Source organism: Triticum dicoccoides, chromosome 5A, assembly GCF_002162155.2.
Source record: "Triticum dicoccoides isolate Atlit2015 ecotype Zavitan chromosome 5A, WEW_v2.0, whole genome shotgun sequence".
Classification (NCBI taxonomy): Eukaryota; Viridiplantae; Streptophyta; class Magnoliopsida; order Poales; family Poaceae; genus Triticum; species Triticum dicoccoides.
Window position 1 is genome coordinate 531,012,595 of NC_041388.1, and position 71,562 is coordinate 531,084,156.

General features: G+C 49.1%; 3 protein-coding genes and 2 non-coding genes across 5 annotated transcripts; 2 read left to right on the forward strand and 3 right to left on the reverse strand.

Annotated features, from left to right (window-relative positions):
• Positions 1-459: 459 nt before the first annotated feature.
• Positions 460-533, forward strand: TRNAN-GUU. The gene has a single exon. It is a non-coding gene; the product is annotated as a tRNA-Asn (tRNA).
• A 4,622-nt stretch (positions 534-5,155) lies between these two features.
• LOC119304465 lies at positions 5,156-5,258 on the reverse strand. Its single transcript, XR_005148289.1, has one exon. It is a non-coding gene; the product is annotated as a U6 spliceosomal RNA (small nuclear RNA).
• Positions 5,259-27,159: 21,901 nt separating this feature from the next.
• LOC119302557 (ras-related protein Rab11A-like) lies at positions 27,160-30,595 on the forward strand. The gene is made up of 2 exons (XM_037579591.1): positions 27,160-27,851; positions 29,984-30,595. Exons 1-2 carry the CDS (start codon positions 27,586-27,588, stop codon positions 30,462-30,464), a joined length of 747 nt encoding a protein of 248 aa, XP_037435488.1. The 5' UTR covers positions 27,160-27,585; the 3' UTR covers positions 30,465-30,595.
• Positions 30,596-30,685: 90 nt separating this feature from the next.
• On the reverse strand, positions 30,686-34,343 carry LOC119302558 (rhodanese-like domain-containing protein 14, chloroplastic). The gene is made up of 6 exons (XM_037579592.1): positions 34,040-34,343; positions 33,891-33,937; positions 33,505-33,597; positions 32,967-33,105; positions 32,775-32,877; positions 30,686-31,049 (listed from the first exon to the last, which is right to left on the reverse strand). The coding sequence occupies exons 1-6, from the start codon at positions 34,227-34,229 to the stop codon at positions 30,932-30,934; spliced, it is 690 nt and encodes a 229-aa protein (XP_037435489.1). The 5' UTR covers positions 34,230-34,343; the 3' UTR covers positions 30,686-30,931.
• A 247-nt stretch (positions 34,344-34,590) lies between these two features.
• Positions 34,591-35,924, reverse strand: LOC119302556 (5-keto-4-deoxy-D-glucarate aldolase-like). The gene has a single exon (XM_037579590.1). The coding sequence runs from the start codon at positions 35,810-35,812 to the stop codon at positions 34,790-34,792; it is 1,023 nt and encodes a 340-aa protein (XP_037435487.1). The 5' UTR covers positions 35,813-35,924; the 3' UTR covers positions 34,591-34,789.
• Between the last annotated feature and the right edge of the window lie 35,638 nt (positions 35,925-71,562).

The window sequence follows — 71,562 nt, forward strand, 5'->3', positions numbered from 1 at the left end:
CCTTTGCTTTTGTTTCCTCATGAACGAGAATGGACAACTTGATTGTTTCTCGGGCCTAACTGATATGCTATGATTAGCCAATATTAAAATTGGAATTGGAATTGGTATTATAAGTTACATCTTGAGATGCTCTAGTTTGTTATTTTGCATTGTAACTTATCATGTATATGCGTGACCCATACAAAACAGTATGCGACAGTGGATCAAACATTCAAACTTTTGTGAGCATCCAAAGGTTTTTTATTACAAATGTTTAACATAAGTAAAAGGTTTATGTGTCTGGTGGGTGTATTATGTCGATCTCCAATCTCATGGATTGACATCAATATTTAGAAAATTGATACATTTTGCAATCACTTGAGATGGAATTCGCCATCGAAGAGATCACATAGCTTTTGTATGTTATATATCTTGCCTTAGTGATATTATGTAGAGTTAAATACTTTTTATATCAAAATAGCTGGAATAGCTCAGTTGGCTAGAGCGTGTGGCTGTTAACCACAAGGTCGGAGGTTCAAGCCCTCCTTCTAGCGAGTTTTTTCCCACTAGGTGTTGGATTCGTCATAGCTATTTATCCCATCATGCCTTGTATGGTTCTCCCTACTATATTCTCTGCTCCGGTCATGTCATGTGCTTATTTCAACATATAAACTCAAGATTGTTGGGTAATCTATTTATTTTGTATGAACAAGACAGTATGCAGGACTGCTTGTATAATGATCAATGCCTATAATTAAACATGCCTTTACAGATACCTTTTATTGGTTCTTATGGGCCTTCTCTTCCTTCAGATGCATCAAACACTCTGCATGTTGAAAGTCTCCCATCAAATTGTACTAGACAGGAAATTGCACGTGTCCTTTTATGTATATGATCTTTTGCTATTTTATTTTGAGTTTATTTGTCATTTTGTTCATAAGTGAACTATATTTTATGTTTATGTTCATTCCAATTTATGTCTCAATCTTTTCTTTTGTGTTTTTGTTTTCGCCATTTAGTGCTTCAGCTCCTTGAGTCTTGCTTCTCTAGATATATTTCGCCCTTTTACCGGGTTCTCTGAAGGCTGGTCAAAGAGGATGTAGATGTGTAATAGCTTATGTTGTCTAAGAAACTCCTGCCTCAGTGTTTTCTGTCATGAAGTCTCTGCGAGGTGAATATAACATTTTTGTTAGCCTAAGTTGTGTCTTACATTCTAGAAGTAATAGAATGGAAAGGTCCATTATTGCTAGATCACTCATGGCGTATGGTTATCTGGTTGGCCAAAGTGTGGGGGACACAGCTGTGGCAATTTTAGCTAAAGAGCATGACAAGTGGGCTAGGTGAAGTGTGTATGAACTGAACACAATCGATCTTGCATTCTTTGCCTGAGTAACCAACAACAGACAACATCTTTGGACAAAGCAGAATTTAGCCTATCTTCAAGATAACCACCTAAAAAGAGCACATGCACATGCCATGTCATGGTCCTTGCATAATTAACAATAAAACTATATTGAGTGAGTATTGGTCATGTATGTCGAACAAATAACCTGCAAAAAGAGGCATCATATTTTGCTTGAAGCCCACAACCGAATAAGTATCAACTTCATGCTATACACTGACATATTTGAAAATATGTACTATACATAGTTGGTACAGCCACTGAAGTGTTGTTCGTCTCTGTTTTTCGCAGATGCGGAGATGTCCATGAACTCGTGTCTCTGTTTTGCAGACGTGGAGATGGAACAAACTAAATCACACTTGTCGAAAATTAACTGAGACCTGTAGGTGTTGATTCAAACTTCAGTCAGCTATGAGTATTGCCCTGCTGGTGCTAGAAACAATTGGTGTCTTGCTGCTCTGTGGCAGTGTTGTCTGCAACACAGTTGCTTGGACAGTTGGAAGCTCATTTTAGTGTAACTGAAAAGTGCTACTGAAGTATGGAGAAATTGCTCACTAGAGATAGCCTGGTTAAAATGCATTCACTTGTTGATTTATCTTGTCTGTTCTGTGAAGAACCAGAGCCTTGCATGCATTTGTTTTTTGGCTGTGCTATCGCTACTGAAGTATGGACAAATGTGAGTGCTTTTGACTGGGATTAACCCAGATGTTACATGCGAATCCATTGCTAGATGGTGGGTTAGTAACAAAAAGCACCGAGCTATAAATCTTTTACATGCAGCAAACTCTCTGGTTTCTTTGGAAAAATAGGAATGGGCTCTGCTTTAACAGAAGTTCCGGGACTAATTTGCAGGTGATTCTGATGAGAAGCATTGCGGTAGCATGCTCTCAATGAGCGATCTAGTGATCAGGGCTTGCAAAAAAAAAAAAAAACGCATGGTGGAAATCATTTGCATCTTTTTGGTTGCTGGCCAGGAGCACACCTCCGATGATGTGGCCGGATCTCGGTTGAGGAAGACAGACTCATGGCTTGAAAATCTCCTCAGCGACAAATTTGCTATAGAAGATGCTGAATCTTCAGACTGGGAGGCCATCATAGCTGGTCTGGTGAAATATGCAACGGAATCATCTCTGAAGTAAGATGGCCCAGAGTTGAGAGATTGTTTCAAAGTTGTAGTGTGTGTGCTATTATATCCCATAACCCTGTCGGACGGTTTTTGTTTTCCTTTTATTGAATTTGCATTGGCTCGGATGGGCATGGGCGCTTCGGCCTGCTGCCGCGAACGCCCATGCATGTAGTACTCCCTCCGTTCCACAATGTAGCGCATATAGATTTTTCTAGAAGTCAAACATTATAAACTTTGACCAAGTTTGTAGAGAAAATCATATACATCTAGAATACCAAATACGTGTGCTTAGATACATCACAACACATACTTTCATATTATATACATTTGGTATTGTAGATATAAATAGTTTTCTCTATAAACTTGGTCAAAGTTTATAAAGTTTGACTTTGTAGAAAATCTATATGCGCTATATTATGGAACGGAGGGAGTATAACTGAACGATGGTTGGCTTCGTTTCTGTGAAATGGACCCGGGCTGGAGGCCTTCTTCTCTTGAAAAATGAGGCATAACTTGTGTGAGATTCACGTGTCATGTCCGTCGATTTCATGCTTTTTTAGGGGCACGTACGTTCTATGTATTAGAAATTCAGAATAACTGGACTCCCGACTCCTCCCGTGTCGCCCCTGCGCGGGGGAACCCTAGCACCGCCGCGTCCTCGTCCCTCCCCCGACCTCTCCTCCTCGCCGCCGCCGGGGCGCGCCGCCAGGCAAAGCCCGGTCGGTGTCGGCGGCGGCGGGATCTCTTCTCCCACGACTCGCTGAATCTGATGCGAGCGGATCGCGGCGGTTGTTGGCGGGGCGCGTCGGCGCGGGCTTGGGGGCGACGGCAGGACTCACGCTCGCGGTTTCCCTGGTGTGTGTGGGACTCCGCTCAGGGCGCGCCGGCCCTCGGCAAGCGGTGGCGGGCGCTGGGCTCTCGGCGGCGTTCCGGCGTGTGCAGGCGGCGGTGGTCCCTGTGCGCGGTCGGCGGCTCCGTCTCTGACCCGGACGGCGCGGGGGATGGCGGCGGCCCGGCGTGGCCGGCGATCTGGATGCGGTGGTGCCGGCGGCTCGCTGATGTACCGGTGCTCCAGGGTTCTGCCTGGTGGTGCTGGTGGTGACGGCGGCCCGTGCACGAGAGTTGGATCCCTTCAAACAGATCTGGGTGAAAACTTGCCTTCGGCGTCTGCTAAGGCCGGCGGTGGCGGCGCTATCTGCGTCGTTCCCTTCTTGAAGGCATCGCCGTGGAGAAGTTCAAAGCCACTCTCTGCTACCTCCGGGGGAAACCCTAGATCGGATGACGGCGGCACTCTAGTGTTGTTCCTCCCTTGGGGGCGTCATTTTTGGAGGTACACACGTGATTGAGGGACCAGAGGACGGATTCTTTGGTGAAGCGGTGATTCATCCTACACACTGATGGCGACGGATCTTGACGGCGTGGCGCAGTGTAGACTCAGAGTTCACTGTGAGAGGATGGACTCGCGCAGGAGGACGACGCTGTCAGGCGTCGTGGCGGCGTCGATGGCAGAGAGACCTGACACGGTACATGCAACTGTACAGCTCTGAAGATGGATTGGTGGCAGGTGGCTGCGGCGGCCTCCTACCCGGCAGGCGTCCTGGTTAAGGAGTGCGACGGACTGGTAGGTGCCTCATACCAGGCAGGCGTCCTGGTTGGGACCTCAGGTCTTAGATGTTTATGTTTGGTTGCGGTGTCTGTTTGGTATTAGGTTCAGACTATATGTGCCCCTTCATCAATTGGATAGGTGTAGCAACAGTTATTGTTTAGACGGTGGATTTAGTCTTGCAAGGTCTTATGAAAATAATTAATAAAGTAACCGTATGCATCGTCCAGATGCAGAGGCCGGGGTCATTCTCCTTTTCAAAAAAAATCAGAATAACTGTAGGGTCCTTGTATATGCGTGATAAGTAGCTTTGCTAGGCTAGGTAGGACGCTGAGCTTTAGTGGGGGTGAAAAAATTGATCCACGTACAATATGAGAGGCACATTGCTCGAACACGGCCGCACAAGGTTTTTCTGGGACCGCAAGAGGGTGAGAATGTGGCCATCTATACACATGGTGATAAAATAAAACATACAACTACTCCTGGGTCAAGTTGGTCTTGCTGTAGCACCATACACAAGAAAACAAAATCAAAGACAAAATGATATACAGGTAATAAGATGTGATTTAAAAAGAGATTACACAATGTAAAAGCAGATATAAGTCGTTGCAAGAGAAATGGACTGATTTACAAATGTATTTTACAAGATTAGACTGATTTCTGCCCAAAACGATGCGGATGTTCGAGGGCGTGTACTTTTTACGGGTGCATATGAAGGCGGCCTAACGAACAAGTAAACACACCAACATACAAGTCCAAAGACTTGGTTAGCAGAAAAGGGACTAGTGAAAGGACCTGCTTGTAAAGATATTGAAGAATGGAAGGACATAAATAAAGGCCTGACCGCCTGGGTGTATATCTGCAAGATAGCAGGGACCTTCGCCCAAAAACAAATATGTACGCCAAGGACTTGATAAGAAGAAAGGGGGGTGGTGGAAGGACCTGCTTGTACAGAGAAAGACCAGCTCGTAAGGTAATAACTACAGAAGAGGAAAGGCCAGGGGCCTATCTGTAATATACCGGGGACCGGCGCGCAAAATCTCGAAAAAATTTGGACCATTTCTCGATTTGTGCGTGTCATCCTTGCGCAGGGGCCATGCTAATCTTCTCTGTATCGTTCCAATTTTATCGGATGTCCCCGAAGGGACGAGGGAGATGCAAGCGTCGGGCTTATAAACTGGTCGACCCGTCTTTCGCTAGGCGAGGTGGTACTAAACAGGGTTGTTCGCTGCGCTCAGCAAGCACCAGGACCGCGGGACGCCACCAAACGGCCAGTGGGCTGTATCCTCGTGTAGACTTGATCCTCCCTCAGCCGGCCCACTTGAGGAATCGAGCCGGAGCATTTCCCATATGGCCTGCTGCGGGCCCAACTTGAGGAGCCGAGCCGGAAATCAAAAATGAGGATTTGCTCGAAAAAACAAATCGAAATGAGGTGTGCTCACGTGAGGTTCATGTGTCATGTCGATTGATTCCATGCTTTGGGGGCACGTAGGCGCGATGTATCGTCTCGACCGTACATATATGGTAGAGTAGAGTACATGGGTGTCGTCTACGGCAGGCATGTATATGTGGTTGTTTTTCACGTGAAGAAAGCTACTACTGCTGGTGGTGGTTGTTGATGGAGTGAATTCTGTCCGTGGACGGTTCTGTGCTTCCGATGCAAGGACTGGGCAGTCTATCTAAGTCTAAGGCATCATCGGGGAGAATGTCTGGTACTCCCACTTCTAGGGTGCTCCTGGTGCTTCAAACTCACCAGCATATTTTTAAATGGTTGAAAAAATATAAAAATAAAAATCTAGCACATAGACACGACATCAATGTATGTTGTCAAAAAAATTCAAAACATTGCTCGAGATACAAGAATGACAAAATCGACATCAATGCGATAATGGGCCAAATCTAAAGCCCAACTTATGTTGTGTAGTACTCTCTCCGTTCCTAAATATTTGTCTTTCTAGACATTTCCGATGACTACTACATACGGATGTATGTAGACATATTTTAAAGTGTAGATTCACTCATTTTGCTTCGTATGTAGTCATTTGTTGAAATGCCTAGAAAGATAAGTATTTAGGAATGGAGGGAGTATTTACTATCGAATTTGTCATTTATGTTTCTAAAGCTATGCTTTGAATTTTGATTTCGAATTTTGTGACAACATATATTGGAGTTGTGTCTATATGATGGATTTTTTCAAAAAAATAGAATATTTAAAAATGTGCTACCGAGTTTGGAGCACCGGGAGCACCCTAGGAATGGGATTAGCAGATATTCTTCCGACATCATCGGTCGTACTCGTAAAGAGAGGCTTTTTTTTTGCGGGAACTCGTACAGAGAGGCTGCGCTGGCTCCATGCGCATCGAAACGGTTAGCTAACCAACGACGATGTGTCAAAAATTCAGAATGACTGCAGTGTCCTTGTACGTGCGCGATTGACACTACTACTATAGTCGCTTTGCTAGGCTAGGCTAGGCAGGGCGCGGAGCCTGACGGGCATTGATTTGCCGGCACGGTGCACGTACCATACCATGCACGTACATGTATGGATGAATTGCATATGTCTCCCTCACCATGACGCCACTGCAGCCTGTTTTTTCTTTTTTGTTAAGAATTTTTTATTTATATCACGAATCAGTACAAAGCAGTTGACCCGCAGCGATGTCTTTTCTGAAAGCGGCAGTCAGCGGTTAGCAACTTAGCATTTGCTTGCTTGCTTGTGCAGTGTGCTCGTAACTAACAAGGGTCCAAGTGTGTCGACACGATCGACAGACTTAATACGTCCTGAAAACACGTCGCTCTTCTCGAATCGTTCGTTGACGAGAAGAAACGAAGGAGGAGAAACCCCGGCACGGTCTTGGCTGCTCGTCGGCTTCAGAACCGTCGTCGCCGGCTTCAAACCCCTGAAAAAGCTGTTGCACCGTTGATTCCGCCGTCCTGGCGATCATGCACCTCGCCTACACGCGCTACGCTACGCGGGCTGATTTTTCCACCGCGACTGGCTGCTGCCGCGCGTACGTGACGCATAGGCGCACGCACGGGGACCCAAAGCGAGAGACAGGGACGGGACGGCAAAAGCGAAGAGCCCCCTTTGCGGTCCAAAGTGCGACCCAAAGCCGGCCTGCTGTGGCCACGAGAGGGAGCAAAAGAAACTCCGGCAGAAGCCTTTTTCTTTCTGTTTTGTTTACCTGAACTCCGGCAGAAACCTTAGCCTGGAAGCGAACGACCCCGCGGCCGGGCGACGTTTCTTCATCGGTCGGTACACGGCAACGAACGGATTTGTCTGTCTGTCTGTCAGTCACCACTACCGGACCGTCTTGCATGCCAAACCACATCGTAGCTACTGAGTACGTTAGGGCATCTCCAGCCGCGCCCCCAACAGGCCCTTCCCAGGCGATTTTGCCACGCCGGCGTCAAAAAAAGACCTCAGTCGCGTTCCCAGAAGTCCGTTTTTCGCCGGCTCGGGCCAAAACTAGTGCCGGCGGACCCAGGCCGAACCCGGCGCCCTGGGGGGCGCTTGGGGAGCCGGCACAAGCGAAAAAGGCGCGTGAGCCCGCCCTGGAGGCGACCCGAGGGCCTTTTCCCGCCGTTTCTTGACGCTTTTCCCTCGCATCTCTCCCGCTCGCTCGCCTTACTCCCGCCATTCTCTTCCTTTCTCCCGCCAAACCCCCTCCCGCTCGGCTTCCAGTCGCCGCCATGCCGCCGAAGAAGTACGCCATGCCGCGCGCGGCGGCAACCGCGACTGGCGCCGTGGCCCAGCCGAAGCAGAGGAAGCCGAGGGCGCCGCCATCGAAGCCACCGGGCCTGTCGAACGCCGAATGGAGGGTGGAAGTTCATGTTGGAAATATGCCCTAGAAGCAATAATAAATTAGTTATTATTATATTTCCTTGTTCATGATAATCGTTTATTATCCATGCTAGAATTGTATTGATAGGAAACTCAGATACATGTGTGGATACATAGACAACATCATGTCCCTAGTAAGCCTCTAGTTGACTAGCTCGTTGATCAATAGATGGTTACGGTTTCCTGACCATGGACATTGGATGTCATTGATAACGGGATCACATCATTAGGAGAATGATGTGATGGACAAAGACCCAATCCTAAGCCTAGCACAAGATCATGTAGTTCGTATGCTAAAGCTTTTCTAATGTCAAGTATCATTTCCTTAGACCATGAGATTGTGCAACTCCCGGATACCGTAGGAGTGCTTTGGGTGTGCCAAACGTCACAACGTAACTGGGTGGCTGTAAAGGTACACTACAGGTATCTCCGAAAGTGTCTGTTGGGTTGGCACGAATCGAGACTGGGATTTGTCAATCCGTGTAAACGGAGAGGTATCTCTGGGCCCACTCGGTAGGACATCATCATAATGTGCACAATGTGATCAAGGAGTTGATCACGGGATGATGTGTTACGAAACGAGTAAAGAGACTTGCCGGTAACGAGATTGAACAAGGTATCGGGATACCGACGATCGAATCTCGGGCAAGTATCGTACCGCTAGACAAAGGGAATTGTATACGGGATTGATTAAGTCCTTAACATCGTGGTTCATCCGATGAGATCATCGTGGAACATGTGGGAGCCAACATGGGTATCCAGATCCCGCTATTGGTTATTGACCGGAGAGTCATCTCGGTCATGTCTGCATGTCTCCCGAACCCGTAGGGTCTACACACTTAAGGTTCGATGACGCTAGGGTTATAGAGATATTAGTATGCGGTAACCCGAAAGTTGTTCGGAGTCCCGGATGAGATCTCGGACATCACGAGGAGTTCCGGAATGGTCCGGAGGTAAAGATTTATATATGGGAAGTCTTGTTTTGGTCGCCGGAAAAGTTTCGCGCATTATCGATATTGTACCGGGAGTGCCGAAAGGGGTCCGGGGGTCCACCAAGGGGGTCCACCTGCCCCGGGGGGCCACATGGGCTGTAGGGGTGTGCGCCTTGGCCTATATGGGCCAAGGGCACCAGCCCCAAGAGGCCCATGCGCCAAGAGATAAGGGAAAGAAAGAGTCCTAAAGGGGGAAGGCACCTCCTAGGTGCCTTGGGGAGGATGGACTCCTCCCTGGCTGCACCCTTCCTTGGAGGAAGGGCCGAGGCTACGCCCCCCTCTCCCTTGGCCCTATATATAGTAGGGGGAAGGGAGGGCAGCCGCACCTAAGCCCTGGCGCCTCCCTCTCCCTCCCATGACACATCTCCCTTCTCCCGCATCGCTTGGCGAAGCCCTGTTGGAATCCCGCTACTTCCACCACCACGCCATTGTACTGCTGGATCTCCATCAACCTCTCCTCCCCCCTTGCTGGATCAAGAAGGAGGATACGTCGCTGCTCCGTATGTGTGTTGAACGCGGAGGTGTCGTCCGTTCGGCGCTAGGATCATCGGTGATTTGGATCACGACGAGTACGACTCCATCAACCCCGTTCTCTTGAACGCTTCCGCGCGCGATCTACAAGGGTATGTAGATCCACTCCTCCCTCGTTGCTAGATGACTTCATAGATAGATCTTGGTGACACGTAGGAAAATTTTGAATTTATGCTACGTTCCCTAACAGTTCAGCGGCGCGAAGCAGTCACCGCCGACAGGCGGAACAGGGCCATAGCCAAGAAGGTCCGCGACAACGCGGCGCGCGCGGCGGCGTATTCCTCATCGGTCGACCAGGCGGGGATGAATCCACCCGTCGTCAGCCACGCCCAGTACGCGCCCTGGGGACAGCAAGGCGCCGGATCTCCATGGGGTTCATCGTCGCCCGGCTACGCCGACGGCGACGCGCACGATGGGTTCAACCCAAACGTGACCTTCCCTCATGGTCACCCCGCTACGCGCACGCCCTCGCCCGCCTTCGTCGGCATGCAGTACCCTCCATACAACTACTCGCCGCCCGCCGCCTACGCGTCCACACCGATGCCCCATCTCTACCGTGGACCGCTGCCCTTCTCGCACCTCGGCGACGCCGACGACATGGGAGCCGACATGGACGACATCATCGCGACAGGATCGACCGCGGCCGCCGTGTCTCCCGGGTTCGCCACCCAGGATGAGGTAGTGGATCTCAGTGGCGACATGGAGGCCGAGCTCGGCTACGTCTACGGCGAGGACGCGCAGGAACCCGAGGAGGAAGAGGAGGACGAGGAGGAGGAGGAGGAGGAGCCGACTCCTGTTCCGACGAAGGGGCGCCAGAAGAAGAAGAAGCGGGCGGCTAGGTCAGGCGAACCGCGCATCAAGTGGACGTCCAAGGAGGAGGAATGCCTCGCTGAAGCATGGAAAGTCGTCTGCCTCGACCCGTCCACCGGCGCGAACCAGAGCTTGGAGACGTACTGGGACCGCATCAAGGCCGAGTTCGACGAGCGGAAGCTCGTCGACCCCTACTTCAAAGGCGTCTACATGCAGCGCGGCTTCAAGGCGATGGCGAACCATTGGGGGTGTATCCAGTTGGCATGCAACAAATGGCATGGAATCGTCGAGGAGGTCGCGGCTCGCCGGGAGAGCGGCGCCAGCGTTGAGGATCAGGTACGCACGCCGTTCGCCCGCATATCTTCGTTGTCTACGCCCGCCGCCCGCCAACTGTTCGTCCCTCCGCGCAGCTGCTGCGTATGTTCGCCATGTATCGGGGCGACAACCAAGACGCCGACTTCAAGCACCTCCACGTCTACAAGCGCATTGACAAGTGCGAGAAGTGGGCGGAAGTCCGACGTGCCCTCGACAAGGCCAAGGAGACATACAAGCCGGACGCGACGACTCCGGGCGCGTCAGAGGGATGGCCGGACGGCCACAAATTGGCAAAGAAGGGGAAAAACACCGACGCGGCAACCGCGCGAGTGCAGGAGTCCATCGAGCATTGCCTCGCCGACGCCCAGGCCCGGGCCGTCCTACGCGAAGAGAAGACCGAGGCGCAGTGGTCGTCGCTGATGAAGAACAACGCCATCAAGCTCGACCTGCTCTGGACGAACGTCGCCGCGAAGAAGAGGAACACCGACATGGCTTTTCTGATGGGCGCGGTGGACATGCTCCAGAGCAACGACGAGAAGCTCAAGGCGTGGTACCTGGTGCAGCGCGGCCTCATCCTGAACGAGCTGCCGACGGCAACGCCAACGACGCCCACGACCACACGGACGCCAAGCCCGAACGACGCCTCTACATCGCCACCCAACAGTGTCGAAGCCGCACCAACACAGCCCAGCACCGAAGCAGCTCCGACACCGCCGAGCCCGCGCATGCCGACTCCGCCAACGCCCGGAGCCGACCCCGCCGAGTGAATCATTGCGCACGCGAACTTGCGGCGGCGGCGCTCTGTTTTTTGTAACGCCAGACTACGTCCGATCGCCGGATTTGCGGCGTCTTTTGAGAGCGGGTGTGACGCCCTCGATTCAATCGTACACTAATCATACATGCAAATGTGTACGATCAAGATCAAGGACTCACGGGAAGATATCACAACACAACTCTAGACACAAATTAAAATAATACAAGCTTTATATTACAAGCCAGGGGCCTCGAGGGCTCGAATACATAAGCTCGAAAACACAAGAGTCAGCGGAAGCAACAAAATCTAAGAACAGACCTAAGTTAGACAAGTTTGCCTTAAGAAGGCTAGCACAAAAGCATCTACGATCGAAAAGGCAAGGCCTCCTGCCTGGGAGCCTCCTAACTACTCCTGGTCATCGACGGCCTCCACATAGTAGTAAGCATCGGCGGTGGCATCTGGCTCCTGGGCTCCGTCATCTGGTTGCATCAGCCGGAAAGAAGAAGAAAGGGGGAAAAGGGGGAGCAAAGCAACCGTGAGTACTCATCCAAAGTACTCGCAAGCAAGGATCTACACTACATATGCAGCATTATCAAAGGAAGGCTATATATGTGGACTGGGCTGCAGAAATGCCAGAATAGAGAGAAGGCCTAGTCCTATCGAAGACTAGCATCTTCTCGAACCCACCATCTTGCAGCAACAGGAGGGAGTAGAGTAGCATAAAGTAAAGTAGTAGTAGTGTTATCAACCTCGACCAGAGATCCTTTCTCGACTCCCTGAGAAAGAAATCCCAGAGCCATACTATCCAGTTACCATCACAATCCATTACTCATCACCATCCAATTATCATCACAAGTATCCAGTTCTAGTTGTATCGATCGGGATACAACTCCAAGTGTCCGTTACCGTAGGACAGGCTATCGATAGATGTTTTCTTCCCTGCAGGGGTGCACCAACTTACCCACCACGCTCGCTTAACTCCGGCCGGACACACTTTCCAGGGTCATGCCCGGCCTCGGCCAAACAATACGCCGCAACCCGACCTAGACTTAACAGAGAGGTCAGCACGCCGGACTAAACCTATGCCCCCAGGGGTCATGGGCCATCTCCCCGGAAACTCCTGCACGTTGCGTACGCGGCCGGTGAGCAGACCTAGCTACCTCCTTCAACAAGGCAGGCGCTTGCGCAGTCCAACCCGATGCGCGCCACTCAGTCGCTGACGTCTATTAAGCTTTGGCTAATGTATACGACGCAGAACGCCCATACTATGCCCACGTGATGGTTAGTGCTATCAGGCCAGAGGCCCCTCGGATCAAATATCCAAATCGTAGTGGATTAGGAACGCGCGGTAACAAGCAGAGACTCACGAAAGATGCGACCCCGTTGCCCCGTCTCGAGGACTTGCGGCAAGGGCTAGGAATGCCCGGCCACGCCTCGTAATTATCTCGCGGGCACCCTCCAGGTCAACCCGACTCCACATCACTCGCAATTAAGCTCGCGCGGGTACCCCTCAGGGTCGACCCGTCTTTCCAAGTAACAGTGGTAAAGTCCAAGTATCCGTGTGTCCAAACATTAAGGGGAAAACCCGAGGAATCACCCCCGGTGAATTCCACTCAATGTAATCATCAAGGTGAACGTAAGAGGAATCACCCCCGAGGTTCACACTTGAGGGGTTGCACGACAGAGTCGTATCGGAAGTGGTTAAAGAGGAAATCACCCTCGATGACCACGACCGAATAGCTACACTACAGGGTTAACATCAGAAGTGTTGTAGAGGTCTCACCCTCGGCACTCGATAGTATCCCAGTAGTGTCGAGCAACTAAGGGGAAAGTGATGTGCGGTGCCGGGGCCTGGTCTTCGATCCCGTTGATCGGGTCTTCAATGATGAAGCAGGGGCAACAAGGACAAGGTGGGGGTCACTGATGGATCACTAACCAACCTATACTAAGCAGTTTAGGATAAGCAGGTAAGGTACAACAGCAGATACAAAAGCAGGCTATGCATCAGAATAGGAGCAAACAATAACAGTAGCAAAATCTAATGCAAGCATGAGAAAATGGAATGGGCGATATCGGGATGATCAAAGGGGGGGCTTGCCTGGTTGATCTGGCAAGGAGGGGTCGTTGTCGATGACGTAGTCGATCACCGGGGCATCAGCGACCTCGGGGTCTATCGGAGAGAAGAGGGGGAAGAAACAGTAAATACATAGCAAACAGAGGTAACAATAAGCATGACATGACGATACGTAGCGCTAAGCGTGCTCTAACGCGGTCCTAGACGTTATAGGTGAAGGGGGAATTCAACCGGGAAGGTGTTCCCGGTTCCGGACCTGTGTCAGACAGATGACCGGAGGGGGAAAGTTCCATGTTCAGCATGCTAGGGGCATGTGACAGATGAACGGACCGCATATTCGGATTCGTTGGATTTTTCTAAGCAACTTTCATATAGAAAACATTTTCATCCGAGTTACGGTTTATTTTCTATGATTATTCAAAGATTAAAGCATTTTCTGGAATTATTTAAAATAATAGAAAGATAAAATGACGTCAGCATGACGTGCTGATGACATCAGCAGTCAACAGACTCGCTGACCAGGTCAAACTGACCAACGGGTCCCACATGTCATAGACAAAGGGCTAACAGTGGGTTATATTAAATTAACAGGGTGTTAATTAGCAGTTAGGCCCCACATGTCAGTGACTAATTAGCTAAACTAATTACTTCTAATTATAAAAACATTTTAATTAGCTTAATTATGTGGTGGGGCCTACACGTCAGTGGTACTGGGCTGCGCAGTCAGCAGTTGACTGGGTCAACCCGGTCAACTGGGGGCCATAGGGCCCGCTGGCAGCGACCCTGGGGGTGGCCCCAGGTGTGCCACGTCGGCGGTGGCCGGCGGCTCAACGCCGGCGATGCTAAACGCGGCGGCGCGGCTCGGATCTCGCCGGAAAACGGCCTTAGGCGACCATTTGGCGCGCGGCCTAGCGCGTTCGAACGAGGGAAACGATCCGCGTCGATCTACGGCACTCACGCGGTCTGAAGCGGACGGAGTCGACGGCGGCGTCGACCGTGGCGGCGCCGGAATTCGGCCGAGGTGCGGTACGCGGCCAGAGGGCACGAGGTGGCGAGCTAGAGGCTCGGGCGGTACTAGGGAGGCGCCCTCAGCACGTTGTCGTGCTTGCCCGGCCTTGGCAACGACTACAGCGACGACGACTAGCTGCACGGCGGAACCGAGCTCGGCCATGGCGGGCGCTGTGGCGACGGGATCACCAGAGGCCATGGGAGTGAGGGGAGAGGATGAGGGGCTCACCGCGCGGTGCAAGAAAGGCCCTCGACAGGTTAGGAGCACAAGGGAAGGCCGAATCGACGACAGCGGCGTCCGACGACCCGGGGAGGAAGAAGACGGGGATCCGGTGTTGCGGGGCTTGCCAGCTCGCGTTCGTGGCCGTAGTCGACGTAGCGGAGCGCAGAGGAGCGGCTGGTTACGGCGGAGGAGCACGAGGGGAGCGGTCGCCGCGGTGATGCGAGGTGGGACGACGGCGATGGTGCTCGGGTGAGGCGGGCGAGCGAGACAGAGAGGGAGAGGAGGAGCAGGCGGAGTGGGTGGTGCAAGTGGAGGCGGGGATCGAGGAGGCGAGGAGGCGCAAGCCTTATCCCCTCGCTCGGGCGACGCCGGCGAGGCGGGTCCGACGGGGACGGGCGCGCTCTGCCTCGCCCGGTCGGAGGAACAGGAGGAGGGGGGAGAGCGACAGGAAAGGGGGAGTGGGCCGGCTGGGGTGGGCCGACGGCCAGCTGGGCCTGTCTCTGCGGCCTTAGGCCCAGGGGCAGGGGGTTTCCCTTTCCTTTTTTGTAAACAGCTCTTGCATTTTCTTTTCTTTTTCTTTTAGCCAATAAAAACTTTGCAAAAATTATGCCATTGGACAAAATAATTTCAAAGAAGTATATTGCACTGCCACGAAAATATTGTGAGACTTTAGAAAAAGAATGCCAATTTTATAAATTAAAAAGGCATTTAATTTATTGCTTAGGCCATTGTTTTAAGTAGCTTAGGCCACTTAAACCTTTTGCAAAAAATGTTGGTTCACCACCAATATTAGTTGTGGATTATTTGGCACATGATGAACATTTTTTGTGTTCATGTCTGAGCATTTTGAATTTCACACAGAATTTGAATTTGAATTCAATTGGAATGTGAAAGAACATGAGACAATAATGATCAGGCACATGTTTAGCAAAAAGATTAACTTAACCCCAGGGGTTACTGTAGCATCATTACACCGGGGTGTTACAACTCTCCTCCTCTAAAAGAAATTCTCGTCCCGAGAATTAAGAGGTAGAAGGGAACAGGTCGGGGTATTCAGCCCGGAGGTTATCTTCGCATTCCCAAGTGGCTTTCTCTTTAGTATGATTCGACCATTGCACCTTGAGGAACTTGGTAACCTTCTGGCGGGTTCGACGTTCAGCTTTTTCAAGAATGCAGATCGGATGCTCTTTGTAAGTGAGATCATCTTGAACTTCAATCAATTTCGGGTCCACTTCACGTTCCGGATCCTTGAAGAATCGACGAAGTTGCGACACATGGAAGACGTCATGAATGTGAGAGAACTGAGGTGGCAACTCCAGTTGATAAGCCACCAGCCCACGACGGGCGAGAATACGGAAGGGACCAATGTAGCGAGGAGCTAACTTTCCCTTGACTCCGAACCGATGAGTGCCTCTCAAAGAAGTGACACGCAGATAAGCTTGTTCACCAGGTTGATAAGTTGAACCCCAGTGTTTCCGGTCATAGTTGCTCTTCTGGCGGGATTGGGCCGCCTTGAGATTATCCCGGACAATGCGAACCTGCTCTTCAGCTTGTTGAATAATGTCCGGACCAATGAGTGCTCGTTCCCCAGTTTCTGACCAATTCAGAGGTGTTCGGCACTTACGTCCATAAAGCACTTCAAAGGGTGCCGTCTTCAAGCTGGCTTGATAGCTGTTGTTATAAGAGAACTCCGCATAAGGGAGAGACTCTTCCCACTTCTTGCCGAAAGAAATAACACAAGCTCGAAGCATGTCTTCAAGAATTTGATTGACTCGCTCGACTTGGCCTTGGGATTGGGGATGATAAGCAGTGCTCCAGGTAATATGAGTTCCCATTGCCTCTTGGAAACTATCCCAGAACTTAGAAGTGAAAATACTGTCGCGGTCTGAACTGATCTCCTTCGGAATGCCGTGGAGTGACACAATTCGGGAGATATACAAGGTTGCCAATTGACTAGCAGTGATAGTCTCCTTGACTGGCAGAAAGTGAGCAACCTTCGAGAATTGGTCGATGACGACAAATATAGCATCGTTACCTTTCTGAGACTTGGGAAGGCCAGTGACGAAGTCCATTTGGATCTTATCCCACTTCCATTCAGGAATCGGAAGCGGTTGTAGAAGTCCAGCCGGTTTCTGATGTTCTGCTTTGACGCGACGACAAACGTCACATTCTTCAATATATCGAGCAATGTCTTGCTTCATGTTAGACCACCAGTACTTCTGACGGATGTCAAGATACATCTTGGTACTTCCTGGATGAATAGAGAGAGGGGTGTCATGCGCTTCTTTCATCACCTTCTCTGTTATAAGCTCGAACCGGGGTACGACAATGCGATCTCTGAAGTATAAGGTTCCATCTTCACCAAGTGAGAAATCTCTGGATTTCTCTAAGGCAAGATCCTTTTTCATCAGATCAACATGAGCATCTTTGGCTTGAGCAGACTTGATTGCTTTCAGAAGAGTTGGTTCCAAAACAAGGTTATTCAGAGAACCCTGTGGAACTAGTTGAAGGTTCAGCTTGCATAGCTCTTCATAAAGGCGGGGTTGAGCTTTGTAGACCTGGTGATTATTGCAATAAGACTTTCGGCTTAGGGCATCGGCCATTACATTAGCCTTGCCAGGTGTATAAGATATACCGCAGTTGTAGTCAGCAATAGCTTCCATCCATCGCTGCTGACGGAGGTTCAGATCTGGCTGAGTAAACAGGTATTTCAGACTCTGATGATCGGTGAAGATCTCACAACGATTACCGAGAAGGTATTGTCGCCATAGTTTCAGTGCAAAGATAACCGCAGCAAGCTCGAGATCATGAACTGGGTAGTTCTCTTCGTGAGGACGCACTTGACGGGAGGCATAGGCAATCACTTTGCGCTCTTGCATTAGGACGCAGCCTAATCCTTGACGTGAAGCGTCGCAATAGATGACAAAGTCCTTGCGAGAATCAGGGGGAGCAAGCACTGGGGCAGAAGTCAGTTTGTCCTTGAATGCCTGGAAACTTTCCTGACATTTGTCTGTCCAATCGAACTTAACGCCTTTGTGAAGCAGATTAGTCAGTGGCTTGGCGATCTTGGAGAAGTTCTCGACAAAGCGGCGACAATAGCTGGCCAGTCCGAGAAAGCTTCTGACTTGCTTGACAGTCTTCGGAGGGGTCCAGTCAAGAATAGCCTGAACGCGCTCTGGGTTGACGGCAATACCATCCTTGGAGATAACATGACCAAGGTAGGTGACTTCGGGTAACCAGAATTCACACTTGGAATACTTGGCATAAAGTTGATGCTCTCGAAGCTTCTCCAGAACAAAACGAAGATGTTCAGCATGTTCTTCTTTATTCTTCGAATATACCAGGATATCATCCAGATAGACTACGACGAACTTGTCGAGGTAATCCATGAATATATAGTTCATCAGACGAGAGAATGTAGCTGGAGCATTGGTTAAACCGAATGACATGATGGTGTACTCGTAAGAACCATAACGAGTCACAAATGCGGTCTTTGGAATATCCTCTTCACGAACACGGATCTGGTGGTAACCCAACCTCAAGTCGAGTTTAGAGAATATCGATGAACCCGCAAGTTGATCATACAGATCATTGATCCGAGGAAGGGGATATTTGTTTTGAATTGTAGCTTGGTTGATAGGACGATAGTCTTGGACCAAACGGTTTGTACCGTCCTTCTTCTTGACGAAGAGAGAAGGTGCTCCCCAAGCAGAGGAACTTGGACGAATGAAACCCTTGTGAAGAGATTTGTCGATTTCCTCCTTAAGCTCAAGGAGTTCATGAGGTGGCATCTTGTAGGGTCGTTTTGCAATAGGAACGGTGCCTGGTTTCAAGTCGATGACGAACTCGACAGCCCGGGCAGGGGGTATTCCTGGAAGTTCTTCTGGAAATACGTCTTGGAAGTCGCGAACGACTGGAATCTTTTCAATTCCCTCAAGAGGTGCCGCGTTCAACGCATTCAAAGCATAAAGTCGTGCTTCAGCGTTTTGAACAAGCTGAGCATGGTAGGTTACAATCTCATCTGAAGGATGTAGGAGGTGAACGACCTTGGTAGCGCAAACGATAGAGGCAGTATGCGCTTTCAACCATTCCATTCCCAGAATGAGGTCAATATTGGAAGACACCAGAATAATGGGAGAAACAAGGAATTCCAACCCTTCAATTTCAACAGGAACATCGCGACCAATCATGGTAGTTTGACATCGGCCCGCAGGGGTGCGTACCACTATCGGAGTGTTCATGGGCTCGCATTGAATGTCATGTGCGTAAGCAAAATTTTCTGACATGAATGAATGTGATGCTCCTGAATCAAACAAAACAGAAGCTGGTACTGAATTAATAAGGAGAGTACCCATCACAGTGGCAGGCTGGTCTTGAGCTTCATTCAGATCAACATGATTAGCCTGACCACGACCATAAGGTCTGGCATTGTTGTTATGGGGTTGATTGTTACGGTCAGTTGAAGACAGAGCCAGCTGATTCTGATTCTGAGGGCATTTCCTGGAGCGGTGACCTGGAAGGCCACACTTGAAGCACAGACCATCATTGGGATTGGGAGCAGAAGCTTGGGGTGGTACAGCCCGAAGGGGCTGCCTCTGCGGTTGAGGAGGCAGACGAGGTGCAACATATGACTGTCTTGGTGCAGGTGCAGTTGGACGATACATGCTGTGGGGAATCCATATCCGACGCTTCTGCGCTGACGGGCCCGAAGATGGGCCAGCGTCACGGCTATGCCTGAGGGATCCCTGGTGTTCCTGAAGACCAGTCTCAACCTGAATAGCCTTGTTCACCAAGGTGGCGAAGTCGGCAAAGTCATGAACGAGCAATGCTAGCTTGATATCAGGGTGAAGTCCATCATGAAACTTCTCTTGCTTATGAGCATCAGTTGCAATGTCTTCTTCAGCATAACGTGACAAGTCCAGAAATTCCCGTTGATAAGCATCTACAGTCTTGTTGCCTTGGGTGAGGTTGCGGAACTCTCGCTTCTTCCTGTCCATGGTTCCCTGAGGAATGAAACGGGCACGGAAGGCAGCTTGGAAATCCGGCCAAGTAATGACCGTTCCAGCAGGTAGGGTACGCCTGTGGCTGTCCCACCATTGAGCAGCAGGACCCTTCAGAAAGAAAGATGCAAAGGTGACATAGCTGGCAGGGGCAACACTAGCAGACTCCATTTCATATGTGATGTCGCGGAGCCAGTCATCAGCATCAAGGGGTTGAGTTGAGCTGTGGTAGATAGTTCGGTTGAGGCGCATGAAGTCCTGCAGAGTTACTCGGGTTGGATGTTGATTCATGTTCGGACGAGGAAACTGAGCCATCATTCCTTCCATGAACTGGCGAGTTAACTCAAACTGTTGCATCATTCCAGTAAAGAATTCAGGCGGTGGTGGGTCGTTGGCACCACAGCCACGACCAGCGGGTCTAACCATCCTGCTAACATGTAACAGGGGTAGTTCAGCATTGAGCATTTGCAAAGATAAGGATCATTCATGATGAAAACATGCATAATGAAGGAGGTACGATGGATTCCACTCCGTAGTCAACACGACAGGGTGTGCACTACTCAAAATGCTATTCTAAGGAATAACTATGGCTTCATCCAACTTCGGGGTGAATGTGGTCACGGGATCCTAATGTTAGTAAATTCGTTTAACCCGAGTAGAAGAGAGTTCAGAGTCCCAGAGTATAGACGAGGAGTAAAAGATGCTAATACCACCCAATGGCGACGTGGGCCCGTAAGCCACACAGCCAATGTTAGTAAAAGTTTTCAGTGACTAGACTCAACTTCGGCCAAGGAGTTGGAAAGGGGGCTACCTACAGGCAGTCGGCTCTGATACCAACTTGTGACGCCCTCGATTCAATCGTACACTAATCATACACGCAAATGTGTACGATCAAGATCAAGGACTCACGGGAAGATATCACAACACAACTCTAAACACAAATTAAAATAATACAAGCTTTATATTACAAGCCAGGGGCCTCGAGGGCTCGAATACATAAGCTCGAAAACACAAGAGTCAGCGGAAGCAACAAAATCTGAGAACAGACCTAAGTTAGACAAGTTTGCCTTAAGAAGGCTAGCACAAAAGCATCTACGATCGAAAAGGCAAGGCCTCCTGCCTGGGAGCCTCCTAACTACTCCTGGTCATCGACGGCCTCCACGTAGTAGTAAGCATCGGCGGTGGCATCTGGCTCCTGGGCTCCGTCATCTGGTTGCATCAGCCGGAAAGAAGAAGAAAGGGGGAAAAGGGGGAGCAAAGCAACCGTGAGTACTCATCCAAAGTACTCGCAAGCAAGGATCTACACTACATATGCAGCATTATCAAAGGAAGGCTATATATGTGGACTGGGCTGCAGAAATGCCAGAATAGAGAGAAGGCCTAGTCCTATCGAAGACTAGCATCTTCTCGAACCCACCATCTTGCAGCAACAGGAGGGAGTAGAGTAGCATAAAGTAAAGTAGTAGTAGTATTATCAACCTCGACCAGAGATCCTTTCTCGACTCCCTGAGAAAGAAATCCCAGAGCCATACTATCCAGTTACCATCACAATCCATTACTCATCACCATCCAATTATCATCACAAGTATCCAGTTCTAGTTGTATCGATCGGGATACAACTCCAAGTGTCCGTTACCGTAGGACAGGCTATCGATAGATGTTTTCTTCCCTGCAGGGGTGCACCAACTTACCCACCACGCTCGCTTAACTCCGGCCGGACACACTTTCCAGGGTCATGCCCGGCCTCGGCCAAACAATACACCGCAACCCGACCTAGACTTAACAGAGAGGTCAGCACGCCGGACTAAACCTATGCCCCCAGGGGTCATGGGCCATCTCCCCGGAAACTCCTGCACGTTGCGTACGCGGCCGGTGAGCAGACCTAGCTACCTCCTTCAACAAGGCAGGCGCTTGCGCAGTCCAACCCGATGCGCGCCACTCAGTCGCTGACGTCTATTAAGCTTTGGCTGATGTATACGACGCAGAACGCCCATACTATGCCCACGTGATGGTTAGTGCTATCAGGCCAGAGGCCCCTCGGATCAAATATCCAAATCATAGTGGATTAGGAACGCGCGGTAACAAGCAGAGACTCACGAAAGATGCGACCCCGTTGCCCCGTCTCGAGGACTTGCGGCAAGGGCTAGGAATGCCCGGCCACGCCTCGTAATTATCTCGCGGGCACCCTCCAGGTCAACCCGACTCCACATCACTCGCAATTAAGCTCGCGCGGGTACCCCTCAGGGTCGACCCGTCTTTCCAAGTAACAGTGGTAAAGTCCAAGTATCCGTGTGTCCAAACATTAAGGGGAAAACCCGAGGAATCACCCCCGGTGAATTCCACTCAATGTAATCATCAAGGTGAACGTAAGAGGAATCACCCCCGAGGTTCACACTTGAGGGGTTGCACGACAGAGTCGTATCGGAAGTGGTTAAAGAGGAAATCACCCTCGATGACCATGACCGAATAGCTACACTACAGGGTTAACATCAGAAGTGTTGTAGAGGTCTCACCCTCGGCACTCGATAGTATCCCAGTAGTCGAGCAACTAAGGGGAAAGTGATGTGCGGTGCCGGGGCCTGGTCTTCGATCCCGTTGATCGGGTCTTCAATGATGAAGCAGGGGCAACAAGGACAAGGTGGGGGTCACTGATGGATCACTAACCAACCTATACTAAGCAGTTTAGGATAAGCAGGTAAGGTACAACAGCAGATACAAAAGCAGGCTATGCATCAGAATAGGAGCAAACAATAACAGTAGCAAAATCTAATGCAAGCATGAGAAAATGGAATGGGCGATATCGGGATGATCAAAGGGGGGGCTTGCCTGGTTGATCTGGCAAGGAGGGGTCGTTGTCGATGACGTAGTCGATCACCGGGGCATCAGCGGCCTCGGGGTCTACCGGAGAGAAGAGGGGGAAGAAACAGTAAATACATAGCAAACAGAGGTAACAATAAGCATGACATGACGATACGTAGCGCTAAGCGTGCTCTAACGCGGTCCTAGACGTTATAGGTGAAGGGGGAATTCAACCGGGAAGGTGTTCCCGGTTCCGGACCTGTGTCAGACAGATGACCGGAGGGGGAAAGTTCCATGTTCAGCATGCTAGGGGCATGTGACAGATGAACGGACCGCATATTCGGATTCGTTGGATTTTTCTAAGCAACTTTCATATAGAAAACATTTTCATCCGAGTTACGGTTTATTTTCTATGATTATTCAAAGATTAAAGCATTTTCTGGAATTATTTAAAATAATAGAAAGATAAAATGATGTCAGCATGACGTGCTGATGACGTCAGCAGTCAACAGACTCGCTGACCAGGTCAAACTGACCAACGGGTCCCACATGTCATAGACAAAGGGCTAACAGTGGGTTATATTAAATTAACAGGGTGTTAATTAGCAGTTAGGCCCCACATGTCAGTGACTAATTAGCTAAACTAATTACTTTTAATTATAAAACCATTTTAATTAGCTTAATCATGTGGTGGGGCCTACACGTCAGTGGTACTGGGCTGCCCAGTCAGCAGTTGACTGGGTCAACCCGGTCAACTGGGGGCCATAGGGCCCGCTGGCAGCGACCCTGGGGGTGGCCCCAGGTGTGCCACGTCGGCGGTGGCCGGCGGCTCAACACCGGCGATGCTAAACGCGGCGGCGCGGCTCGGATCTCGCCGGAAAGCGGCCTCAGGCGACCATTTGGCGCGCGGCCTTGTGCGTTCAAACGAGGGAAACGATCCGCGTCGATCTACGGCACTCACGCGGTCTGAAGCGGATGGAGTCGACGGCGGCGTCGACCGTGGCGGTGCCGGAATTCGGCCGAGGTGCGGTACGCGGCCAGAGGGCACGAGGTGGCGAGCTAGAGGCTCGGGCGGCACTAGGGAGGCGCCCTGAGCACGTTGCCGTGCTTGCCCGGCCTTGGCAACGACTACAGCGACGGCGACTAGCTGCACGGCGGAACCGAGCTCGGCCATGGCGGGCGCTGTGGCGACGGGATCACCAGAGGCCAGGGGAGTGAGGGGAGAGGATGAGGGGCTCACCGCGCGGCGCAAGAAAGGCCCTCGACAGGTTAGGAGCGCAGGGGAAGGCCGAATCGACGACAGCGGCGTCCGACGACCCGGGAAGGAAGAAGACGGGGATCCGGTGTTGCGGGGCTTGCCAGCTCGCGTTCGTGGCCGTAGTCGACGTAGCGGAGCGCAGAGGAGCGGCTGGTTACGGCGGAGGAGCACGAGGGGAGCGGTCGCCGCGGTGATGCGAGGTGGGACGACGGCGATGGTGCTCGGGTGAGGCGGGCGAGCGAGACAGAGAGGGAGAGGAGGAGCAGGCGGAGTGGGTGGTGCAAGTGGAGGCGGGGATCGAGGAGGCGAGGAGGCGCAAGCCTTATCCCCTCGCTCGGGCGACGCCGGCGAGGCGGGTCCGGCGGGGACGGGCGCGCTCTGCCTCGCCCGGTCGGAGGAACAGGAGGAGGGGGGAGAGCGACAGGAAAGGGGGAGTGGGCCGGCTGGGGTGGGCTGACGGCCAGCTGGGCCTGTCTCTGCGGCCTTAGGCCCAGGGGCAGGGGGGTTTCCCTTTCCTTTTTTGTAAACAACTTTTGCATTTTCTTTTCTTTTTCTTTTAGCCAATAAAGACTTTGCAAAAATTATGCCATTGGACAAAATAATTTCAAAGAAGTATATTGCACTGCCACGAAAATATTGTGAGACTTTAGAAAAAGAATGCCAATTTTATAAATTAAAAAGGCATTTAATTTATTGCTTAGGCCATTGTTTTAAGTAGCTTAGGCCACTTAAACCTTTTGCAAAAAATGTTGGTTCACCACCAATATTAGTTGTGGATTATTTGGCACATGATGAACATTTTTTGTGTTCATGTCTGAGCATTTTGAATTTCACATAGAATTTGAATTTGAATTCAATTGGAATGTGAAAGAACATGAGACAATAATGATCAGACACATGTTTAGCAAAAAGATTAACTTAACCCCAGGCGTTACTGTAGCATCATTACACCGGGGTGTTACAGCGGGAACGACCAAGTTTAAATTTCCCGCATCCTGGGGCCGGCGCGTGGGGGCGTGACTGGGAGCTAGGTCGCTCCCAGGGGCCGAAATAGTGCCGGCACGCCCCCAGGCCGCTCTATTAAGGCGCCCTGGGGGGCCGAACGGCTGGAGATGCCCTTAGAGCAACTCCGATGAGGCGATCCATTTCGTCCGTCTGCGTCCCTTTGAATCGGCGCGGATAAAAGTGACGGTTCAACGTGCTGATCCAAGTTCAAATCATGTCCGTTTTGTGTCCGCGCAGACGCATTTGCGGCTCAAATTTGCGCCCCAAACACGTCGGCGCGGACGCGGAACGGACGCCACGCGCGCCTTCTCGACGTCCGCCGCGTCTCCACCTGGCGGCTGTCCAACTACCCGCTGCCCACACGGTCAATTTAATGTATGACCATGGGCCCATGCGTCATCGACGGCGGTTGTCCTTTTTTAAGCCGATCGTGTGGCGGGGTCATCCTCATCCAAACTCGGTGTCCACATCTAGCCAGCTCTACTCCCCCGTCGCCAGCAAACCCTAACCACCACCACCACAAAGAGATGGGGCTCTTCTTCGGTGCCGACAGCAGCAAGGCCAAGGGCAAGGCCCCCACCATCCCTTTTCCCTCGGAGTTCCTCCCGCCGCCGGCTCGCCTGCAGAGGCAGCGCGTGAACATGCCAGTGCACCAGGCGAAGTGGCGTTGGCAGCACCGCGTGCCTCTGCCGTACCCCGACGTCACCCTGCCGCACGACTGGCATCTGGATCTAGAGAGGATCCCAGTGCCGGCGGCGCCGCGGTCGGCTAGGGCGCACGCGGAGGAGGTGCGACGCTGGCGGGCGCTGCTGACGCCGGAGCAGTGCCGCGACGCCACCTACGCCTCCGACTGGCCGAACTGGAAGAGATGGTTCGCCTTCGAGCACGAGGAGGCGAGGCGCCGCGACGTGCGCGAGGTCGACCGCAGCCTGCCGCCGCCCCCACTCGTCGTCCACGAGGAGGACCAAGCGACGGAGGACGCCTACCAGGTGGCCCTTGCAGCCGTCTACCGCGAGAGCGAGGAGGACGAGCGGCGCAGGATGGAGGCGGCGGAGGAAGAGGAGACTCGGTACGAGGCGGCCATGGCGCATGCCATTGCCCTCTCCGTGGCCGGCAACTGCGTGCTGCCGCCGGTGGCCCCGTCGTCCCCTCCCCGACGCCGCGTCAAAGGCCGCAGCCGGAGCCCGAGCCGGAACCGTCCCCCATCGAGCGTTACTCCTGGATGGGAGTACCGCGTGAGTGGTTGTCCGCGCCACCGGTTTGGGGGCGGCGCAGGCGCAGGAGGCGGCATACCTCGAGATGTGGCGCCAACGACGGCTGGCCAAGGAGCGTCGTCGCGGCGAGTACGAGGAGATGCTCGAGCGCGACCTCGAGGAGGAGCGGCGTGAGGCTGAGGAGGAGGCGCGCCAGGGCGTGGCTGCATAGGTGGCTGCACAGTTCCCCACGTCGGCATTGCCCGTGCCGGAATAGCCCCCCGCGCCGGAACAGCTGCGCGCGGCCTGAAACACGACGTTCCCCTGGGCCGGCCCTGCGCCGACGCTCATCGACCTCACCGACCCCGAGGAGGAGGAGGAGGAGGAGGACGACGCCGCCTAGGGCAGCGCCGCCTTGTAGTTTAGATTGTTTTTATTTTTCTTAAATGCTAATGTAGACGCGTGGACTCTCGCCGACCTTCGTGACCGTCTGTAATGTTTAATTAATGTTGTTTTTGTCAATATGCATGTGTTCTTTTTTTTCTTAGCACTGTCAAAATGGGTCGGGCCAGCATTGGGCGCACACGTCGACCCAAACGCGAAAGCGGACGTCCGTGTCCGTCTGGCTGACCCAAGTGTGAGTGGTTGTCCGCGCCACCGGTTTAGGTCGGCCCGTTGGAGTTACTCTTAGGTGCCGTAAAAAAAACCAGGTGCTTGAAGACATTAAGATCTAGACATGGTAGTGCTTTGCGTATTTTCTGATCGTAGCATGAAGGCGTTCATGGCGCACTATCGTCTCTTTCTTTTTATGCAGGGAAGTACCTCGCCGGCCGGCACCGTTTCGGTTTATTATCCGTATGTGTGCTCCGGCTGCTCTGCATACTACGAAAGGGAAAGGAGCCAGCAGTACCATTTTTTATTTTTATATATAGAAAAAAAGGAGTAGTACTCCCCCCGTCATTTCCGGACGGACGGAGTAGCACCGTAGCAGTTATCGTTCTGCAGAGCGGATTGATTAGAAGACAGTACTAGCACTTACTGAATTAAGAGACTGATTAGAAGAGGGTGGTACTCTACGTAGCGTGCGTGCAAGCTTCGCGTACACCGTGGCGCCGTGCGGCCGTGGACACTACAGAGAGGTGCAGTAGCGTACGTACCCTCCCTCAAAAAGAAAGCAAGGAGATAAACAGAGGAAATTGATTAAAACATAAAGAGAAAAGGAAGGAGTAGTACGCGGCAGGGTGCCCCAACCTCGCGCAGAGATCCTCCCTTCCCTCCGAAAGCGGGACACGCACGGAACACAACGGGCAAAGGTTGCTGGTGCACTAGAGTAGGAAGCAGTAACCCTCCCTCATCAAAAGCAGTACTGCATGCCACGCCATGCCCCTGTCCTCCTCCTCCTCCTGCTGCATGCCATGCCACACCAGCACCACATCCTAGATATCCCTCTGCCGGCCAAGCCAAGCATACTGGATAGATACTGATTGGGATTTATAGACACCTTTTCCCTCACACAGTGCGCACATCATATCAAGAATCGATCCAGAAGAGGCCATCATCAGAGGATAAAGGGGTGACCAAGACAGGCGAGGGAGCTGGGATCAAGAAGGCTTCTTCATTTGCTCGATCATCGAGAAGAAGAGCTGCAGTCAGCGGGAGGGAGCTAGCCATGGTGTCTCGGGGGAAGGAGGAGGAGGAGGAGGAGGCGGCCGCCGGGTGGGAGGGGGAGAAGGAGGGGGAGATCGACTACGTGTTCAAGGTGGTGGTGGTGGGCGACTCGGCGGTGGGCAAGACGCAGCTGCTGGGGCGCTTCGCCAAGGACCAGTTCTTCCTCGACTCCAAGTCCACCATCGGCGTCGAGTTCCAGACCCGCACCCTCATCCTCCACCGCAAGCAAGTCAAGGCGCAGATCTGGGACACCGCCGGGCAGGAGAGGTACGTACGCCCCTAACCCCGTCTTCCTCCTCCAGCCCGGTCGCCTAACTCTGTTCTTCTACTACTGTTTTGAATTTCTCGATCGCAAACATGCAATCCTCGTTCCCGGGACATGAAATTCTGGGCGGCACGCCTAGTTTCAACTTTCAAACTACGTGACGTGCTGGTCATCTCGTCTTAGCGTTAGCTGCCCGACACCCTCCGCAACAATCTCTTGTTGGTGCCAGAGCAAGCACGCAAACTTTGCTGCATACATACATACACTTGCTTAATCTTTAGCACTAGCTAGCACCTTCCTTCCAAAGCTTTAGTTTTACAAACATTGGGTGGCTCTGTAGTTCCGCCAAGGACAAACAAAAGTTTGCGTACGTGTTTTCTGTATTTGGCCGCGTCCACACATGATTAGTGGAGCACATGCAGCCAAGAGCGATTAGTATTTTACCACTTAGAATAAGCGGTTAGCTATCTCAAAAACAATCAACAACTAAAAAAAGCGATCAATATTTTGGACCAGTGACTTGTTTCCGGATCAGGGGATCGGTCGATCGAGGCACGATGCCGGTCGGCCTCATCCCCCATCACATGCATTTAATCCGGCGATCACCAAATGGATCAGCGCAGCACGCAAGCTAGATAAGATGGAAATGCCGAGTGGTAGGCAGCTTTCTTCCTTTGGGGAAGGGAGAAGGCGAAAGCTACGGCTGCATTCAAATGCGGCGGCCACATGTCGATCCTGCTGCTGCTGATGCTGCTAGTAGTAAGGACGATTCTTCAGGCCACTAGAGCACGCCGACCTCTGAAAGCGATCTCTTCTCAGAGGAGAAGGAAAAGAAAAGAAAATGCTACTGCGCCTTTTCCTCCTTTCTAGGAATAGACCATCGGCGTAGTGGGGCGATCATACGTGCCCCAATTTGCGCCCGGATTATGACCTCTTTTGTACACGTAACGCCCGCAGGAGCTTTAGTGGCATGATTTTTATTTACATGGTTTCTTTAGATGTCACTGGAGTTGCTTTTGAGACATGGGTGCATTTTGTTCTATTTTCCTAGATTTAGCTTTAAAAGTCCTAGTTCTTGAAATCTTGAAAATTATGAAAATACTTACGGAGGAAGGTCTATCAGATAGAAACACGCCCCTATAAACTAAAATAATTTATGACAATTTTTGTAACCCGCGCGTAAATCAGAAACGACTACCATACTAAATCAGAAATGTGCTGCAAAAAAAAGCATTTTATGACTTTCACACTAGTAGTGATTTTTCATCGGGTTTATAAGACTTTATTTAAAAACTTATTTGTGCCTATGACTAGAGTACCATTTCTCTACATATTATTCTATCTAGTCTGAAACATATGATGTTTTTATATGGTTATTTATCACACTTTGTATTACTTTTTCTACTACTATATTTAAGTAAAGTTTTAGAAATATCAGACTACAAAACTGTTTATTATCTCACAAATACAATATTATTGATATCAAACTAATCAAAGTATGCTTTGATTAATTAGTCATCAAAGATAGAATTTGTTTGTCAATGTGGCAACCACATTAAGCTTCCATTTTCTCAAAGGGAAAAACATCGCATTCGTGAAAGAAAAAGACATCAAGATGACCAGGTTCGCATAGACCGAACATCGGCGAAGACCGTTGTTTTAGAACCACTAGTGCATGCCGACCTCTGGAAGTGATCTCTTCTGGAAAAAAAATTCTACTCCCTCCGTCCCATAATATAAGAGCATTTTTTACACTAATAATGCTTTTATATTATGGAACGGGGGGTCCAAATTTGCATAGACTAAGCATTGGCGAAGACCGCTTTGAAGTTAGTTGAGGTTTCAAAAGTGAACAGTCTCGTGCTTAATTCTAAAATTCTGTTAGGACCGCTTGTGTGTTCTAGGGTGAAAACTGAACCGGAAGCGAAGTCCAGGGTTGAGGGTTCAATAGTCAATGCTGGACTTTTCTTCCAAACCCAAAAAAAAAAAAAACGTAGACTTTTCCAAACAAGGAATTTTCTTCACAAATTCGAGCACTTTGACATGTTGAAATGCGAAATGTTTGACTGATTTTTTCTTACTGAAAAACAGAGTGCGTGTGACTGACAATTGTGCATGCGCGTGTTGGGAGCAGGTACCGGGCGGTGACGAGCGCCTACTACCGGGGCGCGCTGGGCGCCATGGTGGTGTACGACGTGACCCGGCGCGCCACCTTCGACCACGTGCCCCGCTGGGTGGAGGAGCTCCGCGCCCACGCCGACGGCTCCACCGTCGTCGCGCTCGTCGGTAACAAGGCCGACGCGCCGCCGCACCGCCGCGAGGTGCCCGCCGACGAGGCCGCGCGGTTCGCCGAGGAGCAGGGGCTCTTCTTCTCCGAGGCGTCGGCGCTCACGGGCGACAACGTGGAGCGCGCCTTCCTCGCGCTCCTCGAGGAGGTCTTCGCCGTCGTCTCCCGCCGGGCGCTGGAGCTCGACGAGGCGCGGCGGACGCGCAACGGCGGTGGTCACGACGGCGAGACGCTGTCGCTGAGGGGCACCACGGTGGACCTGCACGACCCCATCATGGAGACCAGCGCCATGAAGAAGACCGCCTCCTCGCAGTGCTCCTGCTCGTGACCGGCGGCGACATGATCGACGACGTGCAATGATTCATACCGTATTACACCATGCGTTCCCGAAGACAGAACAAGTTTAGACATGTAAAGCATTTGTTGTACATACATTGTGATAAGAAATGGTTGGATTCATTTGCCTCTTCATCTGTGAGACTGTGAGATTGATCAGAACTTCTTTTCCTCCCAAAGATCATTCACAGGGCTTGTTAGGGATGCATGGGATTCACATGAATTTCGCCAAAAACAGCAGCTCAATTCAAACAACACTGAGCGTAAGTTCGACATCCCAGAGAAATCTAGCGCACCTTCATACCAGCAAAAAGTAAAGATGGGAAGGATATGAGATTTTCTCAAAACTAGTGCGGACAATTTTATCCGTAACGCGCAACATTACAACTCATCGCAAACTGCTGCCGTATGAACAACAACAATATCGGAGCAACTAATAACTGACAGGTCAGTTCCTGCTCAATCTTCTTCTCCTTCAGATGGCAGGTCTTCCTTGAACCATGTGTAGAGGCCTCCGTCCAGATGGAACACGTTCTTGTAGCCGTTTAGCACCAGCAGGTACGCCGCTATCAGAGACCTGCCAGGGTCGAAGCATAATCAACTAAATTAAACATCGGTGCTCACAAGTTTATCTATGAGTGTCCACGCAGAGCAATGCATACTTCTAAAGAAAATGCCGTTTTCTTCTTAAAGTTGCAATTCAAGAACTAGAAAATGATCTCAGCGTGGCTTTTCAAACTACAGGAATGAAAAAGCTGAATGACAATTCTCCAGCTGCCATCATGAATTTGCATCAATTATTATAAATTTGAAGTTTATAGCATTGCAGTTGCAAGAAATTAATACTGCTGGTTCTCAAATGTGATTTACCAACCTGGAAAAAGAAAAAGCTACTCCCTCCGTTCCAAAATAAGTGTCATGGTTTTAGTTCAATTGGAACGGAGGGAGTAATATCTAAATCTCAATGGTCAAACACATCAAGAAATGAGAGCAATCCAGAAATGGGGGAACAAGCGAAAACTATCTACTGGGATTAACAACCACTTAACAAGTACTAGCCCCCTCAACTTTGCTGCATATGGATGTGCAGTACGGCATGGATTGAAAACTGTGTCTGGTCTTAGCCTGACTGACTACGCTTGACGTAAGCAAATTCACGATACTGAATTTGGTGCATTTTACACAAAATACTTTGCAGATTTTTTTAGAAAGAATGCTGTTAGCATCCGTTCCTGGATAGATTTTTTTCCAAAACACTTTCTCAAAAAAGACCGGTAGGGGCAGAGCTATTTTTTCGAAAAGGAGGTTCAACCCCTGGCCTCTGCATCATATGATGTACACAACCATCTTCATAAAAAATAGTTCTCGTTAACAATCGCAACAGTACACAAAAGATAAACAAGGCCAAAACACAACTGGCTGATAACAGGATTACATGACTCACACACATAACCTATCATTGGATCGCCATCCTAACCGATTGAACGTATCTTGTGCGACGGTCTCCCAAGGGAGACGGAGACCGTAGCAGAGAGCAGGGGAAGAGCCTGGTGGCATTTAATTAAGTAGAGGCTGCGAGACGCTGAATTCTACCACTGAGATTTGAACACGTGTCAGCTTGAAGATGACACTGCCCTCCCAGGCTCCCACTACTTGGCCAAGAGCACATCCACAAATAGCATGGTTTTTAATACTTGGTTAATTTTATTGGTCGAGTAACTGGACCAATTAACAAATATCTGCTTAATATATCACAGAATCATCTATGCTTGCTCACAGGATAATATATTAGTAATAGTATTGAAAATTCAGTCATGACCAATCAACCACCAGTGTTGACAGTAAGAAAATAACTAAACAAAACCCATGGTAGAAACAAAGAGAATGTTCAAATTGCAAAACAAATTTTCACTAACAGAGAACCCCGACAACAGAGAATATCTTTTAATGCGAAGATTGGTTAAACCTAGTAACAAAATATGCACAGATCTCATTTCACGGAAGATGCAAGAAATTTTGCTTAAGCCAAATCACATTAATAAACAGTATCAGCAGTTCAGCACGTTCATGACAATTGGAAAAGGACCGACAATCCATGGAAATAAAAAAAGTTTAACAATAAATAATACTCCCTCTGTTCTATATTACATGTCGTGGTTTTAGCTCAACCATGACAAGTACTCCCTCCGTTCCAAATTACTCGTCGTGGTTTTAGTTCAAATTTGAACTAAAACCACGACGAGTAATTTGGAACGGAGGGAGTAACATGGAACGGAGGGAGTATATGGGCAACATAATATACCTAGATTGCTTCCCATCAGGTAGATTCTGTGTTGGCTTCATTGTTCCTCCTGCTGAACATGCTACAATTATCTTTGAATCTTTATTAAGTTTTTCTTCAACGCCTGCACAAAGATGGCATATGCGTCTGATTGCCAGTACATGTATAAATGGTGAGGACACAGCAAACAGAAGTACAAAAGATGTTACGTACTTTTTATGAACTCAGGATTCTCTTCTGTTCCTGCAAATATGCCAAAGAAAGCAAATGCAGCCCTCCTTGCAATATCCCATGCTGTCCACTCCTTTATTAATCTGTATATTTGTACATTAACAGCACCAGGTGGGTGAGCCTGCACAAAAATAAATCCATAACTGTGGTGCAACTTTCCCAGATTGAAATATAAAATTTCATTGTATGAAGCAGCACAATATGAAAACAAACTTTTGACATTTTTTTAGGCATCATTGGAGAGGATTTGATCACTGTTAGCCGTTTAGGTCCTACTAAGCAGACTTCTAAATTTATGTTGGCTATTTGCATCAGCAACATATATTATATCTCCAGTTATTATATAATTGTGCATTGTACTCATCATAGTGCTGTCGATTCAATACATCATCATTGATACACAATTTGCTTCAGCTATCATTTCGGGTTGATAAAAGACACAAAAAAGATAAGTAGGCAACAATGTAAAAGTAAGTTTCTGCCCTAAACCCAAGAGCTTGAGACAGCAACTTTAAGATACCTGTTTGAACTCTGCTTCTGGTCTGACATCGAGAATTACAAAGTTGTTTTCGTTTTGAAGGCGCAGTGCTTCCTTCACATCAACACTACGTACCTGCAAAAACAAACAGGAGAAACACCTCTGATGTAAATGGCGGCTGCTAAGCATAGAATGCTCATCTTCAGTCAACAGTAAATTAAGCTAATAAACATATGAATCAACAGGAATAGGTAGGTAAGTCCTCATAAATGTCACAACAGTGCCTATTCACATATAATCTATAATTGTTCTACACATACATATGTTACTCTAACCCTCTTCATAAGACTTAAGGTTAAGAAGTTTGCAGCAACCTTTCATATATGTTTAATGCAAAAATAGTTAACAGTCAGAATGGAGGTTATTACCCGCTTCTCTACTAGGAGTTGCCGTTTGATCTTCCATTCTTCTTCAGCTGCAAAAAAAAGGGGGTTAACATGCCAAGATAGCATCATGCATAAACAGAGTAACGAACAGTTCCATATCAAGTAAAAGGAGCCAAGCGTATTCACAGTACCTGGAGATTTCGCAGTCTTAGTGGCAGCACATGTTATCCGCAGCGAGCGCACACCATGCGCCCGGTAATGTTTTGCCGCCTCTAATGGGCGCCAAGAATGACCAGATGAGAAGTCTGAGCTGGAGGATATCCTTGACGAGCAAGGAAGGTTGGCTTTCACTATGGAGCTAGCTGCGATCATCGTGGTCATGAGATAAAGAACAGCAAAACTTGGGGGAGAATCAGAAGAGAGCCTAGCTAATCCTAAGGCTGCATCCTGTTGCTGGAAGGAGATATTTTTTGGATGTGCAAGTGTCCAAAGGACCTAAATGGTTCTGGATGGGATGTCCCAGCATATCTGAACTAGTGGTTGAGGTTGAGCAAGTGTTGAGATGGACAATCTGGAGTCTGGCTATGGGCTTGCCCTGGCCCCACAAAACAAATTCACCATCAATCTTTTATTGGAAAAACTTACCACTGCTTTTCACTTGCCATGAAGTAATTTCTGGTGTTTGGCTCATACAAATTTCTAGCTTTCCACAAATAAAATGGAACAGACGGACACAGCAGCATTTCACTAAAATCCAACTCTTTATTAGGTACTCGCCAATTACCACCTACAAATGGGAACAGTAAGGTGCCCAAACAGATTTGCTCCCTAAAACCGGAATCATCGACTAAACAAGAGTACACCAAAGTCCAGAAAATGGAGACCCTAAAAGTTTCAATTCAGAACACAAACAAATGAAGCCATCACCAGTTCCCCAGTGCTCATTCACTCCAGTATCCATCTTCCTTCTCATCCTCCTCCTCGCCCTCTGCTTCACCAATCTCCATTGACGCCTCCTTGAACCGCTTGACATTCTCCAATGCCGCCTTCCGGAACAACCCAATGTCCACTGCACCTGCAACCATATGGTATCCCCTGTGCTTGAGCTGCTCAGCTGGGTCATTGGGCATCGCAAACCCACCCAAGTAAGCCGCATTGGTTTCCGGAGCAGCGTCCTTCTTCTTCCTGGCCTCCAGCACCTTCCTCTCAGCCTCCCTCAGCGCCGCTCGCACCTTCCTGTTCCCGGGATCCCACAGGTACCCCATGCTCGCCGACAGGTCGAGCGGGCCCATCTGGACGACGTCGACCCCTTCGACGGCGGCGATGGCGTCGATCTCCGCAACGCCGGCGGCAGTCTCGACCTGGCAGATGATGAGGGTGTCGTCCTCGCAGCGGGAGAGGTAGGAGTCGTCGAGGCCGTAGGCGGATGCGCGGACGATTGGGTAGGCAGCGCCACGGACGCCGCGGGGCGGGTAGCGGCAGTGGGATACAGCCTCCGCGGCAGCGGCCGGAGACTCGACGGCGGGAAGCATGAGGCCCGCGGGGCCGAGGTCGAGCGCCTTCTTCGCCCAGACGGGGCAGACCTCCGGGAGGCGGAGGACGGCGGGGGTGCGGGCGGCGTCGAGGGCGCGGAGGCAGGCGAGGGCCTCCGTGATGCCGCCCGGCCCGTGCTCCATGTCGACGACCACGTAGTCGTAGCCGGCGAGCGCGGCGATCTCGGCGAGCGTGGGGGAGAAGGAGAGGAGGAAGAGGCCGTAGAGGGTGTCGCCGGCGGCGAGGCGGGACTTGAGGGACGGGACCGGGGCGAGGAAGTCGGAGGCCGCGGACGCGGAGGCGGAGATGGCCCCGGCGGCTCCGGAGCGCCTGCGGGGGAGGAGGGAGAGGCGGGGCGGGGTTGTGGGCTTGGGTTTCGGCCCGAGGAGGAGGTGGGAGACGGACGCGGCGGCGGCGATAGAGGCGGCCATGTGGGCCAGTCGGCGGTGAGCGGCGGCTTCGCTGGTGGTTGGGGGATCTGCGACTGACGAGGCCGGCGGCGGCGGCCGGGGAGTGTGGGGGGAGTGAGCGAGCGTCGTGTCACTTGTCACGTGCCGCGTGGATCTGGCTCGGCTGGATCCGCGGAGCACGCGCCGGTGGGCGCTAGCCGTCGGATTTTGGCGGTCCTTGGTGCGATCTACGGACAGCAAATGTCCAACAACTCCCCTGAAGAAAATGGTTGGTAAATTGATGCTTGTTTCTCCTTGATCTATTCAATACTCCCTTCGCTCCATAATATAAGACGTATTTTGATACTACTATAGTAGTTATATAATGTAATTCTTTGATGAGTTTGTTCGAGCCATTCGCTCACATGGACATAGTCAAAGCGGTATTTGACCTGCAAATGGGTCCTGCGCTGCTACTCGGGCTCATCTCTAGCCGTTGCCGCCTCCTCCTCCTCCACAAAAAAGCTAGGGTTTTGGCCTCCCGTCGGCGCCGTCGCAAGTCCGCCTCCTCTTCGGTGGCTAATGTGGATACTACGCCAGGTTGATCTTTGTTTTCTGCATGCAATACTCTTATTTACGATGGATGGCAGCGCACATGATTTCTCTACTGTATTGTCGGTGAAACTGATCATCTGTTGCATTTGACTGGCTGACAGGCCCTGCACTTGGCCTTTTCCGGACGAGGTGGATGCCACGTACAACGTAATGTGACGTGAAGCCATCAGACTTTGGGGAGGACGTTTGTCTCCCTGGAATATGACTTTGTGATTCAGACGTCTGCATGGTAAAGTAGCACCCAAAGTTTTAAACAAGAGAGTAAAGTGGCTGAAATGTGTTGGCCATGGCATTTTGGCCCGCCATAAAGGCGGGATAGCGCAAATGTGCATGTTGGCGCGGCAAACAGGCACCAACGCCAGACCAATGAACGAGAAAACAGAAATGGACGTACCGTGAAGCTTCTAGAAGGTTTCAAAGGATCCCGGAGGGGTCCGGAAGTCCACAAGTAGGTCCACCATGACCCAAGGGCTGGCATGGTGAAAGGATCGATATGGTTGACTAGAGGGGGGTGAATAGGCAACTAACAATTTTTAGCTTTTCTTTACCAAATTAAACTTTCCATCAAAGTAGGTAGTCTAGATGTGCAACTAGGTGAGCAACCTATATGATGCAACAACAACAAGCACACAAACAAGCAACAGAAGTAACACTAATAAGCTTGCACAGTAAAGGTACGAGATAACCAAGAATGGAGCCGGTGAAGACGAGGATGTGTTACCGAAGTTCCTTCCTTTTGAGGGGAAGTACGTCTCCGTTGGAGCGGTGTGGAGGCACAATGCTCCCCAAGAAGCCACTAGGGTCACCGTATTCTCCTCACGCCCTCACATAATGCGAGATGCCGTGATTCCACTATTGGTGCCCTTAGAGGCGGCGACCGGACCTTCAGAAACAAGGTCGGGGCTCTCTCCACAACTTAATTGGAGGATCCCAACTAAACCGCGGAGCTTCACCATAATGGAATGTGGCTCCGAGGTGACCTCAACCGTCTATGATGCTCAAACACCCAAGAGTAACAAAATCCACATAAGAAAGTATGGGGGAAGCAAAAATCCTTTGGTGGAAGTGTAGATCTAGGTCTCCTCCTTTAATCCCTAGCAAATCAACAAGTTTGAGTGGCTAGCAAGAGAGATCGGGCAAGAGAGCTTGAGTAGCATTAATGGTGGAGTGAGAGAGGTTAAAGGTAGTTGTGTTAGGTGGAAGAAGCACCCTTATATAGCAACCCTAAAAATCCAATCATTATTGTGTTTTCAGTACTGCAGCGGTATAGCCGTTCCTTGTCTCGGTACAACCGAGACTCATAGTTTACGTGCAGAACCCTACCAGGCGGTACAACCGGGCGACCAGGCGGTAGTACCGGTTGAGGAGAAAAAATGGACCAACCGCCCAGCCACCGCTCAACCACCGCATAAGAACAGAAGGGAGTCACCCCTGAGTGCGGTAGTCGAGCGGTACAGGGCCGGTGCAACCGCATGGCCTTGAGCGCTCGGGCGGCTAAGTCCTGAGCAGTAGAACCGCTCCGGACACCGGTGGTACCGGTACGACCGGACCAACCGGGCCACCACCGCCCGAGTACCGCATCAAAACAGAAGCCTGACCGGTACTTGGGCGGTGCCTGGCCGAAACAACCGCCCTAGTCTTTGCTGAGCATGTTGGCGGTACCACCGCCCGGAAGCAGCGGTACAACCGCTCGATCAAAACTGGTCAGCACCAAGACCCAGCGGTACAACCACTCCAGAGAGCGGTACACCCGCTGGGAACCCACAATAAGCAGTAGGAAAGAAAGGGGAAGAGCTCTCTCTCACAGTTTAGGAAGGCAAGAGAGGGTGAGGTAAGTGTACGTGAAATGATGCCCCCAACACTTTCCAATGTGGATTCCCTCTTGATAGTACGGGTTCCCTACGACCAAAAGAGATAAAAACAAGTAGAAAACACCGTCTTCGATCTTTTTCTTTCAGAGAGAATAGCTAACCGAAGAAGGCCTAAATACCGAAACCTGAAACACTTAGCACAAGATTAGACCAACAAAGGGTTGTCATCATCATCCAAAACACAAAGTAGGGAAATGTCCTTACAATCTCCCCATTTTTGGTGGATGATGACAACACCATGATTTGCAAGTGGAAAGTCTAGAAAATGTAGACGGGACTCCCCCTAGATGTGTGCCCCAAATTGAGAAGGCTATTTGAGAGCACACATTAGGGATGAGACTCCCCTTAGATTTTATAGACTCGACACTCCTACTAAACATGGTGAGCAATAAGACCATAATATGAAGGTAAAGATAATAATGGAATACACAACAATATCACCGATAATAAAGATAGATAGCTAGATAAGCACATGTCTTACACCATGCAAGAAGAGATAAGCAACAAGATTAGCAAATCCTGAGACCTATAAAACGGTCTCCCCCTTTGGCATCAAGACACCAAAAAGGAAAAAGAGCGAAGCTAGCGTCCCAAAGCTCAATCATCCTCCTCTGACTCCTCGGTAGCATCTAGATCCGCATCATCATCAGACTCGTCATCATCGTCGTGATCGGATTCCTCCAAGATATCATCCATTGCAGCAAAGGAGGTGGAAGGCTAGCGAGGGACCTCATCATCAGACCACGTGCTGTGAGCAGAGATCCAGCACTCCTCCGGTGTGATGCTCTTCTCAAAACCACTATGGACAGGCATGTTGAGGTGCTTCATCATCGCAATCTGACGACGCCGAGCAAGCTTCTCATTGACATGGGCCTCATACAACTTCTTCCGAATATCCGTCTGGAGGCAGAAAGTCTTCTTCACCTTGGCTGTGAGCTTGGCCACCCACAAGGGCTTGGCCCCTAGCTCCATCTCAAAATCCTCATCGTACAAGGTGGCATAGACATCCTCGGGAGCATCACCAGGGAAGCGAGGCTCGACGTGTTTCTTCTTCTTGAGGAGCTTGACTTCATGAACAGTGATATTATCAGGAGAAGTGAGAGTCTCTCCAGGACGGCGAACCTCCCATACTGAGTTCAGAAAGCACATGACAAACGGAGCATAAATGGCAACCTTCATGTAGATGACCATGTTGTACATATCGTGCCACAGCCAGTTGGACACATCAAACATTTCCCAGAGCCCACCTTGGTCTTCATTGCAACCATCAAGTCAACAAGATAGCCATGGATTTCATCTTGATTTCCCTTGGGCAGAAGCACATTGTGAAACACACGATGCACGATGTCATAGACCTTCACCAAATCCTTAGATTCTCCAATAATACCACAACCCCGAATGTACAGAGGGGCAAGCTTCTCCTTAGGCATGGAGTCGGGATGGTCATGAGGGCGAATGCCACCCCTTCCCGCCAGACCGGTATCGTCATACCCAATAGCATTGCAAAAGGCCCTCCAGGGCACTTGGAAGAGCTCATCACGACACATGAACGTGAGAGTCCGAGCATCATATTCTCCAAAGTGAACATTGGCATAGAACTGATGGACAAGCTGAACATCGAAGTCATAATTAACTAATATGAGCTTGACCAGATCGAACTCCTCACAGAGAGCCAAGGCTTCACCAAAGTACTCCAAGCTGTTCCTCCAATGGTCAAGATCGATGGTCCACTGCTTGGCATACCTGTTCTTGTTGTGCTCAAAGAGTTCATGAACGATCCGCACTTGCATCTCATTTCGGAACTGAACGGTGGTCCAACGGGGAGCAATGGGAACCTCATAAGGATTCTTCAAGCGAAAGGCTTCCCAATCCTTGGCTTTCCAACGGTGCAAGGGCAAAACCACACGTTGCTTGGCAGCGGCAGACTTCTCACGGCGAGTAGGTTGGTGGGAATCACAACCTCTTCTTCGTCATCAGACACAACCGGGCGCAAGGTCCTTCGTGTCCTCTTATTGGTCTTGGAGGAGCAGAGCGAGAACTAGAGCCACCGTCATCCATGGGAAGAGATCGGGAAGGAGGAGGCCTCCTTGGAGAGGATCCACGGAGACCCCATGGATCCGAAGCGCGAGAAGCACTTCGGGGCAGAGGCAATGGCGACCGGTGGCTAGGGCACAAGATGGGAAGGGCTGGGAAGAAAGGAAAAAAGAAATCCCCTCCAGCCCCGATAGGTATAAATAGGCCCAAAGTCGTGTGGCGGTTGTACCGCTCAAGGAAGCGGTTGTACCGCTGCCTGGTACGAGCCAGTGGTTGCGGGCGGTACTTCCGTCGCCAAGAGGCAGTGGTAGTACCGTCGTAACAAACCGGTAGAACCGGCCAGACGAGCACCCTAGTGGTTGAGCGGTGGAACTGCTCAAGCACCGCTGGGAGACCGCCTGGAGTGCACCAGCGGTAGAACCGCCTATGACCCCGGTTGTACCACCCGGTCACCATCACCAAAGCCATGGTCAAGTGTGTGCAATTAGACTAGATGGCTCGAGAAAAGGGAAGGCTTGGGATAGAGAAGACACGGGGAAAAAGGTGGGTCTCCAAGATCCAAAAAAACGAAAGAGAACCACACTTGGAGACCCCAACACCTAGAGCCTAAGAAAACAAACTAAGGCAAGGACAAGAAGGACAAACACAAAGCACAACACTATCAAGAGGGTCGGTGGTCGTAGCCACCTATGTATGAGTCAATTGGTATGGCACCGCGAAGAATTATCCTTGGGCCCATGACCAAAACTCGTCTTTAAACAAGATAATGTGAAAGAGTTGATCAATTTATGCATAATGGGGGGAGGAAGAGTTCATTGAGTTACGGGAATACGAGGAAGAAGCAATGGGCCTTAATGGGCCTTAGTGGAAAGGACCAGGAGGTGGCGCGCGCCCCTCCCAAGCCCAGTTCGAATTGGACAAGGGGTTTGGGGCGCGGCCCCTCTCTCCCTTCCTTCCCCTCTTCCCCCCTTTCCCCCCTTCTCCTAGTTGGACTAGGAAAGGAGGAAACCTACTCCAACTAGGAGTAGGAATCCTACTCCCTGGCGCGCCCCTCCTAGGGCCGGCCTCCTCCCCCTTGCTCCTTTATATACGGGGGCAGGGGGCACCCCTAGACACACAAGTTGATCCACGTGATCGTTTTCTTAGCCGTCTGCGGTGCCCCCTTCCACCATAATCCTCGATAATATTGTAGCGGTGCTTAGGCGAAGCCCTGCAATGGTAGAACATCAAGATCGTCACCACGCCGTCGTGCTGACGGAACTCTTCCCCGATACTTTGCTGGATTGGAGTCCGGGGATCGTCATCGAGCCGAACGTGTGCTAAAACTCGGAGGTGCCGTAGTTTCGGTGCTTGATCGGTCGGGCCGTGAATACGTACGACTACATCAACCGCGTTGTCATAACGCTTCCGCTGTCGGTCTACAAGGGTACGTAGATCACACTCTCCCCTCTCGTTGCTATGCATCACCATGATCTTGCGTGTGCGTAGGATTTTTTTTTGAAATTACTACGTTCCCCTACATATTAGCCCAACATCAAAACCACGGTCTTGTAACAACTCGGTAAGGTGGTCATACCACGCACGTGGGGCTTGTTTAAGGCCATAAAGTGCCTTATCGAGTTGATACACATGATCGGGAAAGTAGGGATCCTCGAACCCGGGGGGTTGCTTGACATATACCAATTCATTAATCGGACCATTAAGAAAAGCACTCTTCACATCCATTTGTTGTAACTTAAAGTTATGATGAGAAGCATATGCAATCAACATGCGAATGGATTCAAGACGAGCAACGGGAGCAAAGGTTTCACCGTAGTCGATACCCTCGACTTGGGAGTAGCCTTGTGCTACCAAACGAGCCTTGTTGCGAATGATAATCCCATGAGCATCTTGCTTGTTCTTGAATATCCACTTGGTTCCAATGACATTGTGGTTCCCCGTTGGCCTTGACACCAATCTCCACACTTTGTTGCGCTCGAAGTTGTTGAGTTCTTCATGCATGGAATTGAGCCAATCCGGATCTTCGAGCGCCTCATAGACCTTTTGGGGTTCAACACACGAGACAAACGTGTGATGTTCCCAATAGTTTGCTAATTGTCTACGAGTGCTTACCCCCTTTCTTAAGCTTCCAAGCACATTTTTCATGAGATGATCCTTGGTGGAGAGCTTGGAAGCAATCTTGGCGGCACAACGCTCCAATTCCTCCTCGGGGGTGAGACGAGGAGTGGTCACTTGATCATCTTGAGCGCCGTCTTGAGCTTGTCCTTGATCTCGAGGAAGCTCTCAATCTTGAACTTGCTCGGAGGAGAGAACTTGACCTTGGGCATCACTTGATGTTACAACACCATCTTGAGATTGACCTTGCCCTTGGTCTTGTTCTTGAGGTTGAGGGCCTTCACTTTGTTCTTCGGAAGCATGTGGGTTTTGGGTTGGTGAAGGTTCCACTTGAGTGGAACATTGTCCTTCTCCTTCAGCCACAAGGGGTTCCTCAATGGGTAGGATATGACCAACGCCCATTCTTCTTATGGCTTGGGGAGGAATTTCATCACCTACATCACAAGTACCACTTTGCTCCACTTGGGAGCTGTTATTCTCATCAAACTCCACTTTACACGTTTCCTCAATAAGTCCCGTGGACTTATTGAGAACACGGTAAGCATGAGAGTTTGTAGCATAACCAACAAATATGCCCTCATAAGCTCTAGCCTCAAATTTAGACAAACGGACACCTTTCTTGAGAATGAAACACTTACACCCGAACACCCGGAAGTACTTGAGGTTGGGCTTGTTACCGGTGAGTATCTCATATGGAGTCTTGTTCAAGCCTTTGCGGAGATAAGCCGATTAGATGCATGACACGCGGTGTTGATGGCTTCGGCCCAAAAGTTGTAGGGAGACTTGAACTCCGCCATCATGGTCCTTGCCGCATCCATCAACGTCCGGTTCTTCCTCTCTGCTACACCATTTTGTTGATGGGTATAAGGTGCGGAATATTGATGCTTGATTCCCTCATCACTCAAAAACTCATCCATGGTGTAGTTCTTGAACTCGGAGCCGTTGTCACTTCTTATAGTAAAGATCTTTGTATTGTGTTGTCGTTGAGCTTCATTTGCAAAGTCGATGACGGTTTGTTGGGTCTCGCTCTTCCTCTTGAAGAAATATACCCAAGTGTATCTTGAATAGTCATCCACAATCACCAAGCAATACTTTCTACCGCCAAGACTATCAAAGGATGGAGGCCCGAAGAGATCCAAATGAAGGAGCTCCAAAGGCCTCTTCGAGTAGATGATAGTCGTGGGAGGGTGAGCCTTCTCATGTAGCTTTCCTTCGATGCAAGCATGATCTTTGGCAAAACTAACATTTGTTAGTCCACGGACATGGTCCCCCTTGAGAAGACTTTGCAAAGATCTCATATTGACATGGGATAAACGGCGATGCCAAAGCCATCCCACGTCAACTTTAGCCATTAGGCATGTCGCGGTCTTAGTGGGTCGCTCCGAAGAGTTAATCACATAGAGACCGTTCTCGACATGCCCAACAAAGGATACTTTAAGAGTCTTGCTCCACAAGAGGGCCACGCTATCAATATCAAAGAAAGTGGCAAAGCCCATGAGTGCTAGTTGACGAACGGAAAGTAAATTGTATGCAAGGGACTCAACAAGCATGACCTTCTCGATCGTAAGATCATGAGAAATGACAACTTTGCCGAGTCCCAATACCTTAGAGGACGAGGCATCACCCCACTCGATGTTGGTGGGCATGGATGGAATCTTTTGCATGCCCACCACCAAGTCCTTGCTTCTAGTCATATGATTAGTAGCTCCACTATCGAGCAACCATGATCCCCCACCGGAAGCAAACACCTACAAGAGAACAATGCTTGGTTTAGGTACCCATTTTGTAATGGGTCCTTTGATGTTAGTAACAAGGGTCTTAGGAACCCAAATAGACCATTCAATGTACTCATAAGGAGAACCAACAAATTTGGCATAAACATGTCCATCTCTAGCACGGCACAACACATAAGAAGGGTTAAAGTCGCCGGCTTTGTTGGGAATGGAAGTGTTGCCCTTCTTGGCATCACTACCCCTCATGGAGTTCTTCTCCTTCTCCTTAGTAGCACCCTCTCCCTCCTTCACAAAGTTTTGCTTGAGAGGAGGAGGTCGCTTGGCCTTGTCATTCTTCTTCTTGTTCTTGGACTTGGGCACGTACCCAATCCCTTCCTTGGCCACAACTCCCTTTTGGTTGGTCAAAAGGTCGTTGAGGTTCTTCTCGCCTTGTATGCAAGACACAAGACCTTTCTCAAGTTGCACCTTTAGCTTAGCGTTCTCATCAACAAGATGCACATGCTCACAACATGGGTTAGTAGCATTTGCATTATCAATTAACATCATATGAGGAAAAGTGACTTTCTCCTTGGTTAGCTTTACTTGAAGTTGATCATGAGACTCTTTGAGGCTAGCATGAGCACCCTTCAAGACCTTGTGAGCCTTGTCAAGTAGATCAAACTCCTCTTTGAGTCTAGCAAGATCAACCCCAAGCTTGGCCTTCTCGGAGTTTAGCACACGAGAGACAACAAGAGCATGATCAAAATCTTTCTTTAACTTAGCGTGATCAACGTTGTGTAACTCCTCAAGAGCCAAACGAAGACCAGACTCTTCCTCAAGAGCATTGGAAAGATCTAAAATCTCATCGGCATAGTCACGACTATGCCCCTCCATCTTGGAGATAGTATCTTCGTGAGCCTCGATCATGTCATTGGCTTCACTAAGTTGTTCCAAGAGAGCAACAAAATGCTTCTTGGATTTACCCTTGAGTTTACCCATAAAGGACTCAAACTCATTTTCCTCCACATTAGATCGCTCATATTCATCAATGCAATTCGTCAAGGAAGGATTATTAATGATGGTAGTTTTGATGTTGGGGGTTACCTTGTTGGTGGCTTTAGCCATGAGGCACTTGGCAGTGATGCTCTCATTGGGTGAGTCGAAGAGAGACACTTGTGGAGTTTTTGCAATGGCAACGGAGGCCATGGCAACCGACTCACCATCTTCATCATCATCATCATCATCCTCATGGTACTCTTCTTGAACCACCAACGCCTTGTGAGGGGTCTTGTTGGTGAAGTTGCTCTTGTTGGGGAAAGACTTGGCTTTGTCCTTTCGGATGAGCTTGCCACCATTGTCTTCCCTCTTCTCATACGGACACTCCGCAACAAAATGGGGGTCCCGAACTGTGCGCAGGGGGTACCGAACTATGCGTCTAAGGCGGATGGTAACAGGAGGCAGGGGACACGATGTTTACCCAGGTTCGGGCCCTCTTGATGGAGGTAATACCCTACGTCCTGCTTGATTGATCTTGATGATATGAGTATTACAAGAGTTGATCTACCACGAGATCGTAGAGGCTAAACCCTAGAAGCTAGCCTATGGTATGATTGTATGTTGTCCTATGGACTAAACCCTCCGGTTTATATAGACACCGGAGGGGGCTAGGGTTACACAAAGTCGGTTACAAGGAAGGAGATCTACACATACGTATCGCCAAGCTTGCCCTCCACGCCAAGGAGAGTCCCATCCGGACACGGGATGAAGTCTTCAATCTTGTATCTTCATAGTCCAACAGTCCAACCAAAGGATATAGTTCGGCTATCCGGAGACCCTCTAATCCCGGACTCCCTCGGTAGCCCCTAAACCAGGCTTCAATGACGATGAGTCCGGCGCGCAAATTGTCTTCGGCATTGCAAGGTGGGTTCTTCTCCAAATTCCGAATATCTGCTGAGTAGTATCCGGCTCCCCATAAATGTTGCACTTCTTGGCTTCTGCTGCCAATAAGGGCTATCTTCCACGTGTCGAGCGAATGCGAGGAGCCAGGGCATTTTTACATTCGCCACCCTAGCCATGTAAGTAAACTGTCTATTAAAGGGGCGAGGATTCTTAGATCTAAACCACACCATCCTCCCACGATGAGTATCCATCGGAGCGCGCTCAGAAAAATCCATCCCAACATGGCCGGCCATCGCATCTCCTCCTCCCGCTCCCGTAGCCCTAAGCCCGGTGATTGGGAGAAGTGTTCTGTCCCACACAGCCAATTAGTAGAGTTACAAACCCAGGGATTTCTCCCTCCAGCATATATGGTCCCCTTCGATCCGGGCTCGCCACTTATAATGGCGAGGAGCAAGCGGAGAGCTTCCCCAATCCCTCCAAGGGGGAGGCGGTATGCCTTGTCCCTTATTTACTAAGGGGACTTGGATTTCCAATCCATCTGTTCCTCCGCGGGCTCCTGGAGTTTTACGGCCTCCAGTTGCATAATTTCACCCCCGCTTCCATATTACACATCGCTGGTTATGTTGCCATTTGTGAGCTGTTTCTGGGCTGCGAAGCTCATTTCGAGCTGTGGAAGAGGCTATTCTGCCTTGTGCCCCATACACAGGAGGGGTCAATATATCAAGTGGGCGGAGCCAAAATATGGCGCATCGCCGGTACCAGATACCTGTCCGGTACCCCGAAGAAGACGTCCGAAGACCGGCCTTCGGAGTGGTTTTACATGGAGGACGTCCCCCTTCCAGATCCTATTCGGAGGGGTCTTCCCGAGTTCGACAATGCCCCTTTGAAGAAACGCCGAAGCTGGCGCCCACGGAGCCCTCAGGAGGAAGATAACGGAGAAGTCCTTTACCTGATGGGCTGGATAAAAGTGATGGCTCAATCAGGATTGACAATAATCGAGGTTATGTCAATATGTATAATGCGGGGGGTGCAACCACTTCAATATCGAGGGCACCCCATGTGGCCCTTTAACGGGGAAGATGATGCCACCCGCTGCGGGCGTAAGGGACCGGACTCTGCTGCTGCTCTAGCAAAAAATTTGTCCGAGTTGTTCAAGGGAGAGGAAGAGGAGTTCATCTGTATTAAGCCACGGGATGGATTCTCCATGTACAACCCTCCAAGCTGGGTGAGCTGTCACTTTTTAATCCCAACCTTCCCGCATTCTTCGTCATAAATACTCACCTTGCCATTTCATGGCAGGAACTGCGAAAAGCTGTAAGGGAGGTCAACAGCCCACCTCCACAACCGGAGGACCCTGACTGGGCCCTCGATCCCAGACTCAAAGAGGATCCGGACATATTTGTGGAGCTGATCGCTAGGACATTCTATCAATTGAGATGCGATGATGCCATGGTGGCCATCATAGTCGACTATCCTGGGCTACTCCCTGCATCGCAGGTAAGAAAAACCGGAGTCCCAACTTCCGAGAAGGATCCCCTTTTATGCACTTCACCTACCGCACACATATGGTGTTTTACAGGGAAGGCCCTCGGGACGCCATGCCGAACCCGCGGTGACTCGCCAACGAGGGACACCGAAGCCGGGTAGGCCAAAAAGGAAGGCGGTCAGGACTGAGACGCCGGTGCAGAGGTATGATACAGAACCTCGCTCCGTGGTTGTCGTCTTTCTTAAAATATAACGACGTCCATGTTTCCTGGTAGGAAAAACGCTCGCCGGACTATATCCGGAGAGGTTGCCGATCACGCCTCCACCAGTCGGGCTGCAGGGCCGAACATAGAGGCGGAAGCTAACACGGGGCGAACGCCGGATGCTCCTCCTACAGAGGATGCGGATAGATTATCTGCTACAAATTCCAAAGTGGAGAGCACCATGAATCATAGGCGTCGCTGGGCCGTACTCCGTGATGCTTGTTTTCTCCCAAGAGGCGTTCGATGCCTTCAACTCAGGAGACACGTACATCCGTGCTACTCAAAATGGTCTTGCTAGAGCCACAGACCAGTATGTAAAGGATATACGGGTAAGAAAATCTGACGATTATATGTATCAGTAGCCCCTGAGACTTGAAACAGTTGACACAACTGATTTAAGGATCATTATTTGTGCAGGTTCTTACAAAGAAGAATACCCAATTGTCCCAAGAGCTGGAAGACTACAAAGGCCAGCTGCGTGCCGCGGTGGCCGCGTTAAAGGAGTCCGAGAAGGCCCCCTCTAGTAACACTTGTTTCCATTGCAAAGAGTGACAGGTACCAGATAGTATGCGGCATGCATGCAAATCTAACCATAGATGTTGCAGATGACTCCAGAGTGAATCCAGAGACTGTGCCGGAGGATGCGCAACGTGCTAATCGACAGCTAAATGCTGGCGAACGCGTGCTTACGCGGGTCAGGCAGGAGAAAAATAATCTCCAGGACGCCAATATCCGGCTGTGCGTGGAACTGAAAGATGTCCGTGCCCAACTTGTGGACTCCGTGAAGGAGAATAAGCGGCTTCGACGCGACATTTTCAGTAAGTGCTTGAACAAACTTTTGAAAGAGTTCGGCGAAGAAGCCGGCTAACAGAGTTATGTTTGCAGGTATGCTGACGTGTCGTCCCGTGGAGGAGATGCCCGGGTCTGCGGGTGATCTTCTACCAGAGCTCTCACAACTACACGAACAAGTTTGATAGGTGATGCAGGGTATTGCCCAAGCCTTGTGGCCATCCACCTCCCCGCCAGGAGGCATGGGGGAGCTTATAGAGAAGCTCAAGGGAGCACGGCAGCACTTCCGATTATGGAAGATATCAGCTTGCCGACAAGGTGCGAGGGAAGCCTGGGCCATGGTGAAGACGCGATATACCAAAGCTGACCCAAACCACATGGCCGAGGTCGGACCTGTGGGGCCCAATGGGAAAGAGATTCCCGTCAGTTTGGTGTATGACCAAGTAGAATTAGCCGCAAAGTATTCCCAACAGGATTGTAGGCTAGACAGCCTGTTGGACGGTATAGAAGAAGAATTTAGTCAGTCTAAGTGACTATGTACTTTAAGTGACATATATAATGTCCCTAGCCGGATTGTAAATCATTTGTCATGGTGAACCTTTTCGCTTCAACCTCTGGACCCGATAGTCCGGAGTGTATCCGAATACTCGCTCGGTTATGTAAAAACCGGGGTATGCGTGGAAACCAGGCGTAGGGGTCATAAGTGCTTGAACAGACAAGTACCCAACTAGCTATGTTATATTGCATGGATAGTAAGAAACATCTTCCAGGGAGAATAGTTCCATTAAGGGTTCCTTTCCCTGGGTACACATGCCCTAAGGTGCATGTCCGAACTGCGAAAAGAGACGCATGCTATAACATCTAGGGGCATGTATCAAAATAAATAAAAGTCATCTTTTGTTCATCGGCCGAATATTCCCTTAAGAACGCTAGCTTTTGGCTTCACCCAGTCTGAGGTACACATCCGGCTGACCCGGCAGTAACAATCGCAGAGGTGCTCCCCTTATGCCCTAGCTGAATTAATAGGAATGTAGGGCATAAATACAAGAGCCAGACAACCCAGCTTGGCCAAAACTTAAGTCATATCGATGCATATAATGGCGAAAAAAGGTACATGAGGAAGAGTAACACATGTGTGGGGCATAAAGCCCAGAAAAATAGTTATATTAAGCTTCTGTATAAGAAGCCCCCAGGTATAATGAGCGCGATTAGCGCGTCAAGATTGTGTAACCAAGACACAAGTTAGCCTTTTAAGGCCTTGAGGAGAAGAAAAAAGAAGAGAGAAAGAGAGAAAAGACAGATAATTGATACGTAAAAAATTGACGGGGGCAAGGAGACGAACATAGAGTCCGCCACTAGGCATAGAATCTTCGGAGTCTGGTTGCGTTCCATGGGTTTGGCTCGAGTCGGTTGTCCGATGCATCCCGCAGACGGTATGCGCCACCGGTCAGAACCTGGTCAATAATGAAGGGACCTTCCCATTTGGGCTTGAGCTTGTTCTTTTTCTTCTCCGGCAGGCATAGAACTAGTTCACCAACGTTATAGGTTTTGGCACGTACTTCTCTGCTTTGATACCTTCGAGCTTGTTGCTGATAGAATGCGGAACGGGCTTTTGCTACGTCGCGCTCCTCCTCCAGGGCATCCAAACTGTCCTGCCGATCAAGCTCGGCCTCTTTTTCTTCGTACATGTGCACTCGAGGTGAGTCATGAATTATGTCGCAGGGCAGGACCGCCTCTGCGCCGTACACCATAAAGAAGGTGTGTATCCGGTAGTGCGATTCAGCGTGGTCCGCAGCCCCCATAGTACGGAGTCGAGCTCCTCTACCTAGTGCGTGTTTGATTCCTTTAAGTACCGCACTAATCTGGGTTTGATGCCTCTCATGATAAGACCATTTGCTCGCTCGACTTGACTGTTGGTTTGCGGGTGATAGACGGAAGCATAATCAAGCTTGATGCCCATGTTGCTGCACCAAAGTTTCACCTCGTCGGCTGTAAAGTTCGTGCCGTTGTCAGTGAAGATGCTGTGGGGGATGCCATAACAGTGTACAACCCCAGATATGAAGTCTATCACTGGTCCGGATTCAGCCGTTTTGACAGGTTTGGCTTCTATCCATTTGGTGAATTTATCCACCATGACCAGTAAGTATTTTTTTCTTACGGGTTCCCCCTTTAAGGGGTCCGACCATGTCAAGCCCCCAAACCACAAAGGGCCAAGTAATGGGGATTGTTTGGAGAGCGGTAGGCGGCATATGGCTTTGGTTTGCAAAAAGCTGGCAACCGACGCAATGTTGGACCAGATACTGTGCATCTGCTCGGGCCGTCGGCCAATAGAAACCTGTACGGAAGGCCTTGCTTACAAGGGCCCGGGCTGCGGTGTGATGGCCGCTGAGTCCAGCATGGATTTCTGCCAAAAGCTTCCACCCTTCCTCTTCGGAGATGCACCTTTGAAGGACTCCGGTAGTGCTTTTCTTATAAAGCTCTCCCTCGTGGGCCTTGTAGGCTTTAGATCGCTGCACTATGCAGCGTGCCTCATTTTGGTCCTCGAGTAGTTCCTGCCTGATTAGGTAGGCCAGGAATGGTTCTGTACACGGGGCGATGACGACCATTGTCACGTGGGCTGAAGGTGTTATTTTGATGGAAGAGCCTCCGGTTGTGTCAGAGTGTTCGGTATCTGGTGTTGTGGCTGGGTCCGGACTATTGTTACCAGTGTCCCCCTCCCATACCATGGATGGCTTAAAAAGCTTTTCTAGGAAGATGTTAGGTGGGACAGGGTCGCGCTTAGCACCGATACGGGCGAGGATATCCGCCGCCTGATTGTTTTCCCGAGCCACATGGTGGAATTCAAGCCCCTCGAACCGAGCTGACATTTTGAGGACGGCATTGCGATATGCCACCATTTTCGGATCCTTGGCATCGAAGTCTCCATTTATTTGAGATATTGCGAGGTTCGAGTCCCCACGCACCTCCAGGCGTTGAATGCCCATGGAAACTGCCATCCGGAGACCGTGTAATAGAGCCTCGTATTCGGCTGCGTTGTTGGAGTCTGTGTATAGTATTTGGAGTACATATTGGACTGTATCTCTGGTGGGGGACGTTAGGACGACACCAGCCCCCAGACCAGCCAGCATTTTAGAGCCGTCAAAGTGCATGATCCAATTGGAGTATGCACCGTACTCTTTAGGGAGTTCGACTTCTGTCCATTCGGTGACGAAATCGGCCAGTACTTGCGACTTAATGGCTCGCCGTGGTCTATATGTTATGTCGAACGAGAGGAGCTCGATAGCCCATTTGGCAATCCGGCCCGTGGCATCGCGGTTGTTTATTATGTCATTGAGTGGTACTTCTGAGGCCACCATAATTGAACACTCTTGAAAGTAGTGTCGTAATTTCCGGGATGCCATGAATACCGCGTATGCTATCTTTTGATAATGTGGGTACCGTGATTTGCATGGAGTAAGGACAGTGGATACATAATATACCGGCTTTTGAAGTGGGAATTTATGTCCGTCCGTCTCTCGTTCGACGACAAGCACTGCGCTTACAACATGGTGAGTTGCTGCTATATATAACAGCATTGGTTCGCCGACATTTGCCGCGGCCAAGATTGGGTTGGTGGCCAAGATGGCTTTTATTTCTTCCAATCCGGCCGTGGCTGCATCTGTCCACTCAAAGTGTTCGGTGCACCGAAGAAGGCGATAGAGGGGGAGTGCCTTTTCTCCTAATCGGGAGATAAAGCGGCTTAAGGCCGCCACATATCCAGTTAACTTCTGGATTTGCTTGAGGTCAGTTGGGATAGCCAACTGCGACAGAGCTCGGATCTTAGCCGGATTTGCTTCAATTCCTCTACTAGAGACGATAAAGCCCATGAGCTTTCCGGTGGGTAGGCTGAAAACGCATTTTTCCGGCTTAATGTCATATGTTAGGAGATTGTCGAATGTGAGCCTCAAGTCATCTATTAAGGAGTCGACGTGTCTGGTTTTAACAACCACATCGCCGACGTATGCCTCCACTGTTTTGCTGATATGCTTTTCCAGACATGTCTGAATCATGCGCTGATACGTTGTGCCGTCGTTTTTGAGCCCGAAGGGCATTGTGTTAAAACAGAAGGGGCCGTATGGAGTGATAAATGCCGTTGCGGCTTGATCGGACTTCGCCATCTTAATTTGGCGGTAACCGGAGTATGTGTCGAGGAAGCACAATGAGTCGTGTCCTGCGGTGGCGTTGATAATTTGGTCGATGCGAGGGAGGGGGAAGGGATCCTTTGGGAAAGCCTTATTAAGGTCCTTGAAGTCGACGCATAGGCGCCATGATTTGTCCTTCTTTGGTACCATTACCAGGTTTGCTAGCCAGTCCGGATGTTTTATTTCTCTGATGAATCTGGCCTCCAGTAACTTCGCTAGCTCCTCTCCCATGGCTTGTCGCTTAGGTTCGGAGAAACACCAAAGAGTCTACTTGACCGGCTTGAATCCCTTTAGAATGTTAAGGCTATGCTCGGCTAGCCTGCGTGGGATTCCTGGCATGTCTGAAGGATGCCCGGCGAATATGTCCCAATTCTCGCGCAGGAACTCCTGTAGTGCGGCGTCTACAGCGGGGTTTAACTGTGCCCCGATGGATGCTGTTTTTGTGGTGCCTGTTGGATGGACTTGGAATTTCACTATTTCATTTGGTGGTTTAAAAGAGGTGGACTTGGATCTTTTGTCGAGTATCACGTCGTCCCTGTCCACTGTGGAGCGCAACGTAGTTAATTCCTCCGCCGCCAGGGCTTCGGATAATGCCTCGAGGGCTAGTGCGGCTGTCTTGTTTTCGGCGTGGAGTGCTATGTCCGGATCACTAGCTAGAGTGATGATTCCATTAGGCCCGGGCATTTTGATCTTCATGTACCCATAATGGGGTATGGCTTGGAAGATCGTGAATGCCTCCCGCCCTAGAAGGGCGTGGTATCCGCTACTGAACGGGGCCACTTGGAATGTAATTTCTTCGGACCTGTAATTCTCCGGAGTGCCGAATACCACATCTAGTGTGATTTTCCCAGCGCAACGTGCCTCCCAACTGGGGATGATTCCTCGGAAGGTTGTGCTGCTTTGCTCAATACGGTTTCTGTCTATTTCCATTTTTTGAAGAGTTTCCTCATAAATGAGGTTTAATCCGCTATCGCCATCCATGAGCACTTTAGTAAGCTGGAAGCCGTCCACAATTGGGCTGAGGACCAGGGCGGCTGGTGCTTGGGCTGTTCAGAATTTAGGTTCGTCACTGGCATTGAAGGTGATAGCCGTGTTGCTCCATGGATTTATCCCTGCCACGTGGCAGACTTCGGCAAGGCTGCGGAGTGCTCGCTTACGCCTATTATTTGAGGCGAAGGTCTTGAAGACTGTCAATACCGTATTGTTATCCATGGGATGGTGCTCTGCGGTGTTTTGGATGAGGAGATCCTCACCGCTCTTGGCCACCTGCCGGAGTACCTAACATGCTCTAAGGCTGTGTGTTGGTATGGTATCCGCTGTACTATGAATTTTGCAGGGCCCGTTAAGCCATCCCTCCAATACGGTTCCACGCCCTGTAGTGGGCTTTTGCTTCTTTGTGATTGAGTCGGGTTACTTATGAGAGTGCACCCTTTTAGTTCGGACTGGGGGTTTTGTTAGAGCCGGATTATCCCAAAATTTTGTTTGGGTTTTCCAGGCGCTTTCCATCGCACAGTACTTCCGTACTATGGCCGCCAAGTCAGCAAAGTGTGCTATGTCACGGCGACTTATGGCGTTGAGGATTCCCTTGTCCGTGACCTTGTTCATTACAAGGAGGAATCTGGCCCAATAGTGATGTACTGTCTCTTGGGGCTCTTGCCGAACGTGGGAAAGATCGTTTATATCTGGGTGGGTGGGTGGATTTAAGTCCAGACCTTGACCCAATCTGAGACCCAGGGGCAAAGGAGTTTCCGATCTTGGAAGTTCGGGCTCCGGGATGTTGCCCCGCAGGTTTGGCATGCAGCCTGATTCTAGGTTCAGGTTTAGGGCGATGTCGTCCCGTGGACGGGTATCCAGCTCGGAGAGTTCGGGAATCCGGACATAGTTTATCCTCAGGATAGAGGAAGATTCGCCGCATTGCTCCACCACCACCGCTATCTGATGGGTGACCGACGGAGAGTTAATCTCCCTTTGGTCGGGTTTAATCCCAATCCGATCATAGTCCGTGGCGACTCCCAGAGCGGTGATGCGATCCAAGAGCTCGTTCAAAGAGGAGAGCTCCATTGGATCCATCTGCTCGGTGAATTTCGAGCCGATGTGGAGGCTATTTTCGATGACCCGAGAAGTCATCGCCGGCGCAACAGCCGAGCGGGCGGTCATGACGAAGCCGCCTAGTCGGAGAGTTTGGCCTACAGCCATGGCTCCTCCAGAGGTGATGTTGTTCTTGACAACGAGACGAGCCATCCCTCCTTATGATGACGACACAGTGGAACTCTCAATAAAAGCACCAATGTCGATGTCAAAACTGGCGGATCTCGGGTAGGGGGTCCCGAACTGTGCGTCTAAGGCGGATGGTAACAGGAGGCAGGTGACACGATGTTTACCCAGGTTCAGGCCTTCTTGATGGAGGTAATACCGTACGTCCTGCTTGATTGATCTTGATGATATGAGTATTACAATAGTTGATCTACCACGAGATCGTAGAGGCTAAACCCTATAAGCTAGCCTATGGTATGATTGTATGTTGTCCTACGGACTAAACCCTCCGGTTTATATAGACACCGGAGGGGGCTAGGGTTATACAAAGTCGGTTACAAGGAAGGAGATCTACACATCCGTATCGCCAAGCTTGCCCTCCACGCCAAGGAGAGTCCCATCCGGACACGGGACGAAGTCTTCAATCTTGTATCTTCATAGTCCAATAGTCTGGCCAAATGATATAGTCCGGCTATCCGGAGACCCCTAATCCCGGACTCCCTCAGCTCACATTGCCACAATTGTAGCAAGTCCTCGCACTTTGCTTGCTCTTCGTGCCACTTGAGTTGTTCTTGTTGAAGTTTGGCCTTGAGTTCTTCTTGCTCCAAAATTGCCTTGAAGCAAGTGCCATGTGTTCATGATAGGCATACTTTGTATCTTCGAGGTTGCTTTCCTCTTCTTCCTCTTCTTCTTCTTCTTCAACACAAACCTTGGCCTTCAATGCAAGGTTGGGCTTATTTGCCCTTTGAGAGCGAAGCACTGCATTGTCGGCGGTCTTGTCCAAGATGTTCATAGCCACAAACTCATCCAACACTTCACTTGAGGTAAAAGTGTGGAAGTCCGGCCTTTGACGAATGATGGAGGACATGGCCTTGTGGTAAGGCATCATTGCCTTGAGGAATTTGTGCTTGATCCAATTGTCATTCGTGTCCTTGATCCCATGATCTCGGAGTGAGACCGCGAGTTTGGTTACTCTCCGATAAAGCTCACGAGGTTCTTCATCTTCTTTCGTCGCAAACTCATCGGCTTCATATTGCACTACTTCATAGTTGGAGCGTTGAATGCTTGCGGTTCCCCGGTAGAGAGAGACAACATAAAGCCATGCATCTTTGGCCAAGGCGAAGGGCCAAAGATGAGGTAGATCTTCGGGTGGAATTGCATCTTGGATGATGAAGAGAGCATTCTCATTGAATTGATTATCCGCGGCTTCTCGAGGAGTGAAGTTGCTTGGGTCATGCGGATAGAAGCCTTCTTCAATGATTCTCCAAAGATTAGTATTCACATGATTTAAATGACGCTTAAAGCGATAAACCCAAGAATCAAAGTCCTCATTTTTCACAATCTTAGGGGGAGGACCGACATGATTCAAATGAGTGGAAGGAATCGGTCCACCATAAACAAGTGGTGGTTCCACATGGGCAAAGATGCCGGTGCCATTTTTACCACTAGAAGAAGGGGCCTTTTCACTACTAGCTTCCCCCTTGTGGGAGTTAGCATCCGTCACCTTGTCAGTGGGATCACCCACTTTCAACGGTGCAGTGGATAGTTTAAGCCCTTCAATGAATTTAGTAAACATGCTTTCAATCTCGGTCGTCATGGAGGTTTTCAATGTCTCCAAGGCCACATTGAATTCCTCACGAGAGACCGAGGTTCCCCCATCGCCCGTAGACGAGATCGGATTCATACCGGAGTGCTCCTCCACATCGTCTACGGTGTCAAGCATACTCTTCGGACGGCAAAGTCCTTGTGAAGAGACGAGGCTCTGATACCAATTGAAAGGATCGATATGGTTGACTAGAGGGGGGATGAATAGGCAACTAACAATTTTTAGCTTTTCTTTACCAAATTAAAATTTGCATCAAAGTAGGTAGTCTAGATGTGCAACTAGGTGAGAAACCTATATGATGCAACAACAACAAGCACACAAGCAAGCAAGAGAAGTAACACTAATAAGCTTGCACAAGTAAAGGTACGAGATAACCAAGAGTGGAGCTGGTGAAGACGAGGATATGTTACCGAAGTTCCTTCCTTTTGAGGGGGAGTACGTCTTCGTTGGAGCGATGTGGAAGCACAATGCTCCCCAAGAAGCCACTAGGGCCACCGTATTCTCCTCACGCCATCACACAATGCGAGATGCCATGATTCCACTATTGGTGCCCTTGGAGGCGGCGACCGGACCTTCACAAACAAGGTTGGGGATCTCTCCACAACTTAATTAGAGGCTCCCAACTAAACCGCAGAGCTTCACCACAGTGGAATGTGGCTCCGAGGTGACCTCAACCGTCTAGGGTGCTCAAACACCCAAGAGTAACAAAATCCACACAAGAAAGTATGGGGGAAGCAAAAATCCTTTGGTGGAAGTGTAGATCTAGGTCTCCTTCTTCAATCCCTAGCAAATCAACAAGTTTGAGTGGCTAGCAAGAGAGATCGGGCAAGAGATCTTGAGAAGCACCCTTATATAGCAACCCTAAAAATCCAACCGTTACTGTGTTTTCAGTACTGCAGCGGTACAACCGCTCCATGTCCCGGTACAACCGGGACTCACAGTTTACGTGCAGAACCCTACCAGGCGGTACAACCGGGCGACCAGGCAGTAGTACCGATTGAGGAGAACAACCGGACCAACCGCCCAGCCACCGCATAGGAACAGAAGGGAGTCACCCCTGAGTGCGGTAGTCGAGCGGTACAGGGCCAGTGCAACCGCATGGCCTTGAGCGCTCGGGTGGCTAAGTCCTGAGCGGTAGAACCGCTCTGGACACCGATGGCACCGGTATGACCGGACCAACCGGGCCACCACCGCCCGAGTAGCACATGAAAACAGAAGCCTGATCGGTACTTGGGCGGTGCCTGGCCGGAACAACCGCCCTAGTCTTTGTTGAGCATGTTGGCGGTACCACCGCCCGGAAGCAGCGGTACAACCGCTCGATCAAAACTGGTCAGCGCCAAGACCCAGCGGTACAACCGCTCTAGAGAGCGGTACAACCGTTGGGAACCCACAATAAGCAGTAGGAAAGAAAGGGGAAGAGCTCTCTCTCACAGTTTAGGAAGACAAGAGAGGGGTGAGGTAAGTGTACGTGAAATGATGCCTCCAACACTTTCCAATGTGGATTCCCTCTTGATAGTACGGGTTCCCTACGACCAAAAGAGATAAAAACAAGTAGAAAACACCGTCTTCGATCTTTTTCTTTCAGAGAGAATAGCTAACCGAAGAAGGCCTAAATATCGAAACCTGAAACACTTAGCACAAGATTAGACCAACAAAGGGTTGTCATCATCATCCAAAACACAAAGTAGGGAAATGTCCTTACACATGGGCTGATGGGGAGGCGCCCTGACCTTATTGGTCTAGGCACACCAAATCCTCAAAAGCCCGTGATGCTAGGGAAGGGAAAAGGGGGGAGTTCAAGTAGGAATAGGATTGGACTTGGGGTCCAAATCCTCTCCCCCTTGACTGCGCCCTAGGTCTTGGAGGGGCTGTTCCCCATGCCGCTCCACCTATATATAGAGGGGAGGGGCACCCCAAGAGCACACACCAAGCCCTTGGCGCCCCTCTCTCATGTTACTCCGTAGTTCCTCCGTCCTCATTCTAGTAACACTTGGCGAAGCCCTGCTGAACTAGCTCCACCACCACCATCACCAACACGCCATCGTGTTGGTTGTGATCCCATCTACTTCTTCGCCTTCTCTTGCTGAATCAAGGAGGAGGATATGTCATCGAGCCGCACATGTGCTAAACTCAGAGGTGTTGTTCGTTCGGCATTAGATCGATTGAATCATGATCGGATCGCGAAGAGTACAACTATATCAACCGCGTTATATACACTTCCGCTTTTGCTCTAATAGGGTACGTAGACACACTCTCCCCTCTCGGTGCTATGCTTCTTCTAGATAGATCTTGGGTGTTCATAGGAATTTTTTGATTTTCATGCTTCGTTCCCCATCACTCTTAACATGCGGCCAGGACGATCAACCTGTTCGACCACCTAGAAGGCACGACAAGCCAACAAGGGAGAATATACATCCCCAAACAGCGACACGCCATCACGGCAAGGATCTTGTTGACTACCCCGAGCCCTACGACACACGACGAAGAATGGAAGCAAATCGAGCACCTACTCAATCCATCTACGGGCCAAGGGGATGTGCACCGGTCGGGCTCGACGGTTACGAGGCCTGGTCGGACAAGCACGACAAGGTTCAAGATCAAACTTATGCACAGATGTCTCCCGATGTCCGGCACAATACGACTCAATTTCAAGGACCCGCTCACCTGATCTGTTCTACAGACAGGATGATGGAACATCAGTTCCCGGATGTGTTTAAACCCATAAACATCGAGCAATACGATAGGACAACCGATCCAGACGTGTGGATCGAAGATTTCCTCCTAGCCAACGGAGACGATCTTCACGCCATCAAATACTTGCCTCTCAAACTCAGGGTGCCGGTGAGGCATTGGCTTAATAGTTTGCCTCCTCACTCCATTGGGAGCTGGGAAGCGCTCGAGGATGCCTTTAGGGCAAACTTTCAGAGCACTTACGCCCGACCTCCAGACGCCGACGACCTCAGCCACGTTATTTAACAACCCAGCGAGTCAGTCAGGAAATTTTAGAATCGGTTCTTAACTAAAAAGGACCAAATAGTCGTCTGCCCTGACGCCATATATTTGAAAATCTTAATTATTCTGGCATTAACACCATCTTTTGTTTTGTCGATGTATTAAATTGTTCCTCTCTATTGTATAGAGTATCGTGGATGTACACCATCTGTTTAATTTGTAGCAGCTAGAACCAAGTAAGTGTGTGTTTTATTTAGCTTTGTTTGGTAATTAGCAAGACACTAGTAGAAAACGGGCCTTTAGTCCCGGTTCTAGAGGGCCTTTAGTCCGGAACCGGGGCTAAAGGGTCGGGACTAAAGCCCCCCCCCTTTAGTCCCGGTTCTGTTACGAACTAGGACTAAAGGCCCTTCACGCGGCCGTTGTCTGGAGCTCCACCTTTAGTCCCGGTTGGTAACACCAACCACAACTAAAGGAAATTTTTTTATTTTTTTTAAATTTTCCCGATTTTCAAATTTTTGAATTATTTTATAATTTAATCTCTAACCACCCCTCATCACTGCTCAATTTAATCTATAATCTCTATTCTCGAATCACCCCTCATCATTCCAAATCGTCTAACTTCCCGGCCGGTCACCCATCCTGTCACTACTCCAGCCTGAGCACGCTTAACTTCCGACTTCTATTCCCCCTAGTTTCCAAGTCTGCACTTGTTGTTTTCCTGACAATAGTAAGATGCCAATCTTATTAATCCTCAGGAGTTTAGCTTGAGCATGAAGTCACACGTTTCATTGTTTGAGTTTGAAACTATTATTCTAAAAAACAATAATTACTTAGTAACACTAATATTTCTTGAATAACTAGTTTGACCATAGTTTCACCAGATTTGACCAAAATTCAAAAAAACTCAAATTATTATTTAGTAACACTAATGTTCGCAAATAATTATTTAGTAACACTAATACTTCTTGAATAAGTAGTTTGACCTCAGTTTGACCAGATTTTACCGAAATTTAAAAAATTGAAATTTGAGCATAACTTTTTTTCCTTTTAGAATTTGATGATTCTAAAAATTTGCAAAACGGCCTATAGCTGTCAAAATCGGATGCGGATTTTTGTGCTGAACATTTTGATATATTATACGTTTTTCCGACATTGTATGCAAAAGTTATATCCGTTTTACTTTTCCATAACACTTTTTTGCAAAACATGTCTAAATTTAAGTTTTTTAATTTTCCTAACTAGTAGATGTAGTAATGTAACTACATCTCTAAGAATTTTTTTTGGAAGTTTTTATCATTTTCTTTTGTTTTTTTCAAAACTAAAATGGCGATACACGAGAGGGAGGGGGTAGAGTTTGAGACACGAACCCCTTTAGTCGCGGTTTGAGACACGAATCGGGACTAAAGGGCATCGCACTTTTAGTCCCGGTTCATGTCTCAAACCGGGACTAATGGTCTAATATTTTGTCCCGGTTTGAGATACGAACCAGGACTAAAGAGGGCATCGCATCCTTTAGTCCCGGTTCGTGTCTCAAACCGGGACTAATGCCTTTCCGACGCCCTAGCCGCTCGAACCGGGACTAATGCTCACATTAGTCCCGGTTCGTAATGCAACCAGGACTATAATGTGTACACTGAGCTGTGACCAAAGCCCTGTTTTCTACTAGTGAGAGTGCGTTTTATTTAGCCTCATTTGGTACGTAGCAGAATAACTTACTACTGCTACTACTGCTGCTGCTACTGTCGACATAATCCTACCGCATTTTTATCTTACCACTTATCCTTTCTGTTGAGTATATGTGTTATGTGCATATTGTGTATTGGGCCCGCCTCCTAGTTCCTTGTATAGTTGAGGTCTGTGGCCCATCTTTGTACATCATATATACGTGCCTATGCACGAAGAGCAATACATCGTGCAATTCACATATTCTACATGGTATCAGCTTTTAGGTTCTAAACCCTAGTTTTCCGCTGCCGCTGCCGCCGCGCACCTTCTCCGCGCCGCCGCCCGCTGATAACCCACAAGTATAGGGGATCGCAACAGTTTTCAATAAGTAAGAGTGTCGAACCCAACAAGGAGCTAAAGGCAGAACAAATATTCCCTCAAGTTCTATCGACCACCAATACAACTCTACGCACGCTTGACGTTCGCTTTACCTAGAACAAGTATGAAACTAGAAGTACTTTGTAGGTGTTGTTGGATAGGTTTGCAAGATAATAAAGAGCGCGTAAATAAAAAGTAGGGGCTGTTTAGATAAAGAAACAATAAAGTTAGTATAGCGAGTGTGGAAAAGTGGTGGTAGGATTTGCGAAATTGTTCCTAAGCAATTGACTACTTTACTAGACCGATAGCAAGTATTATGTGGGAGAGGCCACTGCTAGCATGTCATCCCTGACTTGGAATTCTTTGCACTTATGATTGGAACTATTAGCAAGCATCCGCAACTTCTTATGTTCATTAAGGTAAAACCCAACCATAGCATTATGATATATTGGTCCCCCTTCAATCCCGTATGCATCAATTTCTATGCTAGGTTGAAGCTTCTGTCACTCTTGCCCTTCAATACATAGTCCTATAAACATACAATTAACCCTATGGTGTGATCCACGCGCACTCTCATATGATGGGCACCAAAGGACAACAACATTATCACAAGCAAATTAAATCAATCATAGCAATTCATCAACCACCGATAGGACAACGAAAATCTACTCAGACATCATAGGATGGCAACACATCATTGGATAATAATATGAAGCATAAAGCACCATGTTCAAGTAGAGGGTACAACGGGTTGCAGGAGAGTGGACCGCTGTAGATAGAGGGGGAAGGTGATGGAGATGTTGGTGAAGATGGCAGAGGTGTTGGAGTACATCGCGGTGATGATGATGATGGCCACGGCAGCGTTCCGGCGCCACCGGACGAGAAGGGGAGAGGGGGCCCCTTTGTCTTATTCTTCCTTGACCTCCTACCTAGATGGGAGAAGGGTTTTCCCTCTGGTCCTTGGCCTCCATGGCGTGGGAGTGGCGAGAGCCCCTCCGAGATTGGATCTGTCTCTCTCTGTTTCTGTGTTCTCCCCTGCTGCCCTTTCACCGTTTCGTATATATATGGAGATACGTAACTCCGATTGGACCGAAACCTTCACCGTGATTTTTTACCAAAAAATAGCTTTCTTGCGGCCGAAGAAGGTCATCAACCGCCTTACAGGTGGCCCACGAGGGTCAAGGGCACGCCCCCTGCCTTGTGGCCACCTCGGGCACCCTCTCGCATGGATTTTTCTTCCAGAATTATCCAAATATTCCAAAAATATTCTCCATCCGTTTTTATCCCGTTTGGATTCCGTTTGATATGGATATTCTGCGAAACATAAAACATGCAACAAACAGGAACTGGCACTGGGCACTGGATCAATATGTCAGTCCCAAAAATAATATAAAAAGTTGCCAAAAGTATATGAAAGTTGTAGAATATTGGCATGGAACAATCAAAAATTATAGATACCACGGAGACGTATCAACATCCCCAAGCTTAATTCCTGCTCGTCCTCGAGTAGGTAAATGACAAAGAAGATAATTTTTTATGTGGAATGCTACCTAGCATAATCTTGATCACATATCTAATCATGGCATGAATATTAAGACACGAGTGATTCAAAGCAATAGTCTATCATTTGACATAAAAATAATAATACTTCAAGCCCACTAATAAAGCAATCATGTCTTTTCAAAATAACAAGACCAAAGAAAGTTATCCCTACAAAATCATATAGTCTGGCTATGCTTCATCTTCACCACACAAAATATTCACATCATGCACAACCCCGATGACAAGCCGAGCAATTGGTTCATACTTTTTAATGCGCTTTAGCATTTTCAACCCTCACGCAATACATGAGTGTGAGCCATGGATATAGCACTATAGGTGGAATAGAATGGTGGTTATGGAGAAGACAAAAAGGAGAAGATAGTCTCACATCAACTAGGCGTATCAATGGGCTATGGAGAAGCCCATCAATAGATATCAATGTGAGTGAGTAGGGATTGCCATGCAACGGATGCACTAGAGCTATAAGTATATGAAAGCTCAAACTGAAACTAAGTGGGTGTGCATCCAACTTGATTGCTCATGAAGACCTAGGGCATTTGAGGAAGCCCGTCGTTGGAATATACAAGCCAAGTTCTATAATGAAAATTCCCACTAGTATATTAAAGTGATAACTCAAGAGACTCTCTATATGAAGAACATGGTGCTACTTTGAAGCACAAGTGTGGTAAAAGGATAGTAACATTTCCCCCTTTTCTCTTGTTTTTTGTGGGCTTCTTTGGCCCCCTTTTTTTATTTAGGCTTCTTTGGCCTCTCTTTTTTTCTTGGGGCAATGCTCTAATAATGATGATCATCACACTTTTATTTACTTACAACTCAATATTACAACTCGATATCTAGAGCAAAGATATGACTCTATATGAATGCCTCTGGCAGTGTACCGGGATGTGCAATGATCACTACAAAAATATACACTTCCGTGATGATACGTGTTTGTCATAGTAGGTCGCATTTTTGTCATGCATGTACATCCATGAAAAATTTATGACAGAATCAAGATAGTCATACATGTGCTGTCGTAGAAGTGTTCAATGACATTACCAAAATTATCATCACGGAAGTGTCCACTTTCATGATGATAAATCGCGCGTCACAGAAGTGCTTTCGTCAAGGGCGATCGACACGTGGCATCCACCGTAATGGAACGCCGTTAAGCTATCGGGTCGGGTTTTGGATCCGATAACCCGTTAATAGCCCCGACCAATGGGGATTTTCCACATGTAAATTCATCATTGGCTGGAGGAAACACGTGTCGGCTCACCGTTGGGACAGATAATCATCCGCTCATTGGACCGAAGGCGCCTATGATACGGTGACACGTGGCACGGCCCAACAGAGGCCCATTCCTGTGAAAAGGCCGGCCCGTTTGACTTGGTCAAAAGGTGGCGGGCCGGCCCACGTAAAGCCTGTTAACGACATGTTTGCATATAGCCCATTTACAGCCCGCTAACCCAGGGCCCATTACGCCCTATCCGAATTAGGCCCAGTAGCGTCATCTGGGCCGTCCAATATGATTTGGCCTGTTTTAACTTCCGGCCCATGTGTGGCCCATGACTTCTTTCGGCCCATATGAGGACCTTTGTAACTCTTGGCACATTAACGACCCGTGGTGAAACTGGCCCATAATGAACAGTGTATCACTTTATACCCATTAACGACCCGTTATTCCATTGGGCCGTTTCTAGCCCAAGTTATCTTTCGGCCTTCTCAGGGCCCATTGATTCTTGGGCTCATTTGCAGCATTCGGTTACATACGGCCCGTTACTGTCATTTTCTGCTTGTGGGCCAAATTTAGCCCGTCGTTATAGTTGGCCCGTTTGCGGACCGTTAATACGTTGGGCCGTTTTCATGTCAAAAAACCCGTTGGGCTGTTTTCATAGAGTTATCAAATACGGCCTATTAACGACCCATTATGGTCCACGAATAGTACGGCCCATGATTGGCGAAATGATGATACGCCCCGTAGAAGGCTCATGGATCCTACGGCCCGTATGAGGCCCATGGATAGTACGGCCCGTAGAAGGCCCATGGACCCTACGGCCCGTAGAAGGCCCATGGACCCTAAGGCCTGTATAGAAGGCCGATGGATCCTATGGCCGGACGAAGGCCCATGGATCATACGGCCTGCGGGAGGCCCATGGTTACAACAGTCCGTGTGTTGCCATGATTATTTTGGTCTAGTTACCAAAAATAGGCTATTGTGGCCACTAGAAAAAAACAGAAAAAGAACTGTAGTGACTACAAGCAAACAACTAAACAAGACAATAAGGAAATAAATAAGCAAGCAATTAACACTAGCCTATTACTGCTATTACACATATTACATCCACTGGGCATCAAATTCGCCACCAGTGCAAATATAGGGAACATAGCAGCACATTACATACACTGGCCGTCAAAATTGGCCACCAGTGCAAATAAACGCGGCAGCAAAACAAGAGCATAACTGAAACAATTTCAGAAGAACTCAAGAAACGTTATCCTGGGTATCCACCATGCTGGCAATAAGCTTAGCAAGCTGATTAGCTTTGTCCTGTTTGGCTCTAAAATCCTCCAATGCTTGATGTTGCACCAGAAAGTATGCATCTGAATGCTCCAGGGACTTCCGCAGTCCTTCCGCTTCTTGTCGCAGCACAGCTGATCGATGTCTTTCAACTTGTAGTTGAGACTCAAGAAACTGAACTGATTCAGACAGTGAGTTTGAATAGCTTGTGCAAGCGGTAGTGGCCAGTAACTCGAACACTAAACCAAGACAGGACTTTGGGGTTGTCTCGCTGTCTTCAAGATAGTCTTCCTTAGCTGTTTTATCAGCTTTGTTGGAGACCAACAAGGATGTGTCACTATCCTGAACCTTATCTGCATTACTTCCTTTACCATTGCTTAATAAGGCACTCTTCCCCAATATTCTGTCAGCATTCTAAAAGAAGAAACAAGCAGACACATAACAAGTTTAGCATGTACTAGTATATGAAACTCATTTCGGTGAACCAGTTCATTAGTAAGGTGGACAGGATTAAACTACCAAGTCTTCTATTGCCAAGTACTAGTACATAATAAAAGCATCAAACAAACATATATCTATGTCCTATGGTCACTGCATTGTCTTGCCAAATCAAAATAGAGACACGGTTCAAATCATATCAGTTCAAGACAAAGCAGCGGTGAAAGAATACAAAGCGTGGGAAACTACACGGCACAACAAGATTTCAGATGGGTACCACGGGTGTACATGTACAACAACACTATTGGCTCTGTTGTGATGCTAGTAATGTGCATGATATGAAAGTCAACTGTATACACAATTGAAATTGAAATCAACAGAGCTATTGATAAGAGCAAACCTGTTAAAGAAACATGCGTGAACATACCTGCTGTGCCATTGGAGTTTCGATTGGATCCTTCAATTTAAAAATAAGTTTGTATGAGTAAATACAGTGATACAAGAGCAAAGCAATCATAGTTAAAAAAGGTGTGCCTAAGCGAGCGCTTAAGCGCGCCTAGGCTCTAGGCGTTGGCAAAACGCATTGCGCATAACTACGCATAATTTGTGCATAACTGCGCATAAGCATGCGCTTTGGTTAGTAAAGTGCAAGGCGGTGGCAAAACGCACAATTAATGCCTAGCGCTTTTTTGAACTATGATAGCAATATGGAATCTTAAATTAGAACAATTGTTCTTCAGGTTTAGGCACTTGTTCTACATGAACAGAGTACAGTAAGACGCAAGAATATAATACTTAAAAATAGAAAACGAGCTCATAGACCTTACCACATTCTTGGTTCGGGATCAGTACAGAACAAGGCATTTCCAGTCATTGTCCAGTAAATGTGTCTCAGGAGAACGTAAGGGAATTTGATGAGTTTCTTTGCCGGTGAAGTACGTTTTCTTCAGGTAATTTCGATACTGCCACCAAGCATTCTTGAAGATAGCAGAGGTATTAGCACAGGTTACCTCATCCTGAGTTTCCAAATCGATCCTTCTCTATAGAGAAAAATGGGAAAATTTGTTGTATTATAACCATCATGGAGGTAGGATGTATGGGACGAAGCAAAGTAATTGCCATGAATAACATTACTTACACATAACTCCTGGACAAACACCTGCAACTAGCATTTTCCTTCATCTTCAGTATAATATTTCCAAGATGGGAAGATATGCACATACGATTTAACAACATCAAATGCGATAGATGCTAAACTACGACTAGCTGGTTGTGCTTCCTCCACAGGAATAGGCGTACTAACTGGTGGAGTTGGGGTTCGCCATGATAGTACTGGCCCTTTGGGCACTGGAGCTGCCTTACTAACTGCTCTTGTTTGGGAGCTCTGTGGTGGAGATGGTACTGTGTCAACAGGAACTGGGTTACTATCGTCTGGGGTTGGGGTTAGATTGGGTGAAGCTAATTCTCTGTCCATCGCGGTAGGGGTACAATCTGCGAGAGTTTGGGTTATGTGTGGTAGGGCTGGTTCTCTTGCATGTACAACCGGGGTGCTATCTCCACCAAGAGGTAGCACTGTTTTATTTGAAGATCATGTTTTTAGTCCGCTAGATACTGGCATCACCCGCTCCAATTCAAATGGCTGATAAACAGGAAACATAGTTGAATGTACAGACATTGTACGAGAGACAGATGCAATAGATAGTGTGGAAAAAGAGGGCATGAAATAGTTGACATGTAAATTGTTTAATTAAAATAGATAGCATGACATAATTTCACATATATGATGTCTATCTAAACTGGATAGCATAGCATAACATAATTCAAAGATATGATGAATAACTAAACACGATTGCATGACATAATTCACTTACATGTTATCTGAGTAATCAGGATTGCATAATTTAATTCACATATGTGATTTATATGCTAAATAGAGGGCATTCGATATGATGTCTGAACTAAGAACATGTGTTGAATATTGTGTATATGATGTCTAAACTGTGCAATGCAAGACACCGTATGCATGATATGAGTAGTATAACCGTGCCAAGTTAGAGAATACACCTCAGTGGGGGAATAGGACTGGTCATCTGTCTCCGAATCCATCTCTGAGGAGCTATCGGGACCCAACAAGAGATCTTCTTCGACAGGTAGCACTGTCTGCTCTGAATGCCTTGTTTTCACTCCAGATTTTTCCATCTCCCACCCAAATGGCTAATTCACAGGAAGAGTAGTTTAATGTACAAACATTGTCGACAAATGGAAATGTAATGAAGAAAAGGGTGGGCAAGATATCATTCAAATATATGATGCATGGTTAAACAGGATGGCATTGCACATTTCACATATATTATGGCTGGCTAAAAGACATGAGACTGCATAATTCCCATATATGATATAGAAACTAAACAAGTGGCATTACAGAACATGTCTAAACTAAGCAGATGACATATATGATGTCAAAAGTAGGCACTGCAAGGCAACATATGCATGATATGACTAACATCATCATGCCAAGGTAGAGCAAACACCTTGGGGGTAAATAGGAGTGGTTAGCGGCATCTGAATCCGCCTCAGAACAAATATCTTCCTCTAGATTACAATCTAGAGAGGGATGGGGAGGGTTTGCCATTGAACCCACCATGGAGCGATGTCTGCATGACATTGTATTGCCGCACAAAACTCTTCTCTTTTTCTCTACATGTTCAGCATGACTGTGTACAATATCTGACATGCATACGAAAAAATATGGTGAGATTATGTAAGGAGAGCATGCAGAAATTTAGAGTGATGGTAATAAGTGAAAAAGAGAAGATATTGTAAGGAGAGCATGCAGAAATTTATGTTCACTAGTGGATCGACGTTTTTCCGTTGAACCAAAATAGCCCTAATGGATCGACGTGAATGTATAGTAATAAGTGATGCAACAAGTGTACAACCTCTTTGCCGTAGCCGTGTCGACCTCAGCATCATCGGGTTGGTCGCTGAAGCAGTTGAGGCAGAGGTGGCTGTCGGAGGTGTGGAGGAAGATCTGAGGAATCTGTAGACGGCTTCCAAGGCACTGCTCTGTTGTGATGGATCGTTCTGTCGTTGGAGCAGCTCCGGTGAGCCGTAAGACGTCAAGGCTGAAGCAGCACAAGATAGACATCGTCGTCAATATCAAGTGGGATTCTAGTAGCATCTCCAATAGATGATGTAAAATGGATGTAAAATTAACATCACCAAAAACCACCTGACTACAACAGATGAGGTAAAAACTGTTGACTCTGAACTTAACTGTCGAAACTAAAATTTACTGTGGAATCTGAATGCTACTGTTGAAACTGAATGCAATGGTAGCAGAGAGGCACTTGACATGTAGTTTAGGGAGGGCCCGCAGTTCATCTTCAACCTGCACCCCCCTGAGCCGCCAGCCACCACCGGCCGAACCGCCAGCCCCAGCGCCGCCTCGCCACCCCGAAACAACTCGCCACCGCCGCCCTGGCCAGCCCTCTAGGCCCCCGCCCCCACCCTGAACCCTAAGATAGATAGTGGGGTACCTCTCCGGTGAGCCCCCGTCCCCACTGCAGGTGGTTCTTCCTTAACTCCGGCGAGCCCCCCCAACCCCTGAAAATCGACTGACCCAAAAGTCGATTCAGTCGACTGAAGTGTGGCTTAATCGGAGCAGAGCAACACCACGAGCGAGGGGGAGAGCAGCAACAGCAGCTGGGCGAGCGATCGAGCGAGAGCTGGAGCAGCAGCAGCAGCGCGAGCGAGAGAGCGAGAGACGGAGCAGCAGCAGATTTGGCTATTATGGACGCTGCCGCCGAAGGGGCCTCGCACTAGGGGAGAACCACTGTGGAGATGTCGCCCGCAGCACCGGCTTCAAGGTAGCTGCTCCATGGGGGTGCGGGATGGAGCACCGTCAGTGCCGGGAGGTTGAGTTAAGGAGAAGGTGTGATGCGATGAGTGTACAACCTCTTTGGTGGCACCGAGTAGGCCTCGGCTTCGTTCGAGGAGTCGGTGAGGATGCTGCAGTTCCGGTGGAGCAGGTTAAGGCGGCGTTGTGGGGATGGAGCAGCTCCTTGGAGGTGGAGGACGGGGCGGCTGAACCGGCGGGGACATCGATATGGACGACGGATCCTCATCCGCGGAGGTGGACGAGGGACGTCGAGTTGTTGCGGTGGACGACGTCGTCGGGGAAGAGGCTCCGGCTGGGCAGCGGTGACGTGGCGGACGGAGGAGGGTGGGGTTTCGCGGCTGGAGCAGAGAGGTTATGGCGGCGTGGGATTTTGAATGGCGAAAAGGGGGCGATGGGAGGGGGTGAAGCATGACTTAGGGACGCGCTTGTCCAAAATGTAGGCTATGTTATGAAAGTACCCCCCACCAATTTGAACTAGCGGCCCTTTCGGCTCAGGGTTAGAAGGGGGATTTCGTGTGTCGGGATTTGGCAGCTGGAGGGAGTTTTCGCGCGCGTTGTAATTTCGGGATAGCAAGGCGCGGGTTGTGAAGGTGCCAGTTTTGGGAGCACGATATCTGAATTTTCAGGATATAACAAGACGCGGGTTGAATTTTAGGGACAAGCCTAACATGTAGTAATATTGTACTTGTACGTACCAAATCAATTCGCACCTCCCTCAACCAAAAAGAAAACGAAAAAAATAAAACTATTCACACCACACAAAGAGAGAGTCTTGCCCCGTTTTACTATACAAATGCTATTCAAAGCTACTCCCTTCTTCCATCTATACATTTTTTGATGCTAACTTTGACCAAATATTAGAGCAATGATATATGACATGCAACTTACACAAAGCACACCGTTAAATTCGTCTGTGAAAGGTTCTTTCAATGATATAATTTTCACATTGTGCATGTCATGTACTATTAATCTTGTCAATAGTCAAAGACGGTCTTAAGAATCTCATTACGCCCTATATAGATGGAAGGAGGGAGTATGAATCCATGTTATGTCCGATTAAATTTTTTCGCTTGCTGTATAATGCATGTAACCTACTCATACCAACATTTGAGTGCATTCCAAATGTCTATTCTACCGCTGCAATTCGAACTAAATTTGAATTCGTTTCTCCATTTCAATAAGAATCTACAATCATGATTGTTGCCAACTTCAACCATCATAGTGTCCTTGCTATCCGCCAGATATAAATCGGACGGCCTATAATGCAGGATGGCAGGCACACCATCATCAACAACTCCGTTTTTTTATAAGAGTAGAGATAAAATATATTAAATGTAGTATAGCATGTTCATAACCACACCATGTGTATCACCGTTATATATATTCACACATGCGTCGGTTTGAAACACTATGATAAATTCTTCAAATATCCGAATTCGCTTTTTATAATGAAGTATATATGATCTCTATTCGTCTTTTACACCCACACAACCCTCTTATCTTTGTAGCTAGCGCTAACTTTCTCTTGTGCATGCACACGCCCGCATCCCTCTCACCCACCCTCAGCATTCT

Coding starts and splice junctions, on each gene's coding strand:
- LOC119302557 (XM_037579591.1), top strand. CDS start 27,586: ATGGTGTCTCGGGGGAAGGAGGAGGAGGAGGAGGAGGCGGCCGCCGGG. Junction 27,852..29,983: donor GACACCGCCGGGCAGGAGAG/GTACGTACGCCC, acceptor TGTTGGGAGCAG/GTACCGGGCGGTGACGAGCG.
- LOC119302558 (XM_037579592.1), bottom strand. CDS start 34,229: ATGACCACGATGATCGCAGCTAGCTCCATAGTGAAAGCCAACCTTCCT. Junction 33,598..33,890: donor AACTCCTAGTAGAGAAGCGG/GTAATAACCTCC, acceptor TTGTTTTTGCAG/GTACGTAGTGTTGATGTGAA. Junction 32,878..32,966: donor GAATCCTGAGTTCATAAAAA/GTACGTAACATC, acceptor ATCTTTGTGCAG/GCGTTGAAGAAAAACTTAAT.
- LOC119302556 (XM_037579590.1), bottom strand. CDS start 35,812: ATGGCCGCCTCTATCGCCGCCGCCGCGTCCGTCTCCCACCTCCTCCTC.